General features: G+C 42.9%; 1 protein-coding gene across 1 annotated transcript; it reads left to right on the top strand.

Moving 5' to 3' along the window:
• Window positions 1-9,543: 9,543 nt before the first annotated feature.
• Window positions 9,544-51,431, top strand: ptdss2 (phosphatidylserine synthase 2). Its single transcript, XM_060914366.1, has 12 exons — window positions 9,544-10,340; window positions 24,229-24,330; window positions 25,516-25,598; window positions 36,074-36,141; window positions 36,288-36,422; window positions 36,507-36,557; window positions 36,822-36,935; window positions 37,028-37,146; window positions 38,446-38,560; window positions 41,039-41,184; window positions 42,149-42,334; window positions 50,801-51,431. The coding sequence occupies exons 1-12, from the start codon at window positions 10,144-10,146 to the stop codon at window positions 50,955-50,957; spliced, it is 1,473 nt and encodes a 490-aa protein (XP_060770349.1). The 5' UTR covers window positions 9,544-10,143; the 3' UTR covers window positions 50,958-51,431.
• The last annotated feature ends 2,103 nt before the right edge of the window (window positions 51,432-53,534 follow it).

Here is a 53,534-nt window from a genome sequence, read left to right as displayed (position 1 = left end):
AGGGAGTTTTAGAAAAAGGAGTAGTTGTGTATTTTAACAAACTTAATGCAACTTCAGGTGTATTTATTTGGACTGGTGTATCGGGCGTTTCCGTGTAGTCTTGCTGTTGCATGCAGGTGCTGCTACTAATGTGTTTAACATTATGTGAATGCTCCTGTCTATGTGTATGTGCATCATCAGGTGTGTGTGTGTTACCTCCCCTGTTCTCTGTGTGGGGCCCGTTCCCGGAGTCCGCCCATCAGTCTGCTTTGCTGTACTCCTCACGGGGCTTCTGCCTGTTACTGTGGAGACAATTTTGAGCAATGTGTCCCTTCTGATTGCAGTTGTAGCAGGTTGCACCTTTTATCCAGGACGAGTCACTCCAGGTTGTCCTGTCTCAGCCCCTACCTCGACCTCGTCCTCTAGGTCCAGGCTGAGCAGTCTGGAGAAGAGTGAGAGTGGTGGCATGTAGGTCTTGGTCACTTTGTGCCGACTTTGTCTTCTCCTTCTGTTTCAGCAGCTTTTCTGCATGCACAGCGTACTGCTCGATCTTGGTGAGACTCAGGAGTGCTCTCCACTGCAGCCAGGTTCACGGGTCTGGTCAGGCCACTGTGTTGTTGTTGTTGTTTTTTTTTCTCTCATGCACGGCGGTGAGACAGGCGAAAAACGTTGACACCACTTCACATCTTCTTGCTTGCACATACTGATCTTAGTAATGTCTATGTTCAAGGGAAAAGTACTGTCCAGACGAGCACAGAGAGCAGTGATGGTATCTCTATACTCACCATTGCCAGCCACGCTCCAGTCTGGTGTAGTCATTCGCTGGTCAGCTTCCGGACAATCTTTGGAAACTTTGCTCCAATCTATACCCATCTTGGTCATGATTAGGCAGCGAAGTTCATGGGTGGTCGGTCGGAATTCTCTGCAAAATATCAACAGTTCGTTACCAAATCTCTTTCCTCCTACCTCTCTCACATTGGGAAGAGAAGCCATGCTTTCCTTGATATCAGCTGTCATCCAGGGTCTGTGGACTAAAAGCATGCCATCAGCTCCAGCCACTTCCACAATTGGAAGATGAAGAACTTCAGACTTTAGGTTACAGCCTTGTGGACCCACTGGTGAGCACATGGTCAGGTCCAGGAGGGTGTCTTTTCCATCACCATATGCAAGACCGGATCTCGTGTGTGACGGAGAAGCGCTGAGAGGCGCTGATGCTGGAGGCGGCTGGTAGGCTGGGAGAGATTCCAGAGGCTCAGGTTTTTTTTTCTTTTTTTTTTTCTTTGTCTTGACTTCTCCCCCTTTCTGTGGGTGAAGCGCTTGTGGGAGTGATGCTCCGCCTCGCTGAGGAGGCAGTGTGCGTCAGGGTGTTGGGGCAGACTCCAGGTCAGGGTCCATCTGAAATTTCAAACACTGAGAAGAGGGTGAGAGCCCTGCCTGTCGTTTCTCTCTTTTGTACTCTCTCTTAAGTGTTTCTTCTTTCCATGCAGAAAACGCCCTCCAGTCCCCTAAGAACTTAACATTATCTGCAGGCTCTTCTTTTTCCTTCTGTTTCAACTTTTCTTCTAACTGTCCTATCTGCCTGGGACTAAAACTGCCCTTCTCAGGGAATCCTAAGTCCTTTACCCATATGTCAAACTGTGCCAAACAATCCTCGCCATACGAGGTTTTCATAAACTGGATGTTTGGGCTGTCATAGGAACATCCAATTCTTATTATAGCACATGTAGCTTCACACTTACTTGCTTTTTTCTTTCCTTTCCCTAACTTACTGTTTCTGTTCCTCATTGTACACTGTTATATTAATAGGCTGTGACAACAGCAGCTGAGTTTCTTTATCAGGATCACAAAAAGAACAAGTTGGACTATGTCCAAAAATGTGACACAATAATACAAGGTGTTTTCTAATTAGTAAACAATTTATCTGAAATTTGCCTTAAATTAAAGTAGGTATCGTTTAGCACAACAACCTCAAAGACAACTCACGCATGTGTACAAAATCTGTTTCTCTGTTTCAGAATTTGGAGGAGGACAGTACTCTGTTAATTCATCAATATTTTGCGTGCACACCGGTGTGTCTTTGCGTTTTCGCGATCGAACCTCTCTATCCCGTTCCCCAGACGGGCCAGTTGTTCACACAGAACAAAGGGAGCAAGATTCAATTCCCACGAATCGCTGAACGTGAATCCGTCGAAACACGCACCCGTACTTCCCCTCCTCAAGTAGGCGAGCGATTACCCAGTCGTCACTTAGGCGGATAATTCTCTTACACAACCCAATAAACTACTCGCAGTTTATTGTCTCAAAATTGTGTTTTATCCGTTGTCTGCAAACATATTGATGGTACCACAGTTTAGCAGTCCTCCTGGGCTCGGACAAACTTCTGTCCGTCTCTTATATCAGTCTTCCTTGACTGGGACAATCTCTGCCCGTCTCTTATATCATTTTTAAATACTAGGACAAATCTCTGTCCATTTCTTGTATCATTCTTTAAATACTGTTTCCACTAATTTCTTTACACAAGAATGCAAAGTTATCACTTACTGGTTCGGTGAGCCCTGACGGCCTGGTCTCTCGTCCGAGTTCTCAGCTCCGCACCGTAGCCTTGGGAGTGTTCCGTCGTCCGAGGATCAGACGCATAGGGCCCACCCAGGGGACGCCAAATTGTAATGGAAATTTCTAATAACACTTCAGAACGCTAACAGTTGTCTTTTCAGTCATTTATTATAGTAGATCATATAAAAGATATATAAAATAGGAAAGGAAAGAGAAGAATAGAAGAAGACATCACTTCTGATGATGCCGAGAGTACGCGCACTCTGAGTTGTGTTTTTAGGAATGTTATCTATTATACTCTGAAAGCATTCGCTCACTTCTTGTGTCTTCACGTGATTGGCTCAAGATTTTCTATGAAGCTTTGTTAAAGTGTGCACCTGGCGTGCTCTGGTATGTGCAGGTGGATGCGAGTTAGGGAGAGCTCAAGCTCCCTGCTTATCACCACCGAGGTCAGGAAAGGTGGTTACATCATGAGAAGATGCGTAGTTAGGACGAACTCAAGCACCCTGCTCATTACCACCAAGGCCACAGAAAAGCGATTACAGCATGTGGAAAAACATCTCTTCTCAGTAACTCAGTAACATACAGAAACACATAGAATAATAATGTTCATCCATTAAGTCACTTGAGCTCAACATACAGGAACACAGAGAATAATAATGTTCGTCCATTAAATTTCCCTCACACTGCGCTTTCTTTCTTTTCTTGACCTGTAGTGTCCTGCCCAAAGTTTTCTCATTCCAATCCTTCCATTTTTTTCCCATTATTTTTGTTTTGTGTCTCATTTTTTATTGGTCCAATTACGCACCAGCCTTTGCAGTAAGGGTGGGCAGATCGATACCAAAGTATTAATACTTCCAATCTTGCTAGTTCAATTTTGAGAATCAATCTTCATATTAAAAATCGATAAGAGGTACTGTCTAAGTTGTGGTTTGGTGAACTTCATTTTATTCATTTATTTTTTAATTTTTGTTTAGGATAGGAACTAACTTTTCCTTCCACCTTCTTGCTTCGCTCCATATAGCTTATAGAAGGGCAGTAGTAAGGCAGGGCGGCACGGTGGTGTAGTGGTTAGCGCTGTCGCCTCACAGCAAGAAGGTCCTGGGTTCGAGCCCCGGGGCCGGCGAGGGCCTTTCTGTGTGGAGTTTGCATGTTCTCCCCGTGTCCGCGTGGGTTTGCTCCGGTTTCCCCCACAGTCCAAAGACATGCAGGTTAGGTTAACCGGTGACTCTAAATTGACCGTAGGTGTGAATGTGAGTGTGAATGGTTGTCTGTGTCTGTGTGTCAGCCCTGTGATGACCTGGCGACTTGTCCAGGGTGTACCCCGCCTTTCGCCCGTAGTTAGCTGGGATAGGCTCCAGCTTGCCTGCGACCCTGTAGAAGGATAAAGCGGCTAGAGATAATGAGAATGAGTAGTAAGGCACACAGAGAAACCGATTCTGCAGTAAGTCAGTTGCACAATGGCAGAAAGGAAAGGAAGCATTGATGAACATTCTTGAACCTGTTTATGTGAAGAATAACTTAAAAGGAAACTAATGTAAATCAACTTTTGTTGGATGTTCTTAAGCCTGATTGAACCTGCATTTGATAACCATTGTTATTAAAAATTAAAGCAAAATAGAGAAGTCTGATCTTTTATAGCTTTCATACTAGTGCCAAAGCTTTCAAGTACAACTTTTGATGTCTGCATTTAACAATTTTCACTCTAGCAATTATAAAGATTTGCTGTTTTGGTGTACACAAGAAGACATTTTGAAGTATCAGAATCAGGATACTCAGCCTTAGTATTACACTATCATTCAAAAGTTTGGGGTCACTTTGAAATTTCCTTATTTTTGAAAGAAAAGCACTGTTCTTTTCAATGAAGATCACTTTAAACTAATCAGAAATGCACTCTATACATTGCTAATGTGCTAAATGACTATTCTAGCTGCAAATGTGTGGTTTTTGGTGCAATATCTCCATAGGTGTATAGAGGCCCATTTCCAGCAACTCTCACTCCAGTGTTCTAATGGTACAATGTGTTTGCTCATTGCCTCAGAAGGCTAATGGAGGATTAGAAAACCCTTGTACAATCATGTTAGCACAGCTGAAAACAGTTGAGCTCTTTAGAGAAGCTATAAAACTGACCTTCCTTTGAGCAGATTGAGTTTCTGGAGCATCACATTTGTGGGGTCGATTAAATGCTCAAAATGGCCAGAAAAATGTCTTGATTATATTTTCTATTCATTTTACAACTTATGGTGGTAAATAAAAATGTGACTTTTCATGGAAAACACAAAATTGTCTGGGTGACCCCAAACCCCAGACAAACCCCAAACGGTAGTGTACTGGGTATCGGATCGAAAAGAAAAGCTGAGGTATCACCCATCTGTACCTTGCAGTCAAAAGCCCATACACCTGAAACATTAAAAATAAATAAAGTATAAACATTTGTTAGTTTTATCACCAAGGCTAAGAGACTAACTATTCAATTATTATTATTATTATTATTATTATTATTATTATTATTTCTGGACTAGTCTACTGTTTTTTTTAACAAAGGGTCATCACACTAAATCTTGATTTTGTTTCATTTATTATTCTTTACTGCTCTTTATAAAATTTTGTATGTAGAAAATATGTTCAACAACATTTCTTTGCATGTGCCTTAAATGTTTGCACAGTACTGTATGTATGTATGTATGTATGTATGTATGTATGTATGTATGTATGTATTTCTCAAAATTATCATTTTTTTTATTATACAAAGAATATACAAACAACCAGACATTCCAGTTCAAAAATAAAACATTAAACGAAGGGAGTATAAATAAGAAAAAAATAATAATTCCAATAGAGAAAATGAAAAAAAGAAAGAAAAAAGTAAATTTAAAAAAAGGGTATAAGTGGCAGACATCTTCAATTAAAACATTCTGAATAGAATTTGATAACAGGTCAACTTTTCTTTTTTTAAATATATTTTAGAGACTCAAAATAATATTTTATTTCAATTAAAAATAACTTAAATGATGGAGTTGTTTTTGATATTTTGGCCTTGTGGATATGAAATTTTCCTAACAAAATAAAAAGGTTTACAATGTTACAAACGTTGTTATTCTGAAACACAAAACCAGAAATAATATTTTCTCCTTCAGTACGAATCCTATTTGAAGTATTGTTTAAAATATAACTCTCCAAATCCTTCCAAAGCATAACACAAAACGAGCAGTTACAAAATAAATGAACGACATCCTCGTTTTCAGTTTTACAGAAAGAGCATTTGTCATCTGTTTCTAAAGATGTAGGTATAGAAAGGTAAGCATTTGTTCACTGTTGTGTACAATTTTCAGACATAGTTCTCTAATTTTGTTTGAAATTAAACATTTAAAAGGAACAATCCACGCTCTAGGCTGATTTATGTCTTGAAAGTGAGAATTCCAGAAAGACTTTCCATGTGGTGTTACTTTCCTTGTGTTGTAAAAACATTTTCTGATATGTTTGTTGGTACATTTATTACTCATAAACTCGATACTATTTATGTTAAGTCAAGTCAAGTTTGTTTGTATAGCGCTTTTAACAATAGACATTGTCCCAAAGCAGCTTTATAGAATCTGAATGACCCAAGACATGAGCCAATTTTATCCCTAATCTATCCTCGATGAGCAAGCCTGTGGCAACAGTGGCAAGGAAAACCTCCCTCAGACGACATGAGGAAGAAACCTCGAGAGGAACCAGACTCAAAAGGGAACCCATCCTCATTTGGGCAACAACAGACAACATGACTATAACATTAACAGTTTTAACATGAAGTCAGTTTCGTTGATGTTATAAACTCTTCAGTGATGGAAACTTGAGTGCAAAACTGTTCATGACAACTGCAGTCCTAAAGTTAGCAAGTCAACTGTAGTCCTCAGCCATAAAAGCATTACTGTAAGAGTCCAGAGCGTCCTCCAAGTGTGACTTTCAACTGTCCATATGGGGCTGTCCTCCACAGGAGCGATGCGATGAGACTCCAGCCAGACACAGGGCACCAGGATGGATCAGGCAGGTCCGAGGAGCAGAAGAGGTCAGCATTTCGATCTCAGGATTGACATGTAACTCAGAGGGACAGATTTTTTTTTTTTTTTTTGGGGGGGGGGGGGGGGGGGGGCGGAGAAGAGAGAGAAAGCACAGGTTGTTGGTATGCCCAATGTCACCTGAATAAGTAGGAACAGTATACATTTTGCCCTGAGTGCAAGCAGGGACTCTGGCAAAACTAACTATAACAGCATAACCAAAAGGGGAGAGCCAGAAGGTAACACAAGCATGAGGGGGCGCCGGGACATAAAGCAGCAGCCACTACATCATCAACAAACTCGAGTGAGCAAGCGAGTGGGGACTGACAGCATCCATACATCCCAGTTTACCAAAACACTCTGTCTGAGGACCCTCCAGATCTACACCTTTACCTCATAAACACCATTAACAAAAGGCTTGAGTAAACAGATATGTTTTCAGCCTAGACTTAAACATTGAGACTGTGTCTGATTCCCGAACACTACTTGGAAGGCTGTTCCATAACTGTGGAGCTTTGTAAGAAAAGGCTCCGCCCCCTGATGTAGCCTTCACTATACGAGGTACCAGCAGATAGCCTGCACCTTTTGATCTAAGTAGGCGTGGCAGGTCATAAAGGACCAGAAGTTCACTCAGGTACTGTGGCGCGAGACCATTCAGTGCTTTAAAGGTCAATAGTAGAATTTTATAATCAATACGAAATTTGATTGGGAGTCAATGCAGTGTGGATAAGACAGGGGTGATGTGGTCATATTTTCTTTTTTTTTAAATGTAAAGCATACAATGAGAACTAGGAGTCTAATGTTGTTTTTTATAGCCTTTCTATAATCCATTAGGAATAGATTTAACTACTAAACCATATTCTTTGTAGTGGTTAGCGCAGTCGCCTCACAGCAATAAGGTTCTGGGTTCGAACCCAGCAGCCGGCGAGGGCCTTTCTGTGTGGAGTTTGCATGTTCTCCCTGTGTCTGTGTGGGTTTCCTCTGGTTCCCCCCACAGTCCAAAGACATGCAGTTAGGTTAACGTGGGATGGCCTTGGGCTGAAGTGCCCTTGAGCAAGGTACTTAAAGTGCATATTCTGGACCAATTTAGTGTTTTTTTTTATATGAAAGTACTGTATGTCCCTTTACACACTTATCCAGAAGGGTAATTTTGCACAAGGCCATCTGTCTACAGCAGAAAAAAAGAAAATAAAACGCATCTGGAAAAATCCCAAGGGAGTCTGGAGCCAGATTCGTAACGTTACCTGCAGAAGCGCCAGCAGGCTGCGCAAGCTTTGCACGGTTTCAGTGCACAGCCTGTGTAGACCAAGCGCTCCCATTTCTCTCTCATTGTCCGGTCTTTTGGGAAACGATGAGTACTAATCCCATCAAGATTGGCGTTGCTACACCCTCCTATGATACATCTGTTAGCCATTTTAATAATTATGTGATAACGTTGAAGAAATTTGCAGAAAACCACCAGGTAGTTTTCTCATAAACAAACCAGGTAAAAAAAAATTGCACAAAATGCAGAATGTTACAGATATTTGACCAAAGTTTAATATAAAATAGGAGAATTACATTGATCTTGCTCCTGAATTTACGCGTTCTAGTACGGCTGCCCACTGCTCTGGGTGCGTGTGCTCACTGCTTCAGATGGGTTAAATGCAGAGGATGAATTTCACTGTGCTTGAAGTGTCTCATCTCATCATCTCTAGCCGCTTTATCCTGTTCTACAGGGTCGCAGGCAAGCTGGAGCCTATCCCAGCTGACTACGGGTGAAAGGCGGGGTACACCCTGGACAAGTCACCAGGTCATCACAGGGCTGACACATATGGCCCTTTTCCACTACCCTTTTTCAGTTCACTTCAGCCCGACACGGCTCGCGTTTCGACTACCTCAGAGCAGCACGACTCAGCTCGCTTCAGCCCTACTCAGCACCCAAAACTTGCATGGTTTTGGAGTAGGGCTGAAGCGAGCCAAACCGAGCCAAGTGGGGCTAGGGGCGTGAGGAGACACTCCCCTGTGCACTGATTGGTGAGGAGGAGTATCCTCACATGCCCACACATGCCCCGCGAGCACGCTGGGATCTGTAAACACCGTAAAGAAGAAGAAGAATTACGAATTACGAGAATTTCTGAAGCCTTATGCGCCTCGCCTCATCTATACGCTCTTGCCAGTATCTGTTGGCGTTGTCGGTGACAACAAGCCACAGCACCAAGACCAGCAACACTAACGACTCCATGTCCTCCATGTTTATTGTTTACTATCCGGGTCGTGAGACTACCGCTTAAAAGGTCACTGATGTCACTGTTTGCGCCGCCTAACGACATCACGCGACGTCCACCCACTTTCACTAACTCCACCCAATGTGTCCACCCACTTCCAGCCAGCACGGTTGTAGTCGAAATGCAACTCCAACAGCCCTGCTCAGCTCGACTCAGCCCAACTCAGCACGGCACGGCTCAGCCCAACTCAGCCGCGTTGGTAGTGGAAAAGCGGCAATAGACACAGACAACCATTCACACCTACGGCCAATTTAGAGTCACCAGTTAACCTAACCTGCATGTCTTTGGACTGTGGGGGAAACCGGAGCACCCGGAGGAAACCCACGCGGACACGGGGAGAACATGCAAACTCCGCACAGAAAGGCCCTCGCCGGCCACAGGGCTCGAACCCGGACCTTCTTGCTTCCCCCACTGATTGAAGTGTGCATGTGACAAATAAAGGTTTGTTCCTTTGAGTAATATTTTCATTGCTCCACATTATAGTTTCGTGTGGAGGGAAATGATGTAAACAGCACAGCCTATTTCTCAATCTTAAGGACAGTTCCACAAGGCAGGACAAATCATCAGGTATGACAGTCAAGGTCAAAGGTTAGCAGAAGTAGGCTAGTTTTGCGCAACGTCTGCGCAATCTGAACGCAGTATAATGCCCTCGAATGCTCCCTTGTGTTCTTCTGAGGAGGAAGTGACGTCAGAACACGCGATATAGCTGCTGTCTGGACACTTTCACCTCATTGCTCGGGTGATGAATCTGCAGCTGCTGCTGCTCCGGAGGCGACAGCAGAGTTATTGACAAGCCGCCTGCTTTCATTCAGTCAATAATCCGAGAGCCGTCGGGATTAACGGAAGGAAGGGATTAGTGGCCTGTTTGTGACACTAAAGCAACAGTCCAGTAAGATGGTAGTTTTAATAACCTTGAGGTTGTTTGCGTGTTAAATGTGTGAGTGAGTGAGTGAATGCATTATTAAAGAGGGTTAATTAGGCGACATAAAGGGCTTGAAGCGAGGCGGCTCTCCAGCACCGCGGTGCCACAGAGCGACATTAAAACCGGATGAACACGTTACCAGGCGCTTGTGCACGTGCAGTTTTAAAATGAAGCGTTCCCGAGTTACAGTCTCGCGCACGGTGTTAATTAATTAGCAAACAAATGGGAGAAGTTTCATCTAATTCAGTTCCTCAGGCGCGCGCTTCCACAGGGGAGTGAGGGAGGGAGTGAGGAGGCTGCAGTGGAGAGAGAGAGAGAGAGAGAGGGGGGTTTATTCTGGACTCGGCTGTGCAGTTTACACCGTGAAATTAACGAAAAATAAAACATGGCCAAACCCGAGCCGAGGAAGAGCAGCACCTTGGCCTTTGTTGGCAGAGCTGCGGTGGAGGAGCAGCAGGTCACTAACGGGCCGGCAGAGCCGCCGGTAACCGGAGCCGCTCCCGAGGCGGCGGTCAGAGTCAGACCTGCCAAACGGAGCACCGAGAGCGAGGTGTTTGACGACGGAACCAACACTTTCTTCTGGTAAGGAAACTGAGCGGAGCCGCTCTGCCCCACACAGCCGCTCTAGTAACTCTCAATGTGTGTGGCGCGTGTGTGGCGCGTGCGCACGTTATAGGTCTTGGACACATGCAGAGAAGTGCTGTTTCTACATGGCGGTAACAATTATCGACACCTTAACCATCTTTAGGCCTTTGTAAAAGTCAAGTCTTTCAGTGCATAAATAATTACTCAAAATTCTACTGGAAAAAAAAAGTTGATTACTTGGAGTATCAGATCACGTGATACTGTTCCACAATTATCGACACCGTTCTGCGCTTATCGACACCTTTTGTCCAGCACTAGCGGCACCGTTCCGTGCTTATCGACACCTTTTGTCCAGCACTAGCGGCACCGTTCTGTGCTTATTGACACCTTTTGTCCAGCACTAGCGACACCGTTCTGCGCTTATCGACACCTTTTGTCCAGCACTAGCGACACCGTTCTGCGCTTATCGACACCTTTTGTCCAGCACTAGCGACACCGTTCTGCGCTTATCGACACCTTTTGTCCAGCACTAGCGACACCGTTCTGTGCTTATTGACACCTTTTGTCCAGCACTAGCGACACCGTTCTGCGCTTATCGACACCTTTTGTCCAGCACTAGCGACACCGTTCTGTGCTTATTGACACCTTTTGTCCAGCACTAGCGACACCGTTCTGCGCTTATCGACACCTTTTGTCCAGCACTAGCGACACCGTTCTGTGCTTATCGACACCTTTTGTCCAGCACTAGCGACACCGTTCTGTGCTTATTGACACCTTTTGTCCAGCACTAGCGACACCGTTCCGCGCTTATCGACACCTTTTGTCCAGCACTAGCGACACCGTTCCGCGCTTATCGACACCTTTTGTCCAGCACTAGCGGCACCGTTCTGTGCTTATTGACACCTTTTGTCCAGCACTAGCGACACCGTTCTGTGCTTATTGACACCTTTTGTCCAGCACTAGCGACACCGTTCCGCGCTTATCGACACCTTTTGTCCAGCACTAGCGACACCGTTCTGTGCTTATTGACACCTTTTGTCCAGCACTAGCGACACCGTTCTGCGCTTATCGACACCTTTTGTCCAGCACTAGCGACACCGTTCTGCGCTTATCGACACCTTTTGTCCAGCACTAGCGACACCGTTCCGCGCTTATCGACACCTTTTGTCCAGCACTAGCGGCACCGTTCTGTGCTTATTGACACCTTTTGTCCAGCACTAGCGACACCGTTCTGTGCTTATTGACACCTTTTGTCCAGCACTAGCGACACCGTTCCGCGCTTATCGACACCTTTTGTCCAGCACTAGCGACACCGTTCTGTGCTTATTGACACCTTTTGTCCAGCACTAGCGACACCGTTCTGCGCTTATCGACACCTTTTGTCCAGCACTAGCGACACCGTTCGGCGCTTATCGACACCTTTTGTCCAGCACTAGCGACACCGTTCGGCGCTTATCGACACCTTTTGTCCAGCACTAGCGGCACCGTTCGGCGCTTATCGACACCTTTTGTCCAGCACTAGCGGCACCGTTCGGCGCTTATCGACACCTTTTGTCCAGCACTAGCGACACCGTTCTGCGCTTATCGACACCTTTTGTCCAGCACTAGCGACACCGTTCCGCGCTTATCGACACCTTTTGTCCAGCACTAGCGACACCGTTCCGCGCTTATCGACACCTTTTGTCCAGCACTAGCGACACCGTTCCGCGCTTATCGACACCTTTTGTCCAGCACTAGCGACACCGTTCCGCGCTTATCGACACCTTTTGTCCAGCACTAGCGACACCGTTCCGCGCTTATCGACACCTTTTGTCCAGCACTAGCGACACCGTTCCGCGCTTATCGACACCTTTTGTCCAGCACTAGCGACACCGTTCCGCGCTTATCGACACCTTTTGTCCAGCACTAGCGACACCGTTCCGCGCTTATCGACACCTTTTGTCCAGCACTAGCGACACCGTTCCGCGCTTATCGACACCTTTTGTCCAGCACTAGCGACACCGTTCCGCGCTTATCGACACCTTTTGTCCAGCACTAGCGACACCGTTCGGCGCTTATCGACACCTTTTGTCCAGCACTAGCGACACCGTTCCGCGCTTATCGACACCTTTTGTCCAGCACTAGCGACACCGTTCCGCGCTTATCGACACCTTTTGTCCAGCACTAGCGACACCGTTCGGCGCTTATCGACACCTTTTGTCCAGCACTAGCGGCACCGTTCGGCGCTTATCGACACCTTTTGTCCAGCACTAGCGGCACCGTTCGGCGCTTATCGACACCTTTTGTCCAGCACTAGCGGCACCGTTCGGCGCTTATCGACACCTTTTGTCCAGCACTAGCGGCACCGTTCGGCGCTTACCTTTTGTCCAGCACTAGCGGCACCGTTCGGCGCTTACCTTTTGTCCAGCACTAGCGACACCGTTCGGCGCTTACCTTTTGTCCAGCACTAGCGACACCGTTCGGTGCTTACCTTTTGTCCAGCACTAGCGACACCGTTCGGCGCTTATCGACACCTTTTGTCCAGCACTAGCGGCACCGTTCTGCGCTTATCGACACCTTTTGTCCAGCACTAGCGGCACCGTTCCGCGCTTATCGACACCTTTTGTCCAGCACTAGCGACACCTTTTGTCCAGAGCTAGTGACACTCAGATAATTATTTATAAATAAAAATAGGTATGTGGTGTTAAGTTCACAAAACGTGGTTTTTATTTAAAATGTTTTACGTAGACTTGTATTTAGTACAAAATATATTTTATATAAAATATATCGGTGTCAGTGCTTACGGAAATAATTTAAAATTTGTTTTACATAGATTTTTAGTACAAAATATTGATACATAAATGAGGGAGTAATTCTAATGTTTGTAAACAAATGAAGTGATAATGTTGAACCTGCATCAGAAAATCTTTTTGTTCCACTTTCTAAGTGTTTTTGTAGATCACATTTTTGTTAATCTTTTGTTGCTGTTTGTATTAATTTCTCGTTTTGTAGTTTACCAGTAAATGTCAACAGGCAATTGACATTGTAACCACATGAAAATCCAGGTCAAAGATCGCATGTCATTCCTCAAACCAAAATATAAAATGTCTACTGATAGTGTAATATGTGCTGGATATTTACAACAAACTGAGGAAAAAAAAAAACTATTTCAAGCATGTAATTTCTTTTTATTTATTTTTTTAAATATATAAGCTAGGAATTTAATTCTGGTCTAATTTTATTACAATAGGATTCCAAATACGCTATAAATATTCCATTCTGTTATGGATTAGAAAAATAATTATAAATCACAGCACTTTTTAAAAAAATATTTATTTAAAAAAAAAAAAGTACTTCATGTGCTTCAACAACGTTACACAAAGATCGATACATAACAGTTGTAAATGGGCAATTCCATGTAAATGTCAACCTCACCATGCAAAAATAAAGCAACATGTAATACATCAAAATCACTCCCAGAGATATCACCTAGGCCTGTATTTTACAGATGTGAATAAGTTGAACCAATTTGTCACATTTTAGTCACCTAATGTCACGGTCAGTCTTTCTTATAATGTAAAACCCAAGCTAAAATCAACTTTGATCATGTACAATTCTATATTATTGCCACAAGCCACAGAAATGTATGCTGAAATCCACAAAACAGCAAAACAATAGTTATCCTAAATATTATTTAAGAACTTTAATAGTTTTAGCTGATATTTAGAGAGTTTTTCAAAGGGTTATGGTGGTTAAATTGCTGATTTTTCTAAACATATGCCATGTCTATTTCAGACGTGTCACATCCATAACGGAATTTCGTCACATCCATAACGCTGACTTTTCCTTCCGAAACTCTGCATGAAATACAAAATATTTTAAACAAAGATTTTTTTAATATTCACCTTGGACCCGTCTATCAAATGGATATCTCCATTTCGACATTAGGTTTACAATTTCAGAGTTTGATAAAAATGTACAGTCACCCAAGAAAAGTGATGCTACTTCTGTCACATCCATAACGCATCTTTTATTGGCATTTTCTGGCATGCCCTAGATGTACTATGGGAATTGTTCTTGTTCTATCACTTCTCCAGTATGGTACAGCCTTAAAATATGCAACACCTGTTTAAATACTGGGAGACAATAAAACATGCACTGGGTCATTTGTTGCCATTTTGAGTTCAAGTGTCGCGTCCATAACGCTGGAATTGCTCTCATGTCCCTTAATTCCACAGGGTGTCGATAATGGTGGACACCAGTGAAAGTGATCACTATTATCGACACCTCACGTGACTTCTCAAACGCGTGTTTAGATATAAAAGGGCGAGGGGGGGGGTGTCTTCTGGCTGATTGATTTAACCAATAATAACTGTTGTAACTGAACTCACCTTTGTAAAATTATTTATTGGTAAATCCAAAAAGGTGTTGATGATTGTAGCTGCCACTCTATAAAGAGTAATAAACGAAACAAAGTCGATGTTTGGTGTGAGTGCCGTTTGCTTAAAAAAAAAGTCTCAGGTACAGTTTGTTCGGTTTTATGAGGAAAGTAGCTGTAAGTGTTACTGGGCATCCGCAGTTCTTCTCTAGACTTTGACTGCCACACTTGCCTCTTCTTTTTTTTTTTTTTTCAGCAAAACTCAACATAATGAAGGCTGTTTTGTTAGCATTTACTTTCATGTCTCTCCTTTAGGACTGCAAAGAGACAAATTCTAAGCTACATTATTACAACATTCAAAATCCCAGATGGCATAGCCAGTTGTTTTCTATTAATCTCTTTTTTTTTCTTTCATTTTTAAAATTATTTATTTGAGGGTGAAAATACCCTGGGCTATAGCCCCAAGTGATGGGGTCTAACAATGCCACAATGTTCGCCACAGGAACTCGACATGCCATGTCCCCCGAAATGTAGCTCCCTTCAGTCGCTTGCTGGCTGACAGCACTTTGGCATCCATCCATCTCTAGCCGCTTATCCTGTTCTACAGGGTCGCAGGCAAGCTGGAGCCTATCCCAGCTGACTACGGGCGAAAGGCGGGGTACACCCTGGACAAGTCGCCAGGTCATCACAGGGCTGACAGACACAGACAACCATTCACACTCACATTCACACCTACGCTCAATTTAGAGTCACCAGTTAACCTAACCTGCATGTCTTTGGACTGTGGGGGAAACCGGAGCACCCGGAGGAAACCCACGGGGAGAACATGCAAACTCCACACAGAAAGGCCCTTGCCGGCTGCTGGGCTCGAACCCGGACCTTCTTGCTGTGAGGTGACGGTGCTAACCACTACACCACCATCACTTTGGCACCCCTTTTTTAAAAAAAAAAACCAAAACACCAACCCTGTATTACTGACACTGCCCCATGTGCTCAGGGATGGTCAGGGCTCCGAGTGTGCCTCCCCTGTGCTTGTTTTGGCCCTTAAATCATCGTTGGTGCTTCAAGAAGCCCAACCAAAAAACTTCGTCAGTTTAGACTGCGGTTCACACACAAATAATTACACCACCAGGCCGGTGAAGACGCATCGTGATTGGTCAAAAGCTTGGCGCTCACTTTGTCAACTTTTTTTTTTTTTTTTTTTTTTTCATTGGTCACAAGCACGTGCTCATTGTTTACACTCTGGCTTCTCATGGTCTCTTCACTGGGGTTGGATTTCGGCAAATGGAGGGGTTTGTGGAGGGGTTTCTATAAAAGGTGACTTATGATACATGCATTCGTCACCGTGACTACTGCTAGTACTTTTCTCTTCATCACTGATGGATTATGCTCGTCAATGACGAGCGCCAGCGGGAACCCCGCCTGCTCCAAAATCTAGTGGAGGTTATGATGAGAGCAAAGGAGGACACGTTCAAAAAGGATATATTGTGCTATAAAACCCTCAATTGCCCCCATTTAAGATTGATTTTACGCACTTACCCTTGATATAAAACCTGTGAACTTTCTTCCAAGAAAACTGAACTCAAGCCAGAGATGAGCTATACAAATCCCCTCGAGAGAGTGTTTCAGTTTATTTGATTAAGCTTTGCCAAGATAAGTCAAATGGTAACAAGAAATAAAAGTAAAATAAAAGCACAATAGCATGTCAAAAGCTATTAAACGGGAACTGCAATCCTTGTATTATCAGCAGAGACAGTAAAGCGAATCTACGGTCAATACAAAGACGAGTGATGGCTAAAGCTTTAAAGGGCATATCACGGGTAAATTCAGGAGCAAGATGGATCAATGTAATTCTCCTATTTTATATTAAACTTTGGTCAAATATCTGTAACATTCTGCATTTTGTGCAATTTTTTTTACCTTGCGCAATGCCAGAAAAATTCAGTTGAAATCGAGCCATTTGAGGCGAATTGGTCCGCCTCTGAAAAAACTTGGCATTTGGATTTCCCGGGAAACATTTGATTTTCATGACGTCGCATGCGGGACGCCTCCCTCTGAATCCTACGTCAGCGCTGGTTTGTTTATGAGAAAACGACCTGGTAGTTTTCTGCAAATTTCTTCAACGTTATCACGCAATTATTAAAATGGTTAACAGATGTATCGTAGGAGGGTGTAGCAACACCAATCTTGATGGGATTAGTGCTCATCGTTTCCCAAAAGACCGGACAATGAGAGAGAAATGGGAGCGCTTGGTCTACACAGGCTGTGCACTGAAACCGTGCAAAGCTCCCGCAGCCTGCTGGCACTTCCGCAGGTGACGTCACGAATCTGGCTCCAGACTCCCTTGGGATTTTTCCAGACGCGTTTTTATTTATTTATTCTGCTGTAGACAGACGGCCTTGTGCAAGATTACCCTTCTGGATGAGCGTGTAAAGAGACATCTCATCTCATTATCTCTAGCCGCTTTATCCTTCTACAGGGTCGCAGGCAAGCTGGAGCCTATCCCAGCTGACTACGGGCGAAAGGCAGGGTACACCCTGGACAAGTCGCCAGGTCATCACAGGGCTGTAAAGAGACATACTTTCATATAAAAAAAAAAACTAACGAAATTGGTCCAGAATGACTTTTAAGACATCAACGCATTGATGTGTCTCTGATATTCTGCTCTTTATATTGTTTTAGAGCAAGCACAGAAAATCTTCTGCGCTAAAGAGCGAGCATTTCATACATTCAGTCTGCTGGAGATCTTCTCCCTTGTTGCCGAGATGTGACCGAAGCCATCTGGCATTGTCGTGCTCATTCAGACGGATTTCCTGCAGTGACTGCAGCATACGTAGCCACTCTGTCCGGTGATTTTTCTCTCAGCTTGGCGAGCTCCATCCTCAACAGGATGAGTTTCTGGCGGTAGTTCCTTTTCTGTCTTTCTCACCTCCGCTTGCTCTTTCTCTCTCTGTGGTGCCCCAGCCTTGTTTTTCCTCTTTGTATGGCAGGGGCATGTTGGCTGCAAACAAGTTACAATACAAGTGTGATAGCCAGGTGTGCACATATACTTTTGGCTGTATAGTGTGTTTTGTGTACTTGTATAGGGATTAGCGAGTCATGTAGTGCAGACTTTGATGCTGCAATTACGTCGACTCTTTGGCCGCACGATATGGATCAAACTGTAATTTGATTTGGTAAAAGAAAAGAGGCCACTATACATGGTGTCCAAAAATTCAGGATATAATGCAAGTAAAACTACACGTACATATACGCTCAACATGTACATGCTCTATGTAACACATTCCCCTTGGGTCCTGGTATTTCGGACACCCTCGTATCAAAATTGTCTGGAACCTTTAGGATTAACAGTGAGAATTTTTTTTTTTTTTTTCTCAGTTGCATATTACAAACATCAATAGCAAAAATGTGGGCGGCACGGTGGTGTAGTGGTTAGCGCTGTCGCCTCACAGCAAGAAGGTCCGGGTTCGAGCCCCGTGGCCGGCGAGGGCCTTTCTCTGTGGAGTTTGCATGTTCTCCCCGTGTCCGCGTGGGTTTTCCTCCGGGTGCTCCAGTTTCCCCCACAGTCCAAAGACATGCAGGTTAGGTTAACTGGTGACTCTAAATTGACCGTAGGTGTGAATGTGAGTGTGAATGGTTGTCTGTGGTGGGGTTTACATTAGACCGTATCAGCGGATCATCAGATTAACGTTTTTAAAACGATTCGCGTGCACACAGCAACGCCAATACACGATTCGCGTGCACACAGCAACGCCAATACACGGATAAGCTCGGCTCCGCAGGCATCCTGCGCTCCAAATCACTTCGGCCTGAACAGCGAGTGCCCTCTGGAGGGTGCGCACTCCGGCCCTGCGCAGCTCAGAGCGCGCGAATGAAGCGCACGAGCAGTGATTCGGGACTGAGCCGCTGTGTGTGTGATCCCAGCGCATATCACTTACCACTTGCAAGTGGAAGGATGGCAAGCCTAAAGACAATCATAACTACACAATGGGCAGTATTTGCATCAGTATCCGCGTATTCTCAATGTTTGCACAGCACCGGACCAGACACGATCTGGATTGAATACGTGGACCCTGGCGGATTCCCGTTTCCAGGCGTTTTAATGTAAACGGACAGTGCATCCGCGAAGAAAACGTGACAGATACAGTCTAATGTAAACTTGGCCTGTGTCAGCCCTGTGATGACCTGGCGACTTGTCCAGGGTGTACCCCGCCTTTCGCCCATAGTCAGCTGGGATAGGCTCCAGCTTGCCTGCGACCCTGTAGAACAGGATAAAGCGGCTACAGATAATGAGATGTATTACAGTACAATCTTTTGGTGACTGATGCGTTATAGATTAAAATGTGTTCACGGCAAAATTAGAAACCGTGAACTTTTGCAACACTGGAGTCATTTCGTGGTGATGCTCCCCATATAGAGGACTTTCATGTGGCGTCATTGTAACTCTAGATTTGTATATCTGGCCATGTTGCATGGCGGGCTTTGCATTTTGCACTCAAGTTTCCATCAATGAACAGGTTATAACTTCAACAAAACGGACTTCATGTTAAAACTATAATGAATTTCCTGGTTACACAGTTATACTTTGTGACTCCACGGGACACTGTTATAGAAGAGTTATTTATAATCATGTTATCTGTCATCACCCAAATGAGGATGGGTTCTCTTGAGTCTGGTTCCTCTCGAGGTTTCTTCATGTCGTCTGAGGGAGTTTTTCCTTCCCACCATCACCACAGGCTCGCTCATTGGGGATAGACTAGGGATAAAATTAGCTCATGTTCAAAGTCTTTAGTTTAGAATAAATAAATAAATACATTTGTGGGTAAACTTGTATGGCTCTGTGATGCCTGTATGATTCAGCTTTTGGATGTAATGTGAGCTGCTGGTATGAAATAAATTTATCGTTAGAGAGATTGTACTGACTGCAGTCGTCTCGGTTTTCTTTATTACCTGTCGTGGCTATGGTTCTTTGTTTCCCTGGCAGTATAGTGGACTTTTTTTTTTTTTTTTTTTTTCTCTCCGTGCTTCCACGGAAGGCGGTCGCATTTTCTGCTCTCCCTCCTTTTTTTTTTCCCTGCTTGTGCTTCTGTGTCTTGTCTCGTCTGCTGTACTTTTTGAAGAGACTCTTCCTGCATTACTTTCTAAACTTAAAAAAAAAAAAAGCATGGAATTGATAAACTGGTCTCCTAACGAAATTGACAGTGTTCTTGACGAGAAGTTTGGGTTTGGGGGAACCCGTTTGTCCTGCCGGAACGTTTGCGGCTGGTTACCTGATGGACGTGTGGGAGCAGTGGCGGGTCGTGTGCCTGGCGATTCTTTCTGTGGAGGACGTTGAAGATATCTACCTATTCGGAACCATGATTACAGGACTTTTGCTGATTGGATTAGGCATTGCCCTGGTATATCGAGGAAATCAGACAACGGTGACAGCTGTTCAAAGCCCCACAAAGCTGCCCTATATGATTGGAGTGGTGGGCAAAGCTGTTGGCGCTCAGACTGTGGACATTCAGAACTCATCTCATCTCATTATCTCTAGCCGCTTTATCCTTCTACAGGGTCGCAGGCAAGCTGGAGCCTGTCCCAGCTGACTATGGGCGAAAGGCAGGGTACATTCAGAACTTTAACCACAAAATGGTTATCTCGGAGCAGCTTTCAGCTTTGCAAGGAATGTTTTTCGGAGATCAATTTGAATAGAATGGACAGATATGGACGAGCGGTGTGGACATGCAAAGACTGCGTCTGGAAAGACCAAGCAATTCATATCTTATCAACATTTGGCACCCTGAGACAGCACCGGCCTTGGTTCAGCCCATTGCTGAGGAAACATTTCCCCCTGAAGGTCACTGCCGGGAGACACTCGCATTCCTCTCTAACTCTCCGCGGTCGCTATTTTTACCCCTAGTGTGACAAGCGGGTGCGTGACCAGCGCGTTCAAGGCTGCAGGAGCGGACGGCTGCTTGCTTGCACTGGATTACCTCCTCCCTTACCCTTGACTCCCCCCCCCCCCCCCCCCCCCCCCCCCCCCAAGTCCCGTGTTTAAAGTGTACTTGTGTTGTGTGCTTATGCAAAGGTTTTTTAAATGTTCCCACACTGTACTCCTGACAGGAGCATAGTGTGGGTTTTTTTCTTCCTCCTTATCTCTCCTCATGTTGTGTTTCCTTTTTATCTTTATCTCTGTCTTCCTGTCCTGTCTACCCTGTCAATTGTATGTTGTATATGTACGGACAGGTTGACGGCTAATTTCGCTGGTACATGTGACTAGTGACAATAAAGGGCATCATCACATGATGGACAAAAATCTGTGATGTCAGTGAAAGTCCTCTATAGGCTATAATATGGAGTGCACAGGTATAAAGACCAGGGAGTTATTTGGTCAGAGTGGAGCGTCATTGTGCCTTCATGCATCTTGTACTAGTAAACCAAGAATTTCCTTATTAATAGTCAGTGCGTTTACATGCACATCCAGATTTGAGCTACTGTCGGTAATCGAGCTAAGGGTCCCAGCAGGGGTGCCAGAGAAATCCAATCCTACATGCGCACAAGGAAATCGAGCTATTGTGTGAGGTACATTGTGCACCCGAGCCACAGGTGGCGCTACACGCCCCATCGTGTTGGTACACTTCCGGTTGTCGTCATGAAGAGCTATTCAAGAGTATAAACAAAGTTATCAGTTCCGTGTTCTCTTCTGCTGCTCGCTGCTACTACTACTGTTGTCATGCCGACCGAGGCTGTTGTGTTTCCCCGCTTGTGGTCTCGTCACTTCCGGAAGGGGCAGTGCTGAAGTAAGTAGCTTGATAGGGTTTACATGCACTAAGTAGCCTGGCTACAATCGCATAATCTAGGTCGCGTAGCTCGATTACGAGAAATCCAGTTCGGTTCGATTTCAGCCGAACTAAGGTGTTTCCATGCCATTTAGAACTTCGATTTCAGTCGAGCTACAGCAGAAATTCGATTTTCTCTATGTGCATGTAAACGCACTGAGTGACCGGCATCTCTGTGAATAAACGAACGTTATTTTCTACTGGAACGCGAAAAGCTATATTTTTGTTTCATGTACTTGTTCTACAAAGAGCAAGCACCTAGAAGAGACTCTCTACTATCCAAGACCTGACTAATGCACACTTTTTTTTTTTTTTTTTAAATATTACCCTTCTGTGTTCTTTTTCTTATGTCTTTAATTTTGGCAGGTAAATTATTCAAAGTAGATGCTACCACCGTAGCAGCAATCACAGTTCTGCAACTTATTGTGTGGAACTTGTTCCGCATTGCCACACAATTACTTTATTTATTTATTTTTACATTGTCCATATGAGAACACGGCATTAGTTTGAGTTGCTGGATTTGGTGGCCGTTGTAGCACACACTCAATTCTTCACTTCAAATTATGATGACTTTAAAACGTGCGTCATGGCGACTCGGGTTGTGCCATCCACTTACCACTGGCAGAGTATAAACAGTCACGCTATCTACAGAGTGCACTTAAACTCTCGCAGCACTATTGTATTTCTTGATGAGTGAATAATAAACGTATGTTGGGTTGTTAGCGTATGTAAAACTGAATTGTGTTTTGAGCACATACATGCAAGAGCTAAAAGCATTTAAAGAGAGCGTAGAAACCTTTCTTGGCTCGCTTGCTTATCAAGCTCAAGCTGTGCTCCTTATTGAAGGGAGTAAAAGTGTCCTGTCGGCTAGTGGTGTACTCGTCTGTCGCCTTAGGGAGCATTTGAGGACGCTAGCTTTTACGTTGGCTTTTTTTTTTTTTTTTTTGCTGTCTGACCTACTCGGCAGAAACGGTGTGCTCAGGCTGGTTAAAGACTTGAAGCTGGATAGATGCAGGAGTAGAAGGGGGCAGGGGAAGTAATGAGCCAGGACGCAGGATTGCTTTAACTGCACCTGCTGTCATCATAATGTAGATAAACAAATACAGAAATTAAGTTCGTATGTCAGAGTTGGCAGCAATGACGGTTTTTAAATTAAGGGATAACCCCTTGTACTTTTTTATGGAATGTCTGAGGCTCGAGTCTTCAGGACAGGAATGTGTGCTTTCCGGTTTCGAAGTAACATGAAAAGCTTTTCTTCAGAAGGGCGAGCCAAGGAGATCCTGGTGAGGAAATGACTGTTTATAATGCAGGAAACCATTACCTTACAGAAAACTTCCCCATATCAACAATTGTACTTTTTTTTCTTTGTTGTTAAACATTTGTTTTTAATCTGTTTATTAAGCTTAGATTATGTGAATGTGCTGTTACTATAGGAATCATGACACACTTGAAGCGTTTTAACATAAACCTGTGATTTGTTATGAAAATGAATCGATACCTTCTGATTCAGTAATTTAAGCGCACCATGGTATAAATGGTTAATCAACACACATTCTGTTAAAACGAAAAATGATTGACTATCGTTGGTGTCATAGTGCATGCCACATATTTGCTGCTTAAAGTGCATATCCTGGACCAATTTCCTTTTTTTTAATATATGAAAGTATGTCTCTTTACACACTCCTCTAGAAGGGTAATTTTGCACAAGGCCATCTGTCTACAGCAGAAAAAAATCTCAGAATGGGTCTGGAAAAATCCCAAGGGAGTCTGGAGCCAGAATCGTGACATCACCTGCGGAAGCGCCAGCAGGCTGCGAGAGCTTTGCACGGTTTCAGTGCACAGCCTGTGTAGACCAAGCGCTCCCATTTCTCTCTCATTGTCCGGTCTTTTGGGAAACGATGAGTACTAATCCCATCAAGATTGGTGTTGCTACACCCTCCTACGATACATCTGTTAACCATTTTAATAATTACGTGATAACGTTGAAGAAATTTGCAGAAAACCACCAGGTCGTTTTCTCATAAACAAACCAGCGCTGACGTAGGACTCAGAAGGAGGCGTCCCGCACGTGACGTCACGAAAATCAATGTTTCCTGGGAAATCCAAATGGCAAGTTTTTTCAGAGGCGGACCAATTCGCCTCAAATGGCTTGATTTCAACTGAATTTTTCTGGTATTGCGCAGGGTAAAAAAAATTGCGCAAAATGTGACGGATATTTGACCAAAGTTTAATATAAAATGGGAGAATTACATTGAGCTTGCTCCTGAATTTACCCAAGATGTGCCCTTTAAAGTTAGAATGCCCCGATGTAAAAACATCTTCCCACCTTCCTGGGGGTAACTGCTGTTATTGTTCTTGCACCCTGCTAGGGTTTCGGGTTTATTTATTTATTTTTGGGGGGACACTCCTGAAATGTTGAAATTTGAAGAGGTTGCCCTGATTGTTAAAGGCCAATTCTATTCTTTTACCTGGACTTTAACGAGCTTTCTAGGTTACGAAGTAAGAGAGACCTTCGTGTGGCATTAACATTGTGATTCCTGTGTGTTGGTCAGCTGTGCCGTGTGCTCAACTCGTACCTATGCTCTACATCTGCAACAGGAGAAATCACTCACCAGTTGTGATTTGGAGAAATCCCACAAAGTCAACATTTAGTAAGAACTTGCTCACACCCTTTTATTTTTGCATTTTGTCTGTCTGTACTGTACAGGAGAGCGCACACCCTGACTGTATTATTCATCCTCACATGTGCACTGGTTTATGTGACCTTGCTGGAGGAGACTCCACAGGACACTGCATACAACACTAAGAGGTATGTGGGCACACGAGCCATGTGTTTTTAAACACTAACCGTGTTCATGTTGTTTATTTGTTTAAACACGGTGACCCTGACCTGAAGCTCCAGCAATCCTATTAGGCTTCATTCTGCTCTTCTGTAAACTTGGCTGTGATTGTGTGTAGACTGGAAATGGGACGAGTACACAGGAATGGGAGTTTCTCATCAGTAACCTGGCTGCTTTCTGGAAGGATTATGTGTATTACTTTAGCATGTTCTGGATTGTCTAGTGGAACAGGTTCTTATGCTAATTGAGATCTGGTTAAAACAGTGGTGGGGGAAAAATGCTGAAAACTAGCAGGACTGCCATTAAGTGTCTGGGTTGTTCCATGGCAACCAAATGCTAAAAAAAAATAAGTTAAATTTATATAGCGCCTTTCAAGAAACTCAAGGACGCTTTACAATAATAAACAAAGAAAAAAAATAAAAATATAATTTAATAAAATAAAGTAAAAAGTCCACCAAGTAGGGTCAGGATGTAATTCCCGTGGTGTAGCAGCCACAGTCCCACCAAAAGGCGCACGAAAACAAGTCCCACATCTCCAGCACCGCCTCCGCGACGCCGTCAACAACATCGCTCGAACACCACGCCATGGATCCACAAAGCAAGCAGAGAAGCTCCGCCATGCAGAGCACTGGTGTGTCCCAAACTGCCTGCACAGCCGCCACGACACCACCGAGCAACATCGCTCAGAACATCACGCCAAGCGTTAAAGCGCAGAGCGCTGGATAACCATGATGTAAAATGAGCAACGAGCTCACTGCAGTCCACAGCTGGGAGCACAGGCATCACCCACAGCGAACCAAGGCCTGGAGGGAACCGACACCCAAAACTAGGTCTGGAGCTATACCACAACCGGTGGAAAAAACACTCAAACATCAAACTATACAAACACACAGGAAAAAAAAAAAGAAAGAAATAAAACAAAAAAACGGTTGTTTCAATGGCTTCAAATGACTTATTCTCGGCTAAGGTTGGTATGTGAAACTGGGCATTATCAAGACTATGATGATCTGATCATGATATCCCCCACCCCTTACTGTTCCACTCTTACCCTGAACCAAGTAATGGTAACCAGACATTGCTTTGTGAATCCCAGATGTATCCAGGTTCATTGCTAATCTGAATATAGTAAAATGAGTGTGTGTGTGTGTTTCCAGAGGGATTGTGGCTAGCATTCTGGTGTTCCTTTGTTTCGGAGTAACACAGGCCAAAGATGGCCCTTTCTCAAGACCACATCCAGGTAAGACAGCAACATGGGTCAAGGCCACATTAATTAGTGTGCTTGCTCAAGCACACAGCAGCCAAAGGCAAGCACAGTGTTCTTAAGTTTACTTATTCTACCTTATTCCGACACGTTTTTTGGATCCACTACTCCTCCTAGGGCGTTCGAGATAGAGACACCGTTCCAACTCTGAGACGTCTGGCCCGAAGTGGTGTAGTGTGCTTGTATGTAGCTTTTGGATCAACGAGCCTGTTCTCTTGTTCTTGTTGTTTTTCTTTGTTTTTTTTTCCCCATAGAGAATGAATAGGGCTCATGAATCAAATCGTCCTACTTGGACATGCTCCATCGCAGATGCACCAAACATCATGTGATACTTCAGGCCAACTCCCCCAACACATACATGCAATTGGTTCTGACCCACACTCATTTTTCCTTTCTTTTTGGTCATCCCTTTTTCCTCCATAGGCTTGCATTGATTTTTGGCCCCATTGAAAATGAATGGTGTTTCAGGAGAAAAGCTCTCTCTCTCTCTCTCTCTCTCTCTCTCTCTCTCTCTCTCTATATATATATATATATATATATATATATATATATATATATATATATATATATATATATATATATATATATATATAAAATTTTTTTTTTTTTTAAACCAAGTGACCAAATTTCACTTGGTGCCTCAGGCCAAGTCCCCGCACAGATCCGTCCCCTCATCTGAGATCTGCACTCGTCTTTTCCTTGGTTTTCATGCATCTCTTTTTTACCTCCATAGGCTTCCATTGATTTTTGGCCCCATTCAAATGAATGGAGTTTTGCTCAGTAACACTTCACCACAAATCCACCAAACTTCATACGGCACCTCAGGCCAAATCGCCATCACACACATGATATCGGTTCTGACCCGCACTCGGCTTTGTCTTGCCTTTCATCCGTCCATTTTGCCGCTAATCAGTGGAAGCTTGACTGAGTCATTCCTCCCTTCCCCCATAGGTGATGATTCATTTGGCAAGGATCTGCTCATTTGAGACTTTGGCAGCAAATCAACTTCAACTCAATGGCCACTTTATTAGGAATACTTGCATGCACACACGATAGCAGTTAGCATATAAGCATTCACGTGTTACCATGCTAGCTTTTAGCATGTTACCCATTTACGAGATCATGCCTGCTGTTAGCTCGCGAGTTGTTAGTGTGTTCACCATTAGCATGTTATGTTAGGATTAGCATGGTAGCATGCAAAGTTCACATGTTTGCTGTTGGCAAGTTTGCCTGAGCATGTTAGCTGTTAGCATGTCACCCTCAGTGTGTTAGCATGTTAAAAGTTAACATTCTAGCCATTAGCATGTTAGCCTGTCAGCATATTAGCCTTAGGCTACATCCACACGACAACGGCAACGAGATGTTATTTAAAAAAATATCGCGTCCATATGGGCAACGATCAGTAAAATATCAGGTCCATATGGCAACGCAACGCTTGCTGAAAACGATGCAATACACATGCCACACCTCTAGGGGCGCTGTAAGACGGTCCCTTCGGAGACACCAGAACAATAGAAGTAAGGACGCATACGCATAAACTATTATGCGTGAGACTTCATATTAGCCACAAAGTCAGGAAAATCTGTTCATAAAATTACATTATAATGACCAAATACAATGAAAAGTATTTTCCAGTCTCACCTGTGAAAGGTAATCCCATGTGATCTCGTTTGGACGGTAAACCTGTTGGTACAGTTAAACGCAGCACATGAATGAGGCATCTTTATTCTCCGCTTTGACCCATCCAATATGGCGGCGAGGATGACGTATGATTCTACGCGGAAGGCGGCGTCTTTAATGGTCCGGAATAAATTGAATGCTACATGTTGATGGATTAATTTGTTGTTCTATGCCCTTTTTGAGGAATGTATTGTAGGACTTAAACCAACATCTGAAGAGGTGAGATCGCTCCTTTTTTTTTTTTTTTCCTTATTTTTGCTGGCGGGATTGACTCTCACTTTGCACCATTGCACAATAAATATTCACAGTGAAAATATTTTGTAAGCGCGTTTCATGAACCAAGTTATAGGATTTGTTGACAACTCGCATCGAGTTCGTTACACTTCTACCCGGCGTGAAGCGCACAGTCATGTGGTTGTGACGTCATCGTAAACAAATCCGTTCTACTCATCCAGACGACTTCGCAACGGCAACGTTGCCAGATCTTTCCACTCTGGAACCCGTTCTCAAAAGATTGCGTTTTGGGGCACCCAAAACGCCGGTGCCGTGTGGACGCCAGGCCGAAACGATAAACAATTGTATCGGATTCACCTGAATCCGTTGCCGTGTGGACAGGGCCTTAGTGTTAGAATTTTAACAAATAGCATGTTAATCATTAGCATGTTAGAATGCTAGCTGTTAGAATGTTATCTATTAGCATGTTAGCATTAACATGTTAACATGCTAGCTGGTAGCATGTTAGTATGCTAGCTTTTAGCATGATAGCTGTTCTGCTATAGCTCAGCAGGCACACTTTGCATTTTCTCTGCAGAAATGCAGTCTAGTTTTAACACCCCCTTCCCCCCAATATGTCAGTTTTGCCTAGTGTACAGGCTGACGAGCTTCTCAGTGGAATCACTATGGCTAAACACAGCCTAGCAATATAAACCTTCTCATGGACACCTTTCCACAGGATCAGGACACTTCGTCCAGTGACCATTTCGTCCAAAGCCTTTTTCATGCGCACTATCAATTATTTTACGTGAGACAAGATCGCGATATAAACAACCCATAATTCATTTAAGGGAATACATTAAGCACTATCAAAGCCGCGTGCGAGAGTCTGCTCGACGTAGTCCGGAGCATGCCAAGCGGACTCTTGCTGTTAATGAGGCTCACCTGCACATGATCTAGAGGCATCAGTGTGCCTATATAAAGACTGAGAAAATGCATGCTTTCTCATATCATGGCTCGTATCTCGCACTTACCAAGGATATCTGGCAAGTGCAAGTATAGATTTATGTAGTTTGGTCTAATCAAAACCATCTCTCCCCGCAAGTGGCCCCAGCCAAACGCACCTGAAGTCGACACTCGCTGATTCCCATCATTTCCGGTTTCGTTTTCATTTTGCAAAAATGGTTTGCTTTGGTCAAATTCCATTGAGAATTTCTTTCTTTCTGACTGACCGAAAGAAAAAGAAAGAAAAAGGCTTTGGAAGAATTGGTCGTTGGACCAAATGACCTGTATCCCCTTCCACAAATCCTGCTGCTTCTAACAAATTAAATTTTCTAAAGCATGTTTGAGAAGAAGATAATTGATGGACCAACACAGCTGGCACGCAGCATCACATTCCACATTTGAACGTTAATTTAATTTTACGGCAGACACATGAGACATTGAGCTACAGTAACTGTCTCTTTGACACAATTAGTTGTCAGCATGGTAACTGGCGACAGTCGTTTTTGCATTACCTTTTTTTTTTTTTTTCCCCCCCTTTCCTATAGAGAGAAAGCAGTGTCGCTTTGGAGTTTAGGCCTTGTAGCTGTAATGAAAGTTTTAATTAAGCTTGTATGTACCCCCTTTCCACCAGTGTGAATTAGGTGCTAGTGTCGGTTCAGAATTGGTTGAGCTTGTGATCCTTCGAAGAACCAGTTTGCTTTTTCATGGACTAGACACCATAGACCAACATCATTACATCACTGTAATTGGTTATGATAATCCCAGCCCCTGATGTAAACATTTCTTGGTTCTGAACCAGCAAAGTATTTGTGCCTCTTTCGAACCAGTTTTCCTGACCGGGAGTCGGTTCTTTGGCTGGTGAAATGCAATGAACTGGTTCAAGATTAGGCACCGGGTCTGAACCAGCCCTCGAGCTGCCTTGGTAGAAAACCGGTTAATGTTTGACCCCATGTGCTGCTTACTTTTTAAACACAACCTGAGGAATGACTTGTGACGGGTTGCCTTACAGATCGTAAAGGCTGTGGAGGGGAAAAAATGTAAAGTTAATGTGATGCTGGGCTGAAAAGTTTTGTAATAATTAAACTGACCCTGTGGCGCATGATCCTGTGCCTTTTTGTCTTGCGTTAAGATGCATTTTCGCAAAAAAAAACTACACGAGATGACTGCATTCTGATTCTGAATAGATTTCAGGCTCAGTGAATCAACTGATCATTCATAACCTGCAGGCAGTCACATACCTTGTATACACCCTCTTTCATACACGTAGACACGCAACTCTTGGGATTACTCTACAGTAATGCTTAGATTTCTAGTTTTTATTCACATTCAAATAACTGAATATGGACTCATCCATGTGGATAAAGTAGCCTGTACGCTCAGTGACCAAATAAAGGCTGCTTCATTTGTTTTTAGTGCTAAGGTGAGGTTTGTTTGTTACTGGTTGGCTGAATGCTCTCAGGCTTTACTTTACCAGGGTTTCCCATACATAGACCATTGTGCGGCGCAGCGCCACACAATGGATTCCTATCGCCACATAATCAGACTCGCGATTTTGAAAAAAAAAAAAAAATTCCATTGCGTATCGTTCCGTTCATTCATAGTGCTCTTTCTTCTCGTTCGCACATGCGAGCGCACACAGAGGCGTGTACACAGGCCTGCCGTTGCGCATATACCCGGACTGCAAGTAGGCCTGTTAGGTTAATTAAAAATAACGTAGCCTTCCCGGTTCGCCTTCTGACCCCTTATTTTAAAAAGGTAGCCTACGTCGTGCTCGTGATGAGCTTTATCATAGCCTTCTTGGCTTGCATGAAACGGACATCCCTGAGTCAGGCTAGAAACCAATTCTGATGCATACAGTAGCAGCTTGATGCGAGGAACCGGCCTTATTGCATTATCCCGTTTATCCCGCTTCAGCATTCATGCAAGTTATTAATAATGGCTTGACATTCACAGTAAATAAGGATTTCCCACTAGCCTAAATAAAATGTTATACTTGCGGGGATACCTAGTTGATGCTATCTGAAGCATAAAATCTGAATATTTTAAGAAACATCTTTATTAGCTTTACTGGCGAAGTAGAATTGCGAGCGGGATTTCTCAGCTATGAATAGGGTAAGCACATAGAAATTCAGTATTCCTTTGCATATTTTTTTGATGTAATGGAAACTTTTTTTATCCATAGATTAAAACAGACCTCAGGAATAGGCTCCAAGGGGAACACCTGGCAGCCTGCTTACCAATCTCCATAAATGGTCCCGAACCCAATGACTTCCCTTACGATAGGGCACTTGAGGGGTTTTTTTTTTTTTTTTTCTTCTTTCTCAGGAAGCCACGCAGAATTGAATGTTCTGATGGGGCATGCAGGCTTTGCACCAATTAGGGTAATGCTTTTTCATTACTGTTAGTTGTCTTGGTGTTACCTTAAGTGGTTTCTTACATCTAATTATATTTTATTATTATTTTGTTACATTATACTATTTATTTTATTTTAGTATTGGTTGAGGTAAGTGTTGAGTTCAATATTTTAAAATAAAAACCTCCAGCTTGTTTTTTGCAGTTTATTCCTTGAATGTCAACTAAAGAATGATTGAAAGATTGCCACCAAAAAGGCAAAAAACTAAACTTTAACTTCAATTTTGGTGAGTAATTTTCATAAATTTAAGACAGGTTTTCCACCAACATCAAGCCCAGCAAACTAATGGCCTGCCCTGTAATGTAAAGTTGGGTCGAGGAATGAAACCAGGCAGGGTTCTGGTAAAAATTGTTTTAGCGGTCTTCTCTTAAAGAACTTAAAAGAATTTAGATTGAACTGAATAATCTCAAATGCTTCTTGTAGCTTTAAAATGGTCCCAGCAGGTGACTCTGAAGAACAATACTGTGTGTTTGAACACCGCCCGCTGTAAACACTTTGCATACACCCCAATGACCGACTGCCACGACACCACCGCGCACGATTCCCTCATCGGCACAGTGGAGCACCACAAATTGCTACCTGGTCTGTGGGAAACCGTGTTTACACAACCAATCATTGTTCTCCCAAAATGATCAGTCCTGACTGAAGAATAGTTGCATTTCTCTTTATTTAGGGGGCTACACGTAATGCTTTATCACTGTTTCACTCTTTCATGGAGTCTTCGTTTTGAGCTGTGACTGAGACCAAAAATATCCAGTTCATCTCTACTAAATAGTGCATAGTCTATGGTGTCATGGAAGTGTCGCTTTGAAAAGCAGACCTGTTCATCCTGATAAACCAGAACTGCTGTCACTGTGCTTTTAAAAAAAACCCACAATCCTGTTCTCTAACTTAAGTGTCATTGAGGGGAAACCTGATGGACCAGGTGCTCAAGAGTGGAGAGATTCCATTGTTTTGTGATTTTAGAAATGGAGATGGTCTTTGTCGTTCGAGCCTGTTCCCAGTGCCCAAAGCCATAGGGGTGCTCCATGGGGTTCACTCTGGAACGGGTTTCTTCCAAAAGAGCTTCCCGAGAGAGTGTGCAGGGAGATGAGTGCAACTCTATCCCCCAGGTGTGTAAATATGAACCTGCTTACTTATTCAACCTGCAAGTAGCATGGCAACCGAGCAGCCTGGGGGGAAAAGAGCAGCTCCAGAGGAAAGACAAGCCACATTGCCCTAAAGCAGGAGATGGACAGAGCATGGGCAGTGAAGTGATGATGGAGTGGCAGATCAGGTTACAGACCCCGTGTCTACACCTGTTTTTGGATCTTTTCAACGCAGAGTCTAAATTAGGATTCATCAATGCATAAATATGAACTTATTCAAGGATGATGAATATTTTTCCATACATTTCTTGATGTTTTTAGTGAGGCTTATGGTTAACAAGTACTGATTTTTGATAATCGATTAATCTGATTTTTTTCAATTAATCAATTCATTGTATATTTAAAAAAAACTATCAAATGCATTTATTTTAATTTAATTAAAATGAAGGAGCTTAATTAAGCCACTAATTATAATACAACACAACATACAAGTGTTCACGTCAACCAAATGAGACGTGTACTAATGCAAGGTGATGGTTAGGCATGTAACGGTATGTCGTATGATAAATCGCAGTACAAATTATGACCATTGGAATTGATGAAATAAATTGTCTCCGTTGTTATCAGGCTGTATAATTTTAGTTTTTCCTAGCTGTAATTGCATTGTTTAGACAGAAGAGGGTGGAATAATTTAAATAATATTGGCTGGTGTTGAGTGATGGATATATTCCATTCAGCTAGCCAATATTGCTAGCTGAATACTGGTATGTTGGTATTCAGCTAACATACCAACGTACTGTTAGTATGGGTTTCTTTTATTCTCCCCCCCCCCCCCTCGTAAATATGTGTGAAGAATATCTAATGACGTTTTGGAAGCCTTTCGCGTGTTCAACACGTCTTTCTCTTTCCCGGCAAACAAACTTTCTCACTGGAGATTCGCATCAGCTCTGACATGTGATGTCATGTCTTGACAACCATGTAATATCGTAACCCATATTCAACGCTCATTCTCCATTGGGTAGAGTGATGTAATGCATGTAGGTTAAGCGATATGCTAACAATATTGCATGCTATCCAACCAAATGAATGAAACCTACTAGGGGGGAATCTCATCTCATTATCTCCAGCCACTTTATCCTGTTCTACAGGGTCTCAGGCAAGCTGCAGCCTATCCCAGCTGACTACGGGCGAAAGGCGGGGTACACCCTGGACAAGTCGCCAGGTCATCACAGGGCTGACACATAGACACAGACAACCACTCACACTCACACCTACGCTCAATTTAGAGTCACCAGTTAACCTAACCTGCATGTCTTTGGACTGTGGGGGAAACCGGAGCACCCGGAGGAAACCCACGCGGACACGGGGAGAACATGCAAACTCCACACAGAAAAGCCCTCGCCGGCCGCTGGGCTCGAACCCAGGACCTTCTTGCTGTGAGGCGACAGCGCTAACCACTACACCACCATGCTGCCTAGAGGGGAATAGAACATGTTTTTATTTCATGGCAAGAGTGTCCTGTATGTATAATAATGTGCATTCCTTCTCTTGTACGTGACTTCACCATAGGTGGAATTAACACAGCTCTAATGCCACAAAAAAAATCTAAAATGGAAAGACGTGTTGTGATTGTACAAATAGCTTTAACAAGAAATCGGAGCTCTCTTTTCAGACTGCTGAAAGCTAAAGAAAAGACAATCAAATGGAGGTAGTACAAATGTTCATACTTTAAAAGTGCTATTTATTTTCAGTTTTAGTACAAAATTTCGTTAATAGGCTGTTGTATTTCATGCCAATCTTAACAAATATGGGTAAATTATTTTTTTTTTTTTTTTTTTTTTTTTTTTTTTAAATTTAACAAGAATATTTTGAAGTTAGGCGGCACGGTGGTGTAGTGGTTAGCGCTGTCGCCTCACAGCAAGAAGGTCCTGGGTTCGAGCCCTGGGGCCGGCGAGGGCCTTTGTGTGGAGTTTGCATGTTCTCCCCGTGCCCGCGTGGGTTTCCTCCGGGTGCTCCGGTTTCCCCCACAGTCCAAAGACATGCAGGTTAGGTTAACTGGTGACTCTAAATTGAGCGTAGGTGTGAATGTGAGTGTGAATGGTTGTCTGTGTCTATGTGTCAGCCCTGTGATGACCTGGCGACTTGTCCAGGGTGTACCCCGCCTTTCGCCCGTAGTCAGCTGGGATAGGCTCCAGCTTGCCTGCGACCCTGTAGAAGGATAAAGCGGCTAGAGATAATGAGATGAGATTTTGAAGTTAAAGGATAGGAAAATGTTGCCTTTTTTGGGTTAAAATTAAAATTTTCAAAAATACCATGGGGAAATCAAATAATGAATTGGGCAAATTGTTACATGCCTAATCTTATGTACATCTTTTTCTGCTTATTTTTAATCACTTTCCACACTTTTCCTACCATGTGTCTGTTTTCAAATTTCGACTAGACAAATTCAAAATAAAGAAATAAATATCCACTGCCTGTTTCGCTCACTGAAAACTCTCCAACGGCAAATTAATTTTGCTTGCTGTATGTGTGCATGAAGTGAATTGTTGTCGGTGTGCGGAATCGACTCCCAAAGTTTTGCATCTTACTATGCCTGAGATCAGTGAATCAAGTGTTTGGAATTGCATTTGTTTAAACCAAAAGCAGGATGGAGGCTTGATTTTACTTCATTTTTACTTGATTTTTTTTTTTTAAATAAATTGGAGCTCCTTGGTCAGAAAAACAGTTGAATTCCTTACAAGCTAATTGATTCAAATAGCTTCACTACTTGCTGCCTGAAACTCCTCAACATAACTCATTTTGTAGACTAATAATTAGACCATACTCATTTTCAACCTATTGAGTTGTCAGACAAACTATATTATTTCACCAAAGTAGTGTGAAATATTTTCTTATAGATTAACAAAGAGCTGTGACCATAAATGTGTGATGCAGCCAGAAAACTGAATAAGGTCAGAAAACTCGATACATGGCTGGTTCAAGGGATGGGATGGTTAAAGCAGGGACCTCACACTTCCAGTGTTACTCACGTTAAAACACAAGCTATATCAGGAGACCAGCAGGTTGATGTACTGTAAAGAATTTCCATACTGTAGAAAAAGTTGTACTGTGTGGTCCCGTCCCCCGGCCACCATTTCAGTCAAATGTGTTTTATGAAGTGACGTAGCACACGCCACAGTGTGTGCGCTTCGTAAAACACATTTTATGAACTGTTATGAAGTTATAAAACTTCATAACAGTTCAGCTAATCGATAATGAAATTTTTTTTTTTTCAATTCTATTTTGTTGATTAGCTGTTGTAGCCCTACTGAAGTTTCATGAATGATGCACAGTATCTATATAAGGGTACAATTTGCATGGGTGCAAGTTTTCCGGCATGTGCCGGAAGCTCCGTTTTTTTCAGTTCTGAAAGTCATTTTTCCAAATCGTGTAAATCCGTTGATATATTTTCGGGGGTGGCCCTCTCACTGTCTCACTCTCAGCGTATTACTGGGTTACTGCGGTACAGTCTCTGCACAAGACAAATCTTTTCATCTAGTCTTCGCCACAAACCTCATTCAATTTATACGCCGCTCACCGATGAGCGGTCCTGACTAGCCCGTTGTTTCACGGTGTTATACGTGTGTGATATGTTTAATGCATGTAGCATGTTGTTCGACCAAATCAACACCGCTATTCCAGTGTATATATTGTAAAAAAGGTATCACAGCAAAAGTCATATTAAAAATGGTTGTTTCAACATTAGTAGTTGCTAGATGTTTTGAAATATTTCAGATGAATTGATAATGTATTAAACATTTGATGTGAATATGCAAATCATATAACTATTAATATTATAAATGTTTGCATGAGAGACAACCATTTTAACTTGTAATTTAAATTTTTTTTCGAGCCCTAAGGGGGGGCTCCCCCCCCCCCCCCCCCCCCAATGCATGTCTGACCTTGTCAGACTTTTCAGGTTTTTGAAAATTTTATACTTGCACCCATGCATTTGTTTGTGTGTGTGTGTGCACATTTAGAGCCATGTCATAACATGTCTCTTCTGTTTTCAGCATATTGGCGCTTCTGGCTCTGTGTCAGCGTTGTCTATGAACTGTTCCTCATCTTCATTCTTTTCCAAGTGGGTCTAGAGTCATGCCTATATTCACTCACTCACACAAAGTTGCTGATGTAATTTAAAATAATACAGATGCTGTTATATGCATAAAGAATCCAGTGCCACCCTTCCAGTTTATTTTTTGAAAGCCCGTATTGTATGTGTTGCAGACGGTGCAGGACGGACGGCTGTTTATGAAGTACATCGACCCGAAGTTGGGTGTTCCTCTGCCAGAGAGGGACTATGGAGGAAACTGTCTTATCTATGATCCCGGAAACAGCACTGACCCCTTTCACAACATCTGGGTAACAAATCTCAATCTCTCTCTCTCGGATACACACACAATCCTAAACAAACAGTGCTTTGCTAATTTGTGTTTGCTGTTACAGGACAAAATGGATGGCTTTGTTCCTGCCCATTTCCTTGGTTGGTACATTAAGGTGGGTATACGTCTTGGGTTTTCAGTCATGTGTTGCGAGCTGGTGTGCTCCACTGCCCCATCTTCCCACCCCCAGGTTTAAACTGGTTTCAGTTTATTTCACATGGGTCTTGTAGGCACTTGTACAGCAGCTTATTGTCTTTTTAATGAACTAGAAAGTTTACTGAAAAACAGCTGGAACATAACTCAGATGTAGTAAATTTATTTAATTTTTTTTTTAAGTATTTATTGTGCTTATACCCGTGCCATCATTCCTGTTTGTCAGACACTTATGATCCGAGACTGGTGGATGTGTATGATAATCAGTGTGATGTTTGAGTTTTTGGAGTACAGTCTGGAGCACCAATTGCCAAACTTCTCTGAGTGCTGGTGGGACCATGTGAGTATTCCTTTTCATTTTTCTCCCTCTTTTTTGTTACACACTTGAGATTCCTGTTTTTCCCTCACTTTCTTCCGTTCTTTCTTGCACAGTGGATTATGGATGTGCTTGTGTGTAATGGTTTGGGTATATACTGCGGCATGAAGACGCTTGGCTGGCTTTCGATGAAGCCGTACCAGTGGCAAGGCCTGTGGAACATTCCTACATACAAGTAAGCACTGCAGGACAATTTAAAGAACTTGGACTTGTATATCCTCTGATACCTCACTGAGATGCTTGAATTGTATTTGATCACGTTCTGGGTTTCAAGGAATAGTAGTTCTAAATGGGTCTCTTCAGGCTGTAGGCTCTTTGTTCATGACTAAAATTATCCATTGCGTTTATGATTTTTTTTTTTTTTTTTTTTTTTAAATGTTTTGCCCCTATCTTTGCAAAGGTAAATTTCAAATAGAGTCTAGGGAGTGTAGAACGGTACAGGTCAATCTGGGGATTAGGTTTATATGGTCGAGCTGGGACCACGTGCAGAGTGCCCTTGGAATGTGTCCGTACACGTTGTTATTGTGACAGTTGTTGATTGGATGTAGCAGCAGCTATAATAGACTGGTACCAAAATTCAAAAAAGTGCTTATTTAAGGAGTTAAAGGCATTTTTGAGACAAAGTCGGCAAACAGTCTCATTTTGTCAATTTGGGTGTGCCGAATTCAAATCTGCAAGATGCCGAGCTCTATCTGGCCTCTGTTGACCTCTAGAGGTCATTGAACTTTGGGCCTGTAAACGTCTCAGCTGAAGCCAGTTTCTCAGCTTTCTAAAGAATGAAATGTACTAAAATGATTAATGAAGTTAGCAAATGGCCTTGTTTGTTTAATGTTTGGGTGCTGAATTCATTTTTCATTTGTAAAGCGACATATGACCTCTGATAACCTCAAGGTCATTAAACTTGGCGTATAGGCCTATGCGTTTAACGGCATTTTTAAACTGACTTTACTCCCCCAAAAAGAATATGAACAGACAAAAAACAAATAGAAAGGAACAAATACAACATTAAATGCCAGTCCATGTACATGTGACTTACTTTTCACAATGAGAGTGCCTCATGATCAGAGGAACTCTTTAGGGGGCAACTGATGCACCCTAGTGTTGACAGCTACGATGTTCATTAAAAATCAGTTTAACTTGTGTAGCTATAGTGAGTAAGCGTGAAGAAATAATTTCTGCTCCTGGATTTTATGTGGAGCAGCCTTGAGTCCCCCCCAGTAAACCAGCAGCTCTTTAATTCTCGAAAATCTCCGTAGAAATGTAATCATGGATGTTGGTTTCAGTGCCTTTTTGGTTAGCTCTGAATGACCTTTTTCTTTTGTCTATGGACAAAAGAAACTGAACTGGCATTTAGTAGGAATTCCACTTGCAGGAAAATAAATGTTTATTTTTTTTGGGGGGAGGGGGCGGAAGAAGCATGTCCTTTTGATTAGAACCTGATGTACTGGTATGTGGTGTTGGGGTTTAATTACAGGGGAAAGATAAAGCGCATCGCATTCCAGTTCACTCCGTACAGCTGGGTGAAGTTCGAGTGGAGACCAGCGTCTAACCTGCGCCGGTGGCTGGCAGTGCTTGGCATCATCTTCATGGTCAGTGTGTCCATCCATCCCATCCATTATCCGTAACCGCTTATCCTGTGCAGGGCCGCGGGCAAACTGGAGCCTATCCCAGCTGACTATGGGCGAGAGGCGGGGTACACCCTTGGACAAGTCGCCAGGTTATCGCAGGGCTGACACACAACCAACCATTCACACACTCATTCACACCTACGGTCAATTTAGAGCCACCAGTTAGCCTAACCCGTGTGTCTTTGGACTGCGAGGGGGGAACCCAGAGCGCCCAGAGGAAACCCACGGGGAGAACATGCAAACTCCACACAGAAAGGCCCCCGTCAGCCACTGGGCTCGAACCCAGAACTTTCTTGCTGTGAAGCGACAGTGCTAACCACTACACCACCGTGCCACCTGGTCAGTGTGGAACCGGGTTATTTTCACCAATAAAAATGTTAGACAATTTAATCAAGATGTTGCCAAATAGCACCCTGTAGGAATTCAGTTAAATAAACAAAATACAGGAACAACATCTCGGTTAAGATTACTTCCCCGGGTGTCATCATGCCTCAAAAACGCACACAGACAAATGGACTCTGCCCTGGTTTATATGAAGAGAGTAGTTTGGTCATTACCAGCTAGTATGAAAATCAGAGCTGCAAAATGTGCTACTGAATGTCCCATGGCTGTTTCTGACCTCAGCGGTGGTTGATTACCTGTTTTGGTTACTGATGATATATCAACACACAGTTAATGTTTAATTTGAAACATTTTATTTGACAGCTTAAAATGTTGATGCGCAGGAATGGATGTATAAATTTTATAGCTTGACAGCAGTGGAAATGTCCAGCTTCTATATGAATATTTAAAGGGCAGTTCGGTTATATCACTGAAATATATAATATACACTTGTTCAAAATAATAGCAGTCCAACACGACTAACCAGATCAATCACTGTTTTTGGTGGAAATTATATTACTACATGGCAAATAATTTACCAGTAGGTGTAGTAGAGTCATAGAAAACCAACAGACCCAACATTCATGATATGCATGCTCCTGAGTCTGTGTAATCGAATAATTAAGTGAAAGGGACGTGTTCAAAATAATAGCAGTGTGGAGTTCAATTAGTGAGATCATTCATTCTGTGAAAAAACAGATGTCAGTCAGGTGGCCCTAATTTAAGGATGAAGCCAGCACATGTTGTACATCCATTTCTCTCTGAAAACCTGAGAAACATGGGTCGTTCCAGACATTGTTCAGAAGAACAGCGTGCTTTGATTAAAACGTTGATTGGAGAGGTAAAACGTATACTGTAAAGAAGTGCAGAAAATGATGGGCTGCTCAGCTAAAATGATCTCCAGTGCTTTAAAATGGACAGCAAAGCCAGAGAGACGTGGAAGAAAACAGAAGACTACCATTCGAATGGATCGAAGAATAGCCAGAATGGCAAAGACTCAGCCAATGATCAGCTCCAGGGTGATCAAAGACGGTCTGAAGTTACCTGTGAGTACTGTGACAATTAGAAGACGCCTGTGTGAAGCTAATCTATCGGCAAGAAGCTCCCGCAAAGTTCCACTGTTAAAAAAAAAACACGTGCTGAAGAGGATACAATTTGCCAAAGAACACATCGACTGGCCTAAAGAAAAATGGAAAAACATTTTGTGGACTGATGAAAGTAAAATTGTTCTTTTTGGGTCCAAGAGCCGCAGACCGTTTTTCAGACGACCCCCAAACACTGAATTCAAGCCACAGTACACTCTGAAGACAGTGAAGCATGGTGGTGCAAGCATCATGATATGGGAATGTTTCTCTTACTATGGTGTCGGGCCCATTTATCGCATACCAGGGATCATGGATCAGTTTGCATATATCAGAATACTTGAGGAGGTCATGTTGCCTTATGCTGAAGAGGAAATGCCCTTGAAATGGGTGTTTCAACAAGACAACGACCCCAAACACACCAGTAAGCGAGCAGCATCAGGGTTCAAGACCAACAAAATGGAAGTTATGGAGTGGCCAGCCCAATCCCCGGACCTTAATCCGATAGAAAACTTGTGGGGTGACATCAAAAATGCTGTTTCTGAGGCAAAACCAAGAAATGCAGAGGAATTGTGGAATGTTGTCAAGTCATCCTGGGCTGGAATACCTGTTCACAGGTGCCAGAAGTTCTCAGAAACCGTGGTTATACAACTAAATATTAGTTTAGTGATTCACAGGAATTCTAAATCCTTAAGATTTTCAGTTTATACAGTAAATATTTGGAGTTTGTAATGAAAAATGCAGACACTGCTATTTTTTTTGAACAGCCCAATGTTCATTTTTCTTCATTTTCTGTAAAGTAATTAAAATATTGATACATTTTTCTTCATGTTTTGATGTAGAATATAATGTGCATTGTTCCCAATGCATGGAAATAAAAACTATTATAAGGATTTTGAGCTTTACTCACGTTTTTAAACACACTCCTATTATTTTGAACGTGTGTGTGTAAATGATTCCTCTTCACTCTTTCTAGTTCCTGCTGGCGGAGCTGAACACTTTCTATTTGAAGTTTGTGTTATGGATGCCACCCGAGCATTACCTGGTGCTGCTCAGACTCGTGTTCTTCGTTAACGTGGGTGGAGTGGCCATGAGGGAAATCTACGACTTCATGGATGACCCGTCAGTTACAGTCTTTGGAATAATTTATTTACTTTTTCAGTGCTAGGCTTTATATGCAGTTTAAAAGAGCAGAGTTGACTGGACTTATGGTAATATATATGTTTAGACTTTTTAAATCAGCTTCTCATCTCATTATCTGTAGCCGCTTTATCCTGTTCTACAGGGTCGCAGGCAAGCTGGAGCCTATCCCAGCTGACTACGGGCGAAAGGCGGGGTACACCCTGGACAAGTCGCCAGGTCATCACAGGGCTGACACATAGACACAGACAACCATTCACACTCACATTCACACCTACGGTCAATTTAGAGTCACCAGTTAACCTAACCTGCATGTCTTTGGACTGTGGGGGAAACCGGAGCACCCGGAGGAAACCCACACGGACACGGGGAGAACATGCAAACTCCACACAGAGAGGCCCTCGCCGGCCACGGGGCTCGAACCCAGGACCTTCTTGCTGTGAGGTGACGGCGCTAACCACTACACCACCGTGCCGCCCCTTGATAGCAGTCATTTAAAATTATTTGTGCATGGTGAAATTGCCAGTCTGTGTGGAAAGATTCGAAGAAAACAACCAAATAATGGACCACCCACATCCAACCAATCAGACTTTGGTTTGCTTGTCTGTTCAGAAGGTTCCACCTCCTGTGCTAGTATTCTAGCTGAGGCTGTGGCATGCAAGTGCATCATAAGTAAAAACAACAAAGCGGTGAATAGTTGTATTAGTGGGTTTTTTTTTTTTTTAAATATGCAAGCTTCATAGTAAATAATGTAAATGTTTACTTTCTTTTGCAATGTAGTAAATAATGTTAGTTAATATTATGTACCCATGCACGTTTTTTGTTTAGGTTTTGAGTCTAAAAGCAGTCAATTTTATCCAAGTTTGTGGAAATTTAAACTCTATTTTTATTTTTTTTAAAACGTTTTACAAAGGGAAAATCTCATGCCGTGCTTCTGATCTTTCAGGAGGTTCCATAAGAAGCTGGGTCAGCAGGCGTGGCTTGTGGCAGCCATCACTGTAACGGAGTTTCTGATTGTAGTGAAGTATGACCCCAACACAATCATGCTACCGATCCCCTTCTTTGTCACACAGTGCTGGATCCTCGGCATTGTCCTCATCCTCACGTGGACACTGTGGCGCTTCTTTATCCGGTGAGTGAGTGCAGTAAGCAGACCAGCAGAGGGACAAGGCATACAGGCTAGGGTGCATCAGTTGCCCTCACTTTCATAAAATCTGATGCATTTTTGTTTGGGTGTTCCTTTTCACCAATAAAGACATCCTGTAAAATTTTTTGACCGTATTCAAAAGTCTAATAGTGTAGCGGCTAACATGAAATTTTCACCAGAATATTTCACTTGGTGAGCAAAGCATGAAAATTGGCGCACACGTAGATCAAACCATACTGTTTCCAAAACAATCATTGGCCATTGCGATTTCCGCCATTTTAAAGATGGCCGCCGCCGTTTTCAAAATGGCGTCATTTTCAACAACCAAATTTCTGAAATATGGACATGTATCTTTATCGTGGTCGTTTTTTTTTTTTTTTTGGCCGGATTTTCACAATTTTAATGTAGAAGGCTTTGGTTATGTGAGTGAAGTTATGACTATTCTTTCAAAATAATTCAACCTGGATCGAAACTGTCCAGGAGCATGATAAAAGTTTGATTCAAATGGGCAACTAAGAAACTGTTATTTTATCTTCTCCAAAGAGTAAATTGCAAACACTTCTAGGGCACAATGGTGCAATTTACTGCCGTTAAACTCGGCATGGGGTTCAGTGTAAGCTTTGTTCATTATTGATACAAATGGCCCTTTTCCACTACCCTTTTTCAGCTCACTTCAGCCTGACATGGCTCGCATTTCGACTATCTCAGAGCAGCACGACTCAGCTCGCTTCAGCCCTGCTTAGCACCCAAAACTCGCACGGTTTTGGAGTAGGGCTGAAGCGAGCCAAACCGAGCTGAGTGGGGCTAGGGGCGTGAGCAGACACTCCCCTGTGCACTGATTGGTGAGGAGGAGTGTCCTCACATGCCCACACACACCCCGCGAGCACGCTGGGATCTGTAAACCCGGAAGAATTATTACGAATTACGAGAATTATGAAGCCTTATGCGCCTCGCCTCATCTATACGCTCTTGCCAGTATCTGTTGGCGTTGTCGGTGACAACAAGCCACAGCACCAAGACCAGCAACACTAACGACTCAATGTCCTCCATGTTTATTGTTTACTATCCGGGTCGTGAGACTACCGCTTAAAAGATCACGGTCACTGTTTGCGCCGCCTAACGACATCACGTGACGTCCACCCACATCACGTGACGTCCACCCACTTTCGCTAACTCCACCCAATGTGTCCACCCACTTCCAGCCAGCACGGTTCAGCGCAGTTGTAGTCGAAATGCAACTCCAACAGCCCCACTCAGCTCGACTCAGCCCAACTCAGCCGCGTTTGTAGCGGAAAAGCGGCAAAAGTCTCCCAAATACATTACGATCCGCCCCGTATATACAGGTCATGACGTCGTATCCAAATTGACACCCTGTACTCACGAAGAGGCCGATACTAGGATGTTTCTGCATGCAAAGCATGCAGCGATTAGTGGTTGTAAATCCGTCAATATCGTTTCCTCCGACACAGATGTTGTTGTAATTGGTGTGTCTGTGTTTGATGATTTTTGTTTAGAACAGTTATGGATAACATTCGGAAAAGGGAAAGATATGAGATGGTTACCAATTCATACCATTGTAGCAAACCTGGGTCCAAGATCAAAGGCATTGCCTTTTTTCCATGCATTCACGGGTTGTGATACCGTTTCCGCGTTTGTTGGAAAAGGGAAAAAGACAGCATGGCAGGCCTGGAATGTGTGTGACAACGCCACAAAAACGTTCCGTAGTCTAAGCAAACCATGTGACTCTTTGACAGAGCAAGACATTGATGTCATTGAGGAATTTGTTGTCATCATGTATGATCAGTCAAGCATTTCAACGAAAGTTAATGAGACTCGTCTTGATCTTTTTGCCCGCAAACAACGGCCTTATAACAACATCCCGCCATCCAGAGCTGCCCTAGTCGAACACATCAAAAGATCAATTCTACAGGCTGGACACGCATGGGGTCAGTCACTTTGTAAAACGTAGGACTTGCCATCACCATCAAGTTGGGGTTGGACAAAAAATGATGGGGTTTGGGTGCCGTATTGGACGTCAGTAGCACCTATAGCAGCATCATGTCAGGAACTGGTCAAGTGTGGATGTAGAATAAACTGTTCTGGCAACTGTAAATGCTTTAAATCAGGACTGTCTTGCACTGCTCTCTGTAGTTGTAACTGCTCAGAAGATTAGATCTGCGGAGTCTTGGGCCCTGTTTACATTATTTCGAATCAGCGGATCATCAGATTAACGTTTTTAAAACGATTCGCGTACACACACAATTTCTGTGCCCGCAACAAAACCGTTCCCCGTGCACACAGCAACGCCAATACATGGATACGCTAATCACATGACTAATTAGACGGCACGTCACATGATCCCAGTGCATATCGGGCATGCGCAAGTCACTCACCACTTGCAAGTGGAAGGATGTCGTTGTAAAAAATGAAGTATGCCAGTCTGTTATCGGCGGTACTGGTACTACAATGATGCCTTTTTTACACCGTGTATGGCCTTCGTGTTTATGCTAGAAGGATCTAACAGTGTTCGGTACACTCTTCACCTCGCAGAACGGCCGTTTTTTGCGATTTACAACAAGACTATTTAATGCTACGGTAACCAACACACTTCCTGTATTGCTCATTCACTTAATGACTTCCTCAACACACTTCCTGTATTGCTCATTCACTTAATGACTTCCTCAACACACTTCCTGTATTGCTCATTCACATGACCAACGTGGCATGACCAACGCCAGCTAATCAGGAAGGTGGATGTCAGTGACGTTGTCCAATGACGACGTCAGCTAGAGCTCAGCACTGCGTATCCTCGTTCCTCAATGTTTACACAGCACCGGATCAGATACGTACTGGGTTGAATACGTGGGCCCTGGCGGATTCAAACTGTTCCGCCTGTGGAGTCATTTCCCGGCGTTTTAATGTGCACGGACAGTGCATCTGCAACGAAAACTATACGGATACGGTCTAATGTAAACACCACCTTAGTGTAAACTGCTATTTATAAAAAAAAAAAAAGTCTGTATTTCTGGAATGTCTTGCGCATGCACAGTGCGTATTCACGTTAGTTTTGTACAAAATAACTATTATGGCTATGGGGAGTCATCTTGAGGTAGATATTAGCAAAAGAAAAGAATTTAAATTAAAAATGGTACATATATAATAAAACTAGTAGGCGAAAACTGTAAAAATGACACCATTTTGAAAATCATGGCAGCCATCTTGAAAATGGTGGAAACTTGAGTGGCCAACGATGATTTTTGGTCAGGTACATGCAGACAGTTTCATGCAAAATTTGGTGCTTTGCTCACCAAGTGAAATATTTTACCAGCTATCCGCTCCACTATAATGGCGGCACCATGAGGTTCATTTTTTGCCAAAAAACGCTTATTTTGTTTTCGCGTAAGGTTTGAATCACAATCCATTTATTGATTCCTTGTGACCCAGAGATGTTAAGAACCTTTGCAAGGGACTGAGAAGCATTAATCTCATCTCATCTCATCTCATTATCTCAAGCCGCTTTATCCTTCTACAGGGTCGCAGGCAAGCTGGAGCCTATCCCAGCTGACTACGGGCGAAAGGCGGGGTACACCCTGGACAAGTCGCCAGGTCATCACAGGGCTGACACATAGACACAGACAACCATTCACACCTACGGTCAATTTAGAGTCACCAGTTGACCTAACCTGCATGTCTTTGGACTGTGGGGGAAACCGGAGCACCCGGAGGAAACCCACGCGGACACGGGGAGAACATGCAAACTCCACACAGAAAGGCCCTCGCCGGCCCCGGGGCTCGAACCCAGGACCTTCTTGCTGTGAGGCGACAGCGCTAACCACTACACCACCGTGCCGCCCCAGAAGCATTAATGTGATTCATAATACATTTGTATTGTTTAAAAGTAGTTGAACAATGATTCAATGAACAGCTAAAACTCAAACTGTGCTTGATAATATATTTAGAATATGGACTAAAAATGTGTATCTAAGATATTTGGTATACTCTATAAGGTGCCATAATGTTTCATGAAAAGTGATCGAAATTTTGTCATAAAAGTCATAAAATGGCAGCTTTTTCCATAACTTTGAGCTCCTGGTGCCACCATTAAACTTTTGAATTTTGTCAAAATATTTCACCCAGTGTGTTTTTCTTACCAAAAGGAACATAAAAACAAAAATGCATCATGATCGGAGGAACTTTTCATTTTTAGGGGGCAACTGATGCACCCTAATACAGGCCCTACTCTGCCCTTGTTTGTCATATACTCAAGTAAATGCACATCCTGAAAGAAGCACAACGCAACACACACAGAATTCGGATCACTTTTTTATTTGTTCCATGTCTAATTTTTAATGGTTCTTTTTCAGTGGTGTCGTGCTTGTTTTGTATGTTTCTCATTTTCTATTGGCTGTTTTTGTGCACTGTGCTGCCTTTCTGTGTGCTGCGCTGATGGCCTCTCTCTCTCTCTCTCTCTCTCTCTCTCTCTCTCTCTCTCTCTCTCTCTCTCTCTCTCTCTCGCGTGTGTCAGCGGTAATGTCCACGTGCAGTGAGGGAGAGGTAGGTGGAGAGTGACAGCTGGTTGTTGTGCCAATATCACCTTCATCTGTCATTCTCACCAGGCTGCTCCTCCCCTGCATGCCGGATAGGCCAGATTTAAACTTCTGCAACATTGTCTGCAAGCGTTCACGTACTAAATTGTTTGGCGTATGGCACTCAGTCTTTGCCTTGATTCTTTAACAGTCAGTGTTTTTTAACTGTAGTCTGTTCAGACGGAGCTGACTGCTGCTTCTAGCTTAGTGGATCTTTTTATTTCTTTGTATTATTGTCTGGGTCGCTGAATCTGATGCGAAGAATGAATGAATCACAACCAGAAGCAAATTCTATTTTTTTTTTTCTTTGCAATTCTGCATCCATCCTCATTTAGTTAAGTAGCTTTTCATCAGAGTATGCGGTTTGAGTGCTTGGCTTTTTGCAAGTAACCGGTTACAGGAGGGTTTTTTTTTTTTATTATTATTTATTTATTTAGGCAAGGCAAGTTTATTTATATAGCGCATTTCATACACAGTGGCAGTTCAGTGTGCTTTACAGAGGTAAAAGCAAAACAGTAAATAGAAAATAAAGTTACATAAAATAAAGGGGGAAGAAGAGAGGGAAAAATAAGAATTAAACAATAGTAGAAATACAATAAAATGAAGTAAAAAAAAAAACAGCAGAATAAAATGGAATAAAAGTTAAGTAAAGTTTAAAACGTGTAAAGATGATATCAGTTAGAAAGCATCTGAAAACAGCTTGGTCTTTAGTCTAGATTTGAAGCTGCCAACAGCAGGAGCATTTCTGATGTCCTCTGGCAGTTGGTTCCATAGCTGTACTGCATAGTAGCTAAAAGCTGCTTCACCACACTTTGTTTTAACAACAGGTTTTACCTAGTCTGGCTAACGCAACTTCAAAGCTCTGCGAGCATTGGTCTGGCAAAGATATTAAGCCCAACTGTTTCCCAAAGCGCATGGTTGACCCGCCTCCCTGAAATGCCTCAGTTTGCTACTGGTCGAAGCCAGAAAAGGCTGTGACGAAGCTTAAACCAATCACATCACTCTTTCCTCTGACGCATGTGACGCGACGGAAACTGCTTGAGTAACAGGAAGAAGATAAATACCTCCAGGGCTGCTCTTTGCTCCGTTTTCAGTGAGAACTTCCCGTTGAATGCTTTCAATACAGCATCTACCGCTGTGTCAAAGGCTTGCCGCTGCTCCATGTTCGTAATGTTTCTAGTGAATGAAGCGCTTCCGGCATAGATTCTGTAAACAATCTATGGCTTCCAGTCGCAGTTCTACTACGTCACTGCCTTGAACACGCCTCTACCCAGGGCTGTTGGAGATGCTCAAAGTTGATTGGCTCCCGATTTTTCGGGAGCTTGGAAGAGCTGGAGATAGCTTGCCTTGCCAGACTAAGTTCGCAACAGCCCCCCGTGTTGCGTCACACTTAGGATGGGCGGGCCCAGGCTAGGTTTTACCAGTAAATTTTGCTGCTGCGATCTGGTAGATCTGATTGGGTTAGGCTGCTGCAACATATCAGAGAGGTAATTGGGCCCTGTACCATTTAGAGATTTGTACACCAGCAGCAATGCTTTAAAGTCAATTCTGTAGCTTACTGGAAGCCAGTGAAGGGACCTTAGAATTGGAGTAATGTGCGCTCTTCTTTTTGTTCGTGTGAGAACCCTCGCCGCTGCATTTTGAACCAGCTGAAGTCGTTTGATGGTCTTTTTTGGCAGGCCTGTGAAAAGGCCATTGCAGTAATCAACCCTACTAGAGATGAAGGCATGTATTAGTTTTTCCAGATCTTTTTTTTTTTTTTATACAAGTCCTCTTAGTTTGGAAATGTTTTTTAGGTGATAAAATGCTGATTTAGTGATTGCTTTCATGTGACTGTCAAAGTTTAGCTTGCTATCAATGAAAACACCAAGATTTTTAACCAGATTTTTATTTATTTTTAAATGAATTCAGAAGAAACTATTTTAATACTTGTTTTAAACACCCCACCACCACCACATGCGCACACGTACCCATGGAAAGCTTGAGATTGCATGCGATAGGTCCTCATCCAGTCATGTCTCCTAAAGACTGTAAGAATAAAAAAAAAAAATTTAATGATTTAGTAGTTGTAACTGAAGTCGTCATAAATTTGAAATAAAATTGTACAAACTAAACTACATGTGCATATGCTCTGTGGTGAGCAGTAGTGGAGATGTGTGAAAGTCTTGGAGTCGCCCTGATAAACATGCCATTTCATTTTTTGCAAGAGAAAATGTTCAGAAATGTTGCTCTGAAGTCAGACAGCAGGTTATTTAGGATTGTATACGATTGGGGGGGGGAGCTTAAAATGAAACGTATTAGACACAACGCAGTTTACTTTCGTGGACCTTAAGGGTGTATTCAGACCAGGATAGTTCGATAGTTCACTTGCTTTGGTCCGAACCAAATTTATTTTTTTTTCTTTTCATTTTGGTGCGGTTCGCTTTCACACTGTACATTTTAGTAAGCAGACCAAAATCTGTCAACAAAGCCACACGCCCTGAGGCCGTTCAGCTATTGGTCAGAGACGACACGCGCACAAAGCGTTAAATTCAAAAGTAGTCATGGAGGCTTTCCGTGCTGTTGTTTTTAATGTCATCAAAGCTATGTTTTTTCCAGTTTTTACTGTTTTCACAATTGTGCAATTACTATACTGTTGTACAAGTAATTTATCAACGACGACTTCAAAGGGCAAGGCGGCTACGGAGGATAGCGCTGATGAGCGCACATCATGATGTGACAGTTCTGGCTCTTCACGCAAGACGGAGGAGGTATGTGTCGGGATATTCGCCTTATCCATCGTAATAGATGAATTTCTTTTTTGCGTCGCTAGTACCGCCACTTTTTGAAAGAATGTCCCTGATTTTAATGTAGGTCTGACGGAGTTTCTTCACTTTTAGCCGACATTGTTCTGGGGAGCGCGTGAACCCCTTCTCCTTCATTTTCTCACTGAATATAGCAAACACGTCGGCATTTTTGTGTGTTCTCTCCAAAAGCTCAGATATGTGGACATCTGCCCATATATCCACAAGGGTGCGCGTTTCTTCCTCGGCCCACGTTTGCCCCCTACTCATTTTTTGTACCCTGTAGTCTAGCCTACCACTGGTCTGAATGACTGAACGACTGTTGTAAGGTTCCCTTGACAACCGAAACAGTGTTTGCACTTTGCGGTGGAGTGTCAAGACTCTGTTTCCCATAATGCTCGACAAACGACGGAAGCTCCCGAGGTACAAAAAAGCAAAACTGTCAGATTAGGTCCAGTCTGCTTTCACACCTCCAAAAGGTCCGGACCGGGTCCGACCTTGCAGCTCGGTCTCGGTCCGCTTGTTTGGTCCAGACCAGAGTTCGGTGGTTTGTATTCAGACCAACCCAAAAGGTCCGGACCAAGGGAAATTTGGTTCGGACCAAACAACATAGGTGTGAATACGCCCTAAAACTGCAGACACGGCGTCTTCAGACATTTTAAAATCTTCAGACTTGGTCAATGTGATGATAGATTTGCTAATTGATTCCACTCGTCCCAAGTCTGCTCGGTGGGCTGCGCTCACCCATAGTCCTTTCTCTGAAACTAATGCAGAAGTGTAACTCTGGCATTATATAGTCGCACTTCCTTGCATTCTTTTTCTTTCTCTCGCTCTGATTCTTAACCCCCCCCCCCAAAAAAAAATTGTAGAAGTCCATTTTCTTTCTGTCTCTGTCCACATCTTTAGCTGTCTCCTTTTTAATTTGTTAACCTCTTCTTGGTCAAGTTGGCCTTTATCTTCGAGGTTAGCTCCACCCACTATGTACAACCTCATTTCTTCTCCTTCCATGCCAACGCGGTTTCGTGAGGAATTGCTGGGTGGGTGATGTTTTACATGAGCAATGACCTCTCCTGTTTTTACAGCGACATCACACTCCGTTACAAAGAGACACGGAGGCGTAAGCAGGAGGGCTCAGCCGAGCGGGAGCGGCCACCTGGCAACGGCAGCAAGACCCCTGTAACATCTGGCCGCAGCAAACTGGATGGAAACCCGGATCCCGTACGATTTCGCAAGTCTTGAGTGAAGATGAGGTGGAACACTCAATGCACAGCTGTGGCACACACTTCAAGCGTCAAGCATCATGTGATTTACATTGTGTGTATGTCGTCCTTTCTCCCCCTGACTGTCTGAATCATTCCAATGCTCACTCACTGTTAAAACACACAGGGCAACAGTGAGTTCATGTTACATGACAAGCAGGCGGTCATTGTGTTTCACGAAATTTGTTCAATGATGGTGGGGTTTTTTCATGTTTTATTGATTGAAGCTTGAAGATGCAGAGCATGTCTATCTTTAACAGGGGTGTGTGAGAGAGAGTGAGTGAGTGTCAGGATGTGTATGGAGATGCTGCTCTGTTCTTCCAGATGCCTTATACACTTGTATAAAACAAGAAAGGAGGTATTAAAGTGCCATTCCACCATTGGATGTATTCTTTGGCATAAAATACAATATATTTTATGACATGACTAGACAGAGAAATCTTTTAGCTTCAAAATGATATATCAAACATAATTTTTTGACAACGACAAGTATATTAATTTTGCAATCAAAGTCACCTACCCCTTTAATTTCCGCACGGTAGTGAAACGTGATGTCATCGTCAGGTTCTCCTTCTTGTGTACCACGTCACGTGTGACGTGGCACAGATTATCAGCAATGGCGGATAGAACGCGATTTCCACTTGTCGATTGCTGTGCCGATATTCACCATCGACCGTCTCCTTTGGGCATCACTTGCTATTTTCCTTCGCTTCTTTTCCGAAGCTGACAATCGCATTCTATCCGCCATTGCTGATAATCTGTGCCACGTCACACGTGACATGGTACACAAGAAGGGGAACCTGACGATGACATCACGCTTCACTACCGTGCGGAAATTAAAAGGGTAGGTGACTTTGGTCGCAAAATTAATATACTTGTCGTTGTCAAAATTGTTTGATATATAATTTTGAAGCTAAAAGATTTCTCTGTCTAGTCATGTCATAAAATATATTGTATTTTATGCCAAAGAATACATCCAGTGATGGAATGGCACTTTAAGCTGTATGTTTCCTTGCCACTGGGATGTCAACCTCAAGGGTACAACTTGTGTCCCTTTTTAATGTATGTCTATGATCAGGAAATGTGTTTAAAGTTGGCTTTAAATTATTATCTGTGGTCTTTACCTTGTGCTTTTTTTTTTAAATTAAGGTACATAACATTTATGACGTGTAAAAGATGTATCCGACATGAACTAAGATGTATTCTAGTGATGAGGGAAGGTACAGTTTACTTTTTGTGTAGTCAGTTTGTACTGGACCATTGACACGTGCTTGTAAATGTGTGCTCCCGGGGCATGGTTTTGTTTTTCTTTTAAATTTTGCTCTTTTTGCTGCTATGCAAGAAGACACAAGATGTTGTTCGAATTGAACTCTTTATTAGTTTATTAGGCTTTCACGTTTTAAAGATCCTGGAGTACTGCTGTTGCGTAGTGCTATGCTTACTGGAACACGAACACACATGCAGAATACCAGTCAAATGTTTGGATACCTAATTCAGTGGTTTTTCTTTATTTTTATTAAGAAAGATGCTTTGTGTCTTAAAGTAATGATGGATGTTGTTTCTCTTTACTTAGTTGAGCAGTTCTTGACATAATATGGATTGCTACAGTTGTTGAACAGGGCTAGTTACAGTGGTGGGGTTTTTTTTTTTTTTTTAAATTAACTGTTTTGATCTCAAGCACATTTTAAGAAGCTAGAAATTGCACTAATTAACTTTTGACGAGGCACCTGTTAATTGAAAAGCATTCCAGGTGACTACCTCATGAAGCTGGTTAAGAGAACGCCAATAGTGTGCAAAGCGTCATCGAGGCAGACGCTGGCTACTTTTGAAGAATCTAAAATATGAAACGCATTTTTAAACACTTTTTGTTTACGTAATTCCATGTGTGTTCCATAAATTATTTCATAGTTTTGATATCTTGGGTATTTGTAGAAAATGGTCAACACAGGAAAAACCTAAGAGTGAGTAGGTGTGTCCAAACTTTTCACTGGTACTGTATACGTACACTTCAACAGCATGGCCATTGTTTTTCTCTTTGTGTTAAACAGGGACTGTTGTACTCTCAGGAGACCTGGCGCTCTTGTTACATTTATGTTTCTCAGGTAACTTCCCTTCAGAATAATCAGGATGAGCATGAACCTCACTGATTATACACAAACGAGTTATTCTTATCTCATAGTGTGTTTTCCACTACATACATACATGCATACATACATGCACAAGCAGAAATGAAGAGAAGAGAACGGTGGTCTTGCTAGACTTACTGGACCAACCTTGCAGGGGTGTATGGGGGGTCCTCCACATGGAGTTCTGTTTCATGATTGTTGCTGCTCTAGCCACAGAACAAATTTTCTCGAGTCCTCGGACTCCTCCACCTAGCCTACAAGGCCATTCATCATGCATTTTGTGAAACATTATCTTGCACCTGTGCACAGTGTGGTGGGTTTTTTTTGGTTTATTTTTTAAATTGTATGTGGATATTACATGGATATAGTGAAGTGTGTGTGGTGGAGGGTGTGTTACTGTTCATGTCTACTACTGATTAGCAGAAATGGAC

This window comes from Neoarius graeffei, chromosome 2 (genome assembly GCF_027579695.1).
Source record: "Neoarius graeffei isolate fNeoGra1 chromosome 2, fNeoGra1.pri, whole genome shotgun sequence".
Taxonomy (NCBI): domain Eukaryota; kingdom Metazoa; phylum Chordata; class Actinopteri; order Siluriformes; family Ariidae; genus Neoarius; species Neoarius graeffei.
This window is presented reverse-complemented; position numbering and strand designations above follow the sequence as displayed.

What these genes read in the sequence shown, in the direction of transcription:
- ptdss2 (XM_060914366.1), top strand. Translation starts at nt 10,144, where the DNA reads ATGGCCAAACCCGAGCCGAGGAAGAGCAGCACCTTGGCCTTTGTTGGC. An exon ending in GGAACCAACACTTTCTTCTG is followed by an intron (nt 10,341 to 24,228) that starts GTAAGGAAACTG and finishes TGTACTGTACAG; the next exon opens with GAGAGCGCACACCCTGACTG. An exon ending in CTGTGGCGCTTCTTTATCCG is followed by an intron (nt 42,335 to 50,800) that starts GTGAGTGAGTGC and finishes CTGTTTTTACAG; the next exon opens with CGACATCACACTCCGTTACA.